The sequence below is a fragment of the Arvicola amphibius genome, chromosome 5 (genome assembly GCF_903992535.2).
Source record: "Arvicola amphibius chromosome 5, mArvAmp1.2, whole genome shotgun sequence".
Taxonomy (NCBI): Eukaryota; Metazoa; Chordata; class Mammalia; order Rodentia; family Cricetidae; genus Arvicola; species Arvicola amphibius.
In genome coordinates, this window is record NC_052051.1 from 154007810 (window position 1) to 154079898 (window position 72089).

The following is a 72089-nucleotide window of genomic DNA, read 5'->3' on the forward strand; positions in this document are numbered from 1 at the left end:
CCTTGAGAATCCATCCATAGATTTAGCCACTTATTTAAAAGGAACCTAAAAACGGGGCGAAGAAACACCCTGTGCTTTGCTTGCAGTGGTTTCTTTCTGCAAGCACCATCTTCCCTTGGCAGAGATGAACATAAAAGCACAGCAGACTGCAGCTGGAGAGATGACTCAGCGGTGGAGAGCACTGGGGACCCAGGTTCAATTCCCAGCACCCACAGGGCAGCTCATACCTGTGTGTAACTCCACTTCCAGGGCTTCTGACACCCCCACACAGAAAGACCTACATGCAGGCAAACACCAGTGAACATAAAATAAAAAAAATAAATCTATAAAACTACACCAGGCACAAACCTCTTATCAAGAACCCTGCCTAAGTAAATATTGGAAAGCCATGTGATGCTGAGAGATTATATTTGTCATGTGCTACAAGCCTAAATTCCATTCCTATGAGCCACAAAGGCCTGCAAGGCAGGTTTGCAAGCAAGGGGTGATACCAAACAGTGCAGTCGACACCCTAAGAAGTGGGGGGGCACCCACAGGAAGAAGGATACTTCTCTTATGAAACATACAGCAGCTTGCTACGTCACGAGTGTGGTCAGTCCTTGAGACTAGAGCTCTCCACACCCTAACTGGTCAACAGGCATTATGTGTGTGTGTGTGTGGGGGGGGGATAAAGGTGCACAAACACAAGACCTCAATTTTTAAAAAGGAAAAAGAAGCATAAAGACTGGGAAGGAAGCAAAAATCAGTAACGGTGGCACGAATATTCCAACAAATTGGGGGCGAGTGCCAAGACAACCCTGAAGGCTCCTGGGTAAAGCCATAGTGGGATAGGTCAAGCAGTGGAGCCGCAATGGAACCCACAGAAAATGAGGCTTGAGGACTAATTGGGGCGATGGCAGTTTGTTACTAGGTCAATGGTGAAATGAGCATGGGCTGTTCCCTTAAAACAGAGACTAAGGATTCTCATTAGCTATAGAGAACATGTTTTAGTATACTTATGTCATGTACACACACAAACAAAAGCAAACCAAACAAAACAAAACCTAAAACATGTCTAACTTTAGGATTAGGATTTAGGGTCTAAAAACTTGCTTGGAATGATACTTGGTGGTAGAGTGTTTATCTAGTATGTATGAGGTCCCACCATTTAACTAACTCCCAGTGCTAGAAAATAAGATAAAATAAAATAAGATCTAAAAGCACCTAAGTACCCAATGACAGCTCTGTGTAGTCAGGCAGAATACGGATTTACAAAATGCCAGTGAATAGAGTCTAAAGCATTTGGGAGAGTCAGATAATTGAGCAAGTTCATCCTTTGCTCGTTGTGGGCATTGACACACGTTTACAGGGTGGTTCCGGATCCCTGTTAGTAGGTAAAAGTGCAAGTGACTGCCCAGATGTGACCACAGGTCAGACAGTAATTGCACAAAGGAATTGCAATTTAAACCCACCTAGACCCCAAATCAAAATACTTGTTCGCTGACTTGCAAACCAGATGTAAGCGTACATGGTCACTGGGACTAATATTCCTAATAAAGCATCCTTTTTAAACAAAACTGAAAATCGATGACAGGAGAAGTTTCAAAATTGACGCCAGCCTTTTGAGAAACTGGAAATAGATCTTCCTGTCAAAGATGAGCACGCTCGGCGCTGTCTAGACTGCACCGGGAGCAAAATTATCCGATTTTCATTTCCTCAATTTCACTTCACAGCAGCGGGACGTGAGAGTATTGATTCATCCGCTGAGACAAAAAGCAGAAGGGCTCTCCACCACAGCAGGGTCAGGCGGGTTTGTGGGTGTCTAATTATATCCAGAGAGTGTGTATAAATCTTCCCTGGTCGTTACGGGAGCCACGAGTAGAGTCTGAAGGCATCATTAGAACCCGTCAGCCTCCCGTTCATCCCCCTTTGTTTTATGGGAGGTCATAGATGCTAGAGTTAATATTATCATGCTTCACAGATTTTCAAATTTGTATCGGAAATAAGATTTGCTGCATGAGGAGACTGGCGTGCTTCTGTGTTTGCACAAGCAACCCGCTAAATATGCATCCCAGCTGTTTCTGCACACGTGTACCGCTGACCAGAGGAACTTTTTGAAGATACAGAGCAAAACTGCACACACAAGTGTCGACTAGAGGAACTGCATTCATGCTGTAGATCAGAGGACCCTGATGTGCTGTAGGGACTCAAGGAAACATGCCATCAGTGTAGACCAGAGGAACCGCCCACAGTGTAGATGAGAAGAACCATGTTCCTGCTGGAGACCAGAGGAGCCATAAACATGGTATAGATCAGAGGAACCTCACACAGGTAGACAGAACCATGTGTAGGCCTGCACCTACCTGGGGCCCATAAAAAGGCCACTGCTTTTGTTAGCACTTTGGCACATAAACTACTTACATCAGCAAATGTACCCACTTTTCTGACTATATCATTTGGTCTAATATTCCACTAGAAAGAAAGGTTTTCTGCAAAATAATACCTAGTAGTCATAAAGAATAATCAAATAATCAGGGTAAGTAGCACTGCAATAAACATGTCAGCATGGTGCTTGTTTAATGTTGGAATCTATTTTTCAATTGCTGTTCTAACTTCTGATAAAGTATAATAATATTATATTGCATTTGTATTACAAAATAAGTGTGTGTGTGTGTGTGTGTGTGTGTGTATGTTACATTTGCTCCTGTGTGTATTTGTGCATGTATACGTGTGCACGTGGAGGCCAAAGGTCAGGTGTTCTCCTCAATCTTCACCTCGTCTTTTTGAGACAGGGTCTCTCTTTGATCGTAGAATTCACCGATTCTGCTAGACTGGCTGGCCAATGAGTTCTAGGGATCCTCCTGTCTCTGCCTTTTCCATATAGCACTGGGGCTACAGACACAGTGCTATGTCTTGCTTTTTATACGTGCACTAGAGGTCTGAGCTTACATCCACAGGCTTTCCTGGCAAGCACTTTACCTACAAAACCATCTCCACGGCCCCCACAGGATTGTCATTTTAAGAGAGAAGACCAGACACGAAGCATCATCACAACGAAGAAATACGACGAACTTCTCACCTCTAAACTGTCCAAGTCTGAGCATTAATGTGTGGAGTGTGAAAGAGCTGGTGACTGTCCCAGGAACCAATAGATAAACCTGGAATTTACATTTTTATTGCTCAAAAATAGTATAGTACATCGGGTTTTGCTGCCTCTGTTTCCCTCCAACACGCGTGCAAACACAGGACTGTGCTCTACTGACCGCTTGCACTCAGCTTTATTCACTCCTGGACATTTTTCCAAGTCAGCAATTGCAGATTGACATCACTCTTTTTAATAGCTGAATGGTATGGATGCTTTCTAATTTATTTAACAGATTTCCTTTGATGAACATTCGGGTCGATTCCAATTTCCTCTAATATAAATAATGTTGTAATGAACATCATTGTGCTTCTATCTTTTTTGACTTATCTAATTCTTCCCATTAAATACGGCTGAGCCACACTTGATGGCAGAATGCAAACTTGTTTACAGTTTTGATCATCTTGACGCTGGGCAAATCCTCCAGAAGCCCTGGTGTTTGCTTCCAACCTGACTGACAGGAAGGGCTTATTAGTTTCGTCTTTTCTTTCAGGTTAACAAGGGACAAACAATTTCCAAGTCAGTTTTATGTGTGGTTCTCTCATTGCTAGTCACGTTAAACACCTTTTCATAGTGTCCTATTCATAGGTGAATGGCCTGCCCCTTTGCTTTCTTTGTTCTTGGCAATAACAAAGTTAGCTGGTGTTTCTCACCACTGAGGCCTTTCTTGTTCAGTTCATATTTTGTCATTTTAACTAGTTTTTTCTGACGCCAGATTTATGATGGAATGGGTCACTTGGAGGTGCTGTGGGAATCTTAGCCCTCCCTTCCTCTTCTTTGCTCTCTGGCTCCTGGAGTCCATGTTTTGCGCTGTTCTTTGTTTTAGACATGACGGATGAGGAGTCTCACCACAAGACCGGGTCCTCGTATGTTCATCCTAAGGCCTCACTGCAGGTCCAAAGGCACACATTCCCACCATGTGCAGGTGCACCACTGGCCCCGAGTGGTGGGGCAATCAATCATGGACTCGGACTCCAAAACTATCCATCTCTTGTTAGCTACACCAACCATTTTGCCATAGTTACGGAGAGCTGACTGGGCACTCTTGGCTGTTCAGACTCAATGCTAGGAATGACATCTGCTCATGGGGCAATCATGTACAAGCTATTCCTCCTTAGAAATAAATGCTTCTCAGGATGGGTCCATTCAGTTGCTTTAGAATGGGTCATTAGCCGGGCGGTGGTGGCGCACGCCTTTAATCCCAGCACTCGGGAGGCAGAGGCAGGTGGATCTCTGTGAGTTCGAGGCCAGCCTGGTCTACAAGAGCTAGTTCCAGGACAGGCTCTAAAAAAAAAAAAAAAAAAAAAAAAAAAAAAAAAGAAAAAAAAAAAAAAAAAATAGAATGGGTCATTATTTTTAGATGCTGACATTTCAACTTTCTCTTTTCTTCATCTTGATCATTGTGGTTTAGTGTTTTATGTAAATAGGCATTGTATATTTTTGCCATTTAAAGCATATGCATTATGCTCTAAAATAAGGGGGAATATAAAAAATTCAAAAAAGAGTCTTGCATTTCTCCAGTGTGTCACTGTGGCTGAAGACACTGACCCAGGTCACAGCTGGTACCTGTTCACATTCCCTGTCTGCCTGTCAGATGAAAGCTTTTATCGCACGGGTTCCACTTTCTGTTTTGATGGAGTCTTCGTTATGATAATTCCCCTGTAAGTCTGTAGTGGGGTTTTAAGAGATAATGTGTCTACAGTGTGTGGTTAGATCAGGGAAGGTAAATGGAGCTCCATCAACACAGTAAAAGGTTGTTAAAAAAAAAAAAATAAAGGGTTGGTAGGCTGTGCTCTGTTGCCTCCTCGGTCCTTACCGGAATTTGTGCTTGTCAGCAAAGAGAAAAGTCGGGGTCCTTTTCTCAGGCCTCCGTCTGCCACTATTAAAGGAGGAGCCTTCTTTGTACCGAGAATGAGCTCTTCAGCAAGGCTGACCTCCTCCACGTGATGGTCCCTGTATTGAGAAGGAGCCCTGCGGCGGGGCTGACGTCCTCCGTGGGATGGTCCCGTTCTGAGGAGCCCTGCGGCGGGGCTGACGTCCTCCGTGGGATGGTCCCGTTCTGAGGAGCCCTGCGGCGGGGCTGACGTCCTCCGTGGGATGGTCCCGTTCTGAGGAGCCCTGCGGCGGGGCTGGTCATCTTCCTTTAAGTTGCGCTCTCAGTTCCAGGTTCTGAATAATCCCTGAAATTGTACTCTGTGAAAAACCCTCAGTGGAATCTTATAACAAACAAACACAACAGAGACATTAGTATGGGAAAAGGAAAACGTTCAAATACCTAAACGAAGGCAGAAGATGGGTTTAAAAAAAAAAAAAATAAGGAGGACAAAGATTCTTTGTAGAAAGTTAAGTCCAAACATGTAAGTGACGAGACCAAGGACAGGTCTCCTGACACCATTGTGGTTCGGGATCATGTCTGTGGGGTGGCTGCTTTAGCTTTGTGCAGCTAAACCTACTTAAAAATAGTAGCTACATTCAGTAATATAAACACAAGAGTGGAAAGATCCGATAATGTAAAAAAAAAAAAATAGACCGTAACAGTCACAGACAAAATTAAACACTAAACACTGATAATTTCATTAAGAAGATACATAGCTAGGCACAGCAGCACACACATTTGATCCCAGTCCCTGAGAGGCAGAAGCAGGTGAATCTCCCTAGGGTCAACCTGGTCTACTGAGCAAATTCCAGGCCAGTCAGGGCAAAAATCTAGAGACCTATCAATACCCCAAAACCAAGCAAATGAGCAGAAGGAGGCAGGTACATTGTGAAGACCCTACCCCATTTCCTAATCGTCAGCCCCTACCACTCCAGCAGGTCTATGTCTACCCTTCCTTTATAACTCCCCTAGCAGAAGTAAGTATTCACTTCCAATGTCACCGTCTCTCTTCAGTGATACTTCTTTCTTCTGCCTCTACTATGCAGCACTTGGCCCTCAAGGGACAGAGACGCTGCCCAACTGTACCCACTGCTGTCATTAACACTTCAGGGATATATATGCACGGTGTCTGCTCTTATTTACTGGTGCCCGAGGACAGAGGACCCGAAGAAGAAGCACAACCACACAGTTGGAGATGAGCTATTTGATACATGTAGAACAAGCAAAGCTAGAAACATGAGTGCCTGAGGCCTGTCATACCCAGAAGAATCTGCTCTACACACGATCTATGACTTTTACTTGTGGGGAAGGGGTATGATGTAGATGTCTCATGTGTGACTGAGTACTCCAAAGGGACTTATTCTCTGCGCCTTGACCAGCTGTCAACTTCTGCATTAACTGATGACTACAACACACGAGTTGCACTAATTTATGGGTGTGGAAAGAGGTCAGTTTTGCTAGCATATTAATTTAGCAAAATAATAGTATTAGACTAATCCCTGGAGCTTATGAACCCCTCAACCATGGGTTCTGGGACAGGCTTAGAATCAGGAATGTGTTTCTTCCTGTGTATTGGGTCTTAAATCCAACCAGAAAATAGTTGGTTACCCCCATATCATTTGTGCCATTATTATACCGATGGACACATCTTGCTTGTTGGTCAGTTAATGTTGCAGCTCACAGAACTGAAATCTAGATAAGACTGTTGATCCCCCTCACCAGCAGCCTGCATAACATCCTCTAATGCTGTGAAAGAGAGCCAGCATGGAGAAGCTTCCTGGTGGGTACCAACTTCATTTCTCCTCATCCTGTGACTAAAGGACATAATGTCTTCAGGTATAAGTTCTTATCATCATGTCCTGGGGGCAATAGCTCATATTATTATGTGGTTTCTAGGGTATCCCAGACCAACAATTTGAGTGTGGGGTATTTAGTACACAATCCTAGTATTTTTATTTAGGCTACGTATGGCTTCCACGAAGATTTGATAATCATCATTACACACACACACACACACACACACACACACACACACACACACACACTTTTTTAAAAAAAGAAATGAATTTGAAAATGAAGAGAAGAGCAGAAACTGTTAACAGAAGGAATGAAACCAGAGTTGCTATACTGCAAGAAAGCACATTTGTGACATTCCAGAAAAGGCCAAGTTCTGGGGACCAAGAACATGTCCAATATGAGCAGAGGGATAGAGAGAAGGGATTACTCTGGGATGGTAAGGTATACTGCATCCTGGTTACCTTAATTTATATAGTAGTAAAAACTCAGAACTATATGCTAAAGGAGCAAAGATTATGAATGTTAATTTGAAAGAAACACAGATATCTTCTTCCTGGTGTGTTCTTTTCCTTGTATGGAAATGATTTTTTTTTTTTTTGTAAAAATGGGAACTCTAATATTGCACGGCTCAAGGTTTTAACACAAGACTTTCTGACAGTAACCAATGCTACAATAACCTATGTAAGTAATACATACCCTGGAAATACAGTCATTTCAAATGCAACCACAGCTCTCCTTAGAAGAGAGAAAGGGGGGCTCCTTTGTAGCTGGAGATCTGAAGGAACAAAGGATGTGAGATGTTTGTGGGGGGGGGGGAGGCTGGCAATGCCTATACATGAGAGTTAGGATGGACAGCCCCACAGTGCGCACGGAGGCACAGGCACAGATAATAAAGTAACTGTGGCAAAGGCTGGGAGGATCACCCCTGTGGGGAGAAATCACAGTGGGAACAGGGTCAGGCTCTGTGGGTTTCTTAATAATCCTTGCAGAACTGTTTTCTAAATTTGTGCATCTTAATGAGTAAATAGAAAATCACTTCTAATAATTAAAAGAATAGCATGTGGCATAGGATACAAACACCAAATTTATTTAATAAACCAAATTAGCAACAGTAGTTAGGGGGAGTGAGGCCTGAAATACCACTCATTTTCTTTCCTTTGCTGTTTTATAGCATTTGATTTTAAAACAGCTTGTATGGTACACTTTAGTTATTATTAGTACATGTCTTTTCTCCTCATAACAAAAATTAGCATCTCTTGATGCTTATAGGACAGGAGAGGAATGTCACACTTAGACCCAACCCTTGCCATCCTCTTAAAGGTCAGAAATAGCAATGGGAGAATCCCTCATGCCTCTATTCCAAAGAGGTTTCCAGTAATTTGGAGGATCTTTCCAAATGGGGCAAAGTCCAGCGTTATTTGCATATAGATAAGCTGATTCTGGGCATAATCAGTGAGTCTATTTGTATTTTAGTTTATAATTAAAACGTCTTTCAAGTGATTTAGCCAGACCCATTTTAGTGGGTAGATGTAAATCATGGTACTGAATGATAAACCGACAAGCGAAAGAATCTATGGAGTGGGGTTCCTGGGTGTGACTCTGTGTGTCCAGGGATACATGGGGAGGCCAGAGTAAGTTCTACATGCTTCTTCTTACCTACTGACTTTACTTATTTATCTATTTATTTTGAGACAGTGTCGTTCACTGAGTCTGGAACTCACCGATTCAGCTAGGCTATCTTTGCAACAAGCACCAGCAACCCCCCTGTCTCTGGCCCCGCCCCCCTGTGCAGGTATTGGGGGCAGATACCACCATGTTCTGTTATTTATGTGGGTGTTAGGAATCCAAGCTTAGGCCCTCAGGTTTGCGTTGCATGTGCTTTACTCACCGAGTCAAATCTATGGCCCCAGGAATAAGTCCTTAATAAAATTACACTTCTGTAAAGATTAATTCATCTAATTTAAAGAATGTATTTTTTTCACAAGTATTTTATTTTTGATATCAAATTTTTACCATTGACTCTAGTGTTTGTAATTTCATACTCTGGAGAATGATACTGTATAGCTTTAAAAATACTTAATGGTTAGCCTTTTGTTTACATTATATAGACTGAGCATGTTTTCTTTAGGAATATATATATATACATATACATATACATATATGCATGTAACAACATTTCATGAAAGGAAAGGCCATGAATTTGAAAGAAAACAAGAAGGAGTATATGGGAGGGTTTATATGGATAAAGAGGAGGAAAATGATATGATTATATTATAATCTAAAAAAATAATATTAACAAAAATCCTTTGTCTCATATATTAAATGAGACTAAAATACTAAATGGGAGAGATGGTTCAGCAGTTAAGAGCATTCACCCCTCTTCTAAAGGACCTGAGTTCAATTCTCAGCACCCACATAAGGGCTCAAAACTGTCTCCAACTCTATTCCTAGGGCTCTGACACCCTCTTCTTGCCTCCTCAAGCACCAGGCAGGCACTGATACACATGAAGTAAAAACACACATCCACATAAAATAGAAAACAAATCCTCAAAGACATAGACCGTAGATTAGGTAATTTCTAGTTGGAAAGCAGCTTGTTGGTCTCCAATCTTTTTTAATCACATGCTCTGGGGCGACTTTATGAGTAAGCAGGCTCCTGTCACCTGATCTGACCACAGTCAGAACAACTGTCACCTGCATAGCTACTGCGTGACCACAGTCAGAACAGAGAGCATGCATGCTGTGTCTCCAGCTCTGACGTTAAGTGTTTGGAGGTCCCTCACGTTTGTTTTAATTTTAAAGGTGGCTGGAAAACTCACAAAAGACATGGTGACACAGACCTCTAATCTTGGTGTAAGGGAGGCTGAGGCAGGAGGTTTTAGAATACAAAGAAACCTTGAGCTACGTATCAAGACTTTATCTCAAAACATATATGAACAGAGAGACTTGAACACAGGTTTAGAGAAAATACATTTTCCACAACAAAAGGTATCAGAATCTCTGGGTGATCCCAGAACTTGGAACCACTGCACTGCAGAGCCAACCATGACTCAGACTAGAGCCAGGAGCATGCGCTGAGATGAAGCAGTTTCCCCAGGACTATGGTGGCCTGGGCATCAGATAGCTGGATATATGTGAGAAAGAGAAGACCATGAAGGAAGATGAAGAAGGATGCCCAGTAACTTAGAATCCTGCTGAGTACGGAGAACAGAAATCCTGGTCTGAACCAAAGAGCCCTGCCTCAGACAAACGAGCCAAAAACAGGGATGGGTGAAGTTTTGGAAAATAAGTCTTTGCTTATTTTTATAAAACATTAGGGATTAAAACTAGAGCTTTGTATATACTAGATAATCATTCTACTACTAAACCATATCCCAACCCTTTCCTTTCCTTTTCCTTTCTCTTTTTGAAAGGACGATCTTCCTACATTGCCCAGGCTAGCCATAAACCCTCTGTATCCCAGGCAGGGCTTGAGTTTGAGAGGCTCCTACCTCAGCACCCTAAGTAACTGGGCTTATAGGTCTGCGATCTTGGGCCCTGCTTGGGTATTTCAGGTTGTTTTTTAATTGTTTATGAAAAGAACACCTAACTGTGCATAAAGAAAGCGCAGGGTGCAGGGAAGATGGGCACAAGTTTTAGAGTTTCCTACAGTTCCCTCACTTCCGGGATCCCACAGTCACATGCTCTCATAGCAGCAGTCCGTAGACTTAGGTATGTCAGCGGGAGATTCAGGCGCAGAGACACAGGGTGGAAAGGTGGGTCCGTGACCTCCATCCTTCAGTGTAAAGCTGGAATCCACGCCTGTGTGGAGGGGGCATGCCTGTAGCTGTTTCCAGCTGTGGGAAGTCATTCTTCAGGTCCCCGAGGATGCCCCCAGCACCTGGAACAGACCACGATCCTACTAATCAAGCTAATCACCAGCAGCCATCAGAGAAAAGGAAGAAAACACGCTGATCCAGATGACAACGTCTTTAAAAGGGGGGTGGGGGTCATGAAGACTGTTGTACATGGACACAAGGCTCGTTTATGTCTGCTAATGAAACAAGGATTCAGAAACCGTCTTCTGGCTGCACAGCTATAACTCAAGGCCCTTAGCTTGCATCTGCATCCACGGCCTCTGAGGGTCTGCTAAGCCCACGGCACAGTGGGGAGAGGGGCAGGGGTTCATTCCATCTGGACCTGGGAGTGCATTAGCAGGCCACAGAAGAGCTGATTCATCCATCCCTATCCAGAGAAGAAGGACAGGCTTCCTGTCACTTGCTGTTCGGCCCCGACTATAGGCAGCCTCTCCTTGGAAGTGGGAGTTGAGACCTGCAGAGGTGATAGAAGCCCCTCCCCTTCTAGGTTGTGAAGGCCACCCTCCAGGATCTTAGGGACCCACACAGATAGTCAGCACGCCTGTGCCAGGGCACAGCTCGGATCTGGAGTCTTCCACCAGACAGGGGCTCGCATGCTATCTAGCCAGTTCACAGGTAGCTAGAACCTTTCCTACTGTGATTCAGGACTTTGCTATTGGGTTCACAGTTCTTTAACACTGTGGATCTGGACAAAGCACTGTGCTCCAGAGGGGCAAGTTCCTTGAGTGGGAAGGTCAGGGCCTGGATCCAGCTGGTCTGCCTGTCTCCTGCGGCTGTAGTGTCTCTTTACACCCCTGGAACCATCGGAGGGTAGGGCAGGACTGGTGTTGCTCAGTGGGACAGAAGCTGTCTAGACTCTTCCCTATTCCACAAGGTGCTTCAGCTGGTGTCTTCAGATGCACCCAGGCTCTCTGCGGTATTTTCTTTAAAGAAAGTCTTGGGAGCTGCTGTGGTCTGAAGACATCCCTCCAAAACTCACCTGTTAAAATGTAATCCCAACGTCATGATAGTAAGAGGGCTTTAGAATGTGAAGTCGTGAAGGCCTTAATTCGAGAATCGTAACCAATGTATCCCCTTATCACCATGTGAGGGTCAGGAAGAAGCGCCATCTACACTGCAGGGAATCTGGGGCTCCTACCTTGAACTTCATCCTCAGAATCCAAGTAAAAAGCCAGGCAATATAGCAGGATGTGCCTGAAATTTCAACACTGGGGAAGCAAAGACAGGAAGCTCCCAGGGTCATGCCATTCAGCCAGTCTAGCCCAATCAGTAAGTTCTGGGTTCAGCAAGAGACTCTGTCTCAAATTTTTATTTTTAGATTTTTTTTTCAATTTTTAAAAATTTTTTTATTGATTTTTTATTTAGCTCTACATTTTCCTCTGCTCCTCTCCCTGCCTCTCCCCTTCCCTTCAACCCTCTCCCAAGGTCCCCATGTTACCAATTTACTCAGGAGATTTTGTCTTTTTCTACTTCACATGAAGATTAGATCCATGTATGTCTCTCTTAGAGTCCTCATTGTTGTCTAGGTTCTCTGGGTTTGTGATTTATGGTTTTCTAGGTTTTCTTTGCTTTATGTTTCAAAACCACTTATGAGTGAGTACATGTGATAATTGTCTTTCTGTGTCTGAGTTACCTCACTCAAAATGATGTTTTATAGCTCCATCCATCTGCCTGCAAATTTCATAATGTCATTAGTTTTTTCTGTTGTGTAGTACTCCATTGAGCAAATATTGAACAATATTATTGGGCAAATAAATCAAGACACAGAATGCAGTCATATAAAAGGCCTAAAACTGCCATCTTTCCCATGAGAACTGGCAAATCCAATGGCAGTTGGTAAAGTACAATAGACACAGCACTGGGTGGGTGGAGCCTGTGACAGTGTAGACCCTAAGGTCGCTCTGCAGTGAGAGCATTCCCTCTCCCTCCCTCCCTTCCTTCCTTCCTTCCTTCCTTCCTTCCTTCCTTCCTTCCTTCCTTCCTTCCTTTTCTTCCTTTCTTCCTTCCTTCCTCCTTCTTTTCTTCATGCTGTGCACACACACACACAGAGGGGGGCAGGGGTTAACTCTGAGTCACTTCCCCCATCACTCTCTGCCTTATTTCGAAGAGACAGGTTGTCTTGCTGAGCTATTAACTCACCAATTGACTGGGCCAGCAGTTCTCAATCTGTGGGTAGCAACCCCATTTGGGGAGCAGTTGGGTCTAATGATCCTTTTTCAGGGGTCTCCTAAGACCATTGTAAAGCACAGATATTTACATTATGATTCATAACAGTAGCAAAATTACAGTTATGAATTACCAATGAAATAATTTATGGTTTGGGTTCACTGCAACATGAGGAACTGTATTAAAGGGTCACAGTACTAGGAAGGCTGAGAACCACTGGGCTATCCATCCAGTAAGACCCTGGGATCCTTCTGTGCTTTCCTGGGATTATAGAGAAGGCATGAGGCCAGCTTTTTGCACAGGTGCTATAGATCTCTGCTCTGGTCCTCTGAGTTAGGAAAAAAGGGCTTTACTCACTGAGCCACCTCCCCATCCCCAACTGTCTCTTTTCAATGACCCACTTATAAACACAGTGAGCCTACAGCTTGGGCTGAGCTGTCCACACTCACCAGGCAGCGTTAGACTCTATAGTCTGAATTCCAAAGCTATAGAAATCACACAGTGGGCTAGGAAGGGCTTAAGAGCACAGACACTCATATTCCAAGTAGACAGTGACCAGCCTAACTCACTAACTCACAGCACAGCACTCTGACGTAAAGTCCAGGTTTTCTCTTCTCAGCGTTCCTTATCTGGCAGGTGGCCAGTTTGGCAATGGCCATCAGGTGGAAAGGCCAGCTGTAGATTGCCCTCATCCACATCGTGGGCTGCTCTTACACAACTGCTGTCTCTTATACTGAGATTGTCTACTGGGGGAAGAAGATCCTGAAGAGATTCTCATTGTGTCCCAGTAGTACAGAAGATAAATAACATCTTCAGGCAAGGTAAACACATAGAGCCCTTCTACTATGGGATGGAACTGACTCACACTTAGGGGACATTTGTCTAGAGTCCTATCTTAAATTGCTCATATCTACACACCTTCTTTCCAATTGGGTCACATTGACCTCATAGGGCAACATCCAACTGAAAACAAACATTAGTACCCAAAAAGTGTTTTCTGTCCCCAAATGATGGCCATCAGTTCATTTCTGGAGCAAAATGGCTAGCACAATCTGTCAAATATCATGGAAAGACCTCTCTTTATTGTGGCTCCATTTTTGGTTATCCTCAGTGCTCCAAACAGTTGTCCAAAATGACTAGGTTAGCTAAGACCTGGGCAGCAGCCTTCAGCACCTAGGATCCCTTCAAGATGGCTGGCAACCCCTGGGTTCTAAACGCTGCCTCCTCTTGCCATTGTCCTTGGGATATGGCCACCCCTTCCCTGTCTCTGCTAAGCTCTAGCCTGAATCATCTTACCCACATTTGTGCACACTCCATGTTTAGTTTGGGCAGTGGATAACATTCTGAATGATCATAAAGAGCCATCACTCTCTTCAGAGACATCAGCTACTTCTCTAAGTGTCATCTTTTCTGGCTTTTTCCTGCTCTACAACCATTTCAGAATAACGGGGCAATGTGGCTATTTACAATGGAGAAAATAACTCTCGGTATTTAACACTCCTTACGATGCTTATAATTACTTTAGGTGCAAACCTGGAAAGCCAGGCGGAGCCCAAAACACCCCCCGGACACAGGAGAGTGTTCAAACAGGGGCCATAACCAACTTACAGGTTTTCAAAAGCTGAGGTTTGTCTAATAAGCAGATGCGGCGCACACAAATGTTTTGAAGCGTAATTACTATATGCAGAATGAAAAGGCTTAACACTTCTAACTAGCACATAATGAGCACGGCCATCAATAGCCCTCCTTATAAGGTTCTCTGTGCAGCCGAGCAGGACTGACTGCTGGGTTTGGTGTTTTGTGTCTGGGCTTTTCAGTCTATCGCAAATGAAAATATATAATTCCGGGCCGCTATTCCAATACATCACAGTCATTTTCGGCACTTTAGCTGTTTGTCTTTCTATTTCTTCTTACAAAATAAAAGTCATTTCCAGCAGGTTTTCAAGTATGTGTGAGGGCCTGCAATCTACCCATGCTTTTCTTTAATATTTCATCATTAAATAGCAAAATAACCTGATATGATCCTAATTTAGTGCCAATTACACTGCATTGATCAAAGTGACCTTTTCATACTAGAGCACGAAAATCAATCCTGCTGTACAGCAAATGTCAGGGGAGGGGAGCAACGTATAATCTGTGACAATCAAAACATTACTTACAAATGAAATCACCAGTGACCCGCGCGCCAAGGCAATTTCTGCATGATGGGAGCTGTTTGTGTTTGTGGCTCTGGTGGGGGATTTTTTTTGTTGTTGTTGCTGTTTCCCACCATCCGCCCTTAGACTTTAGTGATATTTCTCGGTTCCATTGGCCTTGGTGTATTCCTAGCAGGTGGGTGAGTGGGAGCCACAGAAAGCCCTCTAGTTCCCTGACTTGGTGTCAAACAAAGGAAGCCATCGTTTCCCTCATGGCTGGTTGATCAGTTGTCACTGCTACCCATAGGCTTGTCTTCCAGGTTAAGCATCTTCAGAGAATGGGTGTTGGGTAGAAGGAGAAGCATTTGGTAGACTCTGTGTGGGTCCCACTGAGGTCCAGATGAAAGGCCTGAGGATGGTATGACAGTCACACAAGACATCAGTGAGCATGTCCGTATGATCTGGTCACCCAGGCTCTGGGTGGTAGAGATTTTCAGAAGGTACACACAGCCCCTCTGTGTACTTGCCTGGTGGTGGTATGCAGGTGTGTATGATGTATATAGGAATGGTTTTCCCAAGCAGCCTCAGGAATACTCACTGTCTAGACCCCTGAAATAGCCTCTCTGCCTCTCTGGGTTTTATTCCCTCAGTAGTTAAGTGGAGCAAGAAAGTGGAGAAAGAGCTTTCACCCCACTGGTCCTGTCCTCAGATCCAAAGAACATAAGCCCCTGAAAACAGGAAAGACAGCACACGGCATTTTCACAATCCCAAGGAGGCAGGTGGGGGTTTTCACACCAGCCGTGCATTGGGAACCAGGTAACTTTGAAATGATTTAGATACAGTTAGGTCATCATGGACCTAACATGCTGGGCTGTTTGCTGTGCAAACCTAAGTGAATGCGGAGCTGCTGGCGTCAGTCCGCGTTCATTGGTCAGAGAAAGCAAACCCTCCGATCCGCAGCAAACATGGCCGCCATGCGCTGCCCCTGCTCAGAGGTGTGTTTTCAGGGTCCGAGTGTCCCTAAAAACAGCTTTTGCTCAAGATGAGGAGCAGCATTCCCAGCTCTTGTCTTCTACTTACCGATTTGTCAACCGTGAGAAGCTGAGGATGGATATTACTTGACCTTCAGAGACTCAGATCACAATCAATTCACAGCTGCCCGTGACCTCACTCTGGGGGATCACCCCTGGCTTCAGGGGACCCAACACTTTATGAGGGTACCAGGGTGGGCCTAGGAGTTCTGGCAAGAGGATCATGTGACTCGAGGATTGTGTGTTCTGTGCTAGAGAAGGCATCAGTGTGACATTGTCCGTGCCTGCTAAAATAAGAACCAACATCTAGTGGTACCTAGCTTCCTGACCATGCGACCCCTGCCTACAAGATCTTAATCCCCTCCCTCCACCAAACCCCTGCAAAGCCAGCTGTGATGTTTCCCTGGTGCTATGTGAACCACGGTAAGAATTAAGCAATATTCCAGTGCTGGGTAGGAACCGGATCCAATCCATTTCACAGTTATGCAGAATTCATTTCCAGTTTAATGTAAAAGAGCTGTGTGGGCAGATTGCTTAGGTGACTTCCTTTTCTATTTTTTTCCCTAACATTTTCCAATGCAATTTGCAGCTTAACAGCCACACTATAAATGACATGATTAAGTTTTATATATTTCTGTATATTTGATGTATTTACCCAAATGCAGCTGTCATTGCTTATACTGTTTCAGATGTTTAGAACACAATCAATTCTTTGGAGCGATCACCCTCTCCAAGGCAAGCTTTCTTTTTCCGTCTTCCTTTAAAATAGAATGCTTCGATACAAGCATGAAACAGCACCTCAAAACACAAAGGATGAGTCTGTGACCTTCAAGAGAAACAGTTTTTGCCTTCACAGGAATATGTGTGGCAACACAGAGCCACAGTGCAGACAAACCGTGAGAGCCTGAGCTTTCTCAGACTGCTGGTAGTGAAGTTGGTCTTAGGGTTCGGGACCACAGTCCATACTAGGAATGTCTGAATTTCCTGTTTTAAGCAGAGGTTTTAAGCCTGTATGACTTGATCACTAATCCTTAGGAGACAGGTTTGATGCAGTCTGGCCAATCTTAAATGTTGTGTTACAGATATTCAGTTGGAATGGCCACACTTCCATTTGAGTTGTTTGAAAGTAGAAACAATGAATTATTTGAGCAAAAGAAGCCTCATGCTAAAAATTCTGAACATATACAAAGATAATTCTTATACTTTTTTAAAAAAAGCAATAGCATAGAGGTAATTTTAGAAGAAATGAGACAGGATTGAGGGGGAGAGAGAGTAATTGGGGAAAAACAATAAATGACATTAAAAGTAGATTGAAATCTTTGTAGACTTCAGAGACTTCGTTATCGTTCCTATTTTTGAAATTCCAAATTTCTCTGCCCATGATTAAAATACACATTCTCAATTTATATCCCTGCAAGGCAAATTTCTACCTGGCTTGGTTTTCGTTTGCTTTATTTTTCCTTAGTGGGACATGAAATTTTCTTTTTATTTCACTTAATGTATCAGGTAGGTCATTTCTGGAAGGGAGAGATCCGGGTCATTTTGATACTTTTTATTATTGTACTATATAATCTTGGTAAGTGGTTTTGATTCTTGGTCTTTCTTATATGTAGATATTACCTGTAAAGTCAGCTGACCACTGTCTTGCTTTGAGTGCAAACACTGTATATCAGCAATACTGACAGGGATTTACTTTTCTGGGATCATCTTCCTTCTCGTGCGCTTGTTCTCTTAGGTGACCAAGCAACCTTCCTAAATTTAATTACCATTCATTGTGTCCCGCTAATCATTGTAGGAGCAATAAATCATACCCTAGTAAAGAAACCAAATTTTCTGGACCTGAAGATTGGAAAATTATTAACTTAATTTTTTTACAAATTGCACAGAAGATAATATCCGATAATCCATTAAGCACAACTTAATCAATGTCCTCCATCATAATGCTAAATGTGCTGATAAGGATGCGGGAGGAAGTAAGGCAGCCCCGTGAAGCTCACATTACTTAAAATGAATATCATGCTGATGGAACAAGCCAGGACATCATGTTATCTGCACTCACTGTAATTACACTATGATAGAGCAAAATCCATGGGAAAGCCGAAGCTCAGAGGGCCTAATGACTAGGTCAGAGGAGAGGTTTGCCAGAGAGAGTGGTTTCCTGGTTCTATAAGGGGTTCAGATCAAAATCGTAGCCACCATGGGAAAGTGTTGGTATTCCCTTTGCATTGTCTTTGATAGAAGCTGACCATAGGAACAGATGTATTTAAACAACCCAAGAACCCCATCTGATCATACGTTGGATAAATAATTGGTGTGAGATCCAATGTTTTTAGCAATTTGTCCCATGATCCTGATTCTGTTAGCCCAGTTAAATCTCTTATGCCAGCTACAATATTTTATTACATTGAAAATTAAGAGTTTTTTTTCTGTCATTTAGCTTTGTTTTCAGTGCTGGGGATTGAACCCAAAATCTTGTACACACTAGGCAGTTCTTGGACCACGGAGCTCTATCTCCAGGTTTCATTTTATTGTTTATTTTATCTTGGTCTTCCTCAGCTGCTATGACCAGCTGTAAACTCACTGTGTACCCTCCAGGTCTTGTATCTCTGACCCTCCAAACCCGGTCTCCCTCTAGCTTGGTTGGAATCTCCGGACTGTGCTGTCAGGCCTGGCTTCTGTATTGTTTGACTTCAAAGTGTGCAATATTTTCTCTTTGTATTTGCAGCATGTGGTTTTTCTAATATTATCCAGACACATTTATCCTGCTCCCCCTTGGTAGCTTTTGTTCTCACTGTAGAACACCAAGAACAACAGCTTACACACATGTGTGATTTGATAAAGCATTCCTCTCCACAAACTCACCCTGCTATACGATAACGTGGCGATTCTGAAACGTATTGACTCTGAACTTTTGTGGTTAAGTGATTTTAAACCTCATTTATGTGTGTCCACATATTCAAAATAAATGTATGTGGGAAGGTGTGTTTATGTGATTGTGTATACGTGTGTGTCAGATTACCATGTATAGATGAGATTAACTTACCTCCTTCCCGCCATTATACATTTAATTTTGTTTACTCATAAGATACATTTATTTAATTCCTGTAATTTCCTGATCAGGCGTTTTGGAAATGTAACTATCTTTTGAGTACAAACTACCACTGTATTAAAAACAATATTCTCATTAAATCACATGACATTGAAGGTTTTTATGTAGTAGAACATGAATATAAGGCAAATTAGTACCTATTGAAACTCCCAGGTTTTATGGCAAATATGAACCATGTTGATAACATGAAATGAACCCATTTGCCCCATCAGGACACAGCACACTGAAACAGTCTGCCTTTTCGTTAGAAAAAGGTCTTCCAGTTTGAACAGTGGACACTATATTGGAGTTCTATTCACTTAAGAAAATGGATCTAAATTGATGAACTAGCCATTTTACACTGACGGCTCCTTTTAAAGATGACTGCTGATCACTTGCCCCTCTGTAGCTGTAGCTGAGCCTGGGATGGCACACACACACACACACACACACACACACACACACAAAAACCCTCTTGCTGGTTGTCAGGTTGTCACAGCTATCCACTCATTCTTTAATTAACCATAATATAAAAAACAGTATCATTCACATCTAATTAGAAATAAACTTCCTAGAATGTGCACTCCATCCAAAGATGATGTCAGGGATCATTGTTTAACGGCCGCAATGACTAGCAAGGTTGATCTCTCTGCACACCTTGATCTCAAATCTAAAATTAGAGCACCCTTTTCTTGATTTATTTTTAAAAGAGAAATTATTCTGAGCTGCAAAGTATTCCTTTATGAGAGGTAATGGTGATGACGATCATCATGGAAACTGTTAGATCCTGGCTGATTTCATTAGAATTGGTGGGGGTTGGAGCATGCCTCCATTCTACAGAATTAAAACACGGTTTTCCACTCAGTGGAACAGATAATGAATACACAAACGCCCAGGAATCACGACGGTGTACACCTCCCAGCTCCATCAAATCATCGAGGAGCCTTTTAAATAATTTGCAAGCACATTTATCAAATATTTATTTCTCAAGTCATTTTCTGTAGCAAATCTTTTACAACCTAAAATGTTTTGGAGAGAAGTATCGCTTGTTTCTTTCCGTCTCAGGAAGAGGGCGGTTGCCATGTTATCATGAAACAGAAAATGAAAACAGAAATAAATAATATAGACCATCTCAGTCCAACAGGAAGCAGAAGCGTGGCAAGGATGCGTTTAACTCGCAGCATTCATTGGACGCCTAATAAATATAGGTTCTCAGGCAAATAGGTGGTCCTCTCACTGGGAGCTTCGGGTCAAGCAGGAAAAAGCTGGTATGTTCATGGGCACCCCGTGGTCCAGTGCGGCAGCCCCAGGCGCCAGGGGGCATACAGAGAATTATCAACCTACTGTGGATCTGATCTGGGCTGCAGCCAAGCTCTGGGGGATGTGGAGTGTAATGGAGGTTGTGGGGTAGGGGATGTGAAACAGTTGAAGGGCAGTAGATGGGCAAGGGGAAGCCCTTTGGGGAGGGAGAGCGAGGCGAACAGGGTCTCTCCAGCCTTGCTTGGAAAGTGTGCTCTGTTGGTAATTGCCATCTAATGCTGGGTTTTGTCCCAGCGTCCTGTTATTCACTGTGTCGCTACTGGATATCTGGCAACTGTGGGGAAGAATGCATTAAGCAGAAGTGAAAATACAGATTAGAAAACAGGCCCAGAGAACAAACGGAGTCAGGGTTGGCTCATACGACCAACGGCAGTTTGGTTTATGCAGTAGTGTGGCTTCTTACCCAGCCCCATCCGAGGAGCAGCAAGACTAATCATGTCTCAGGGGTGCAGAAATGCTAGGCACCCAAGACTGGGGTGCTTTCCAGCTGCAAGCAGGGAGAAGGGAGCCCTTACCCTGCAAGTGTTCTGCTTCACACCGATCCCACACACCTGGGTCTCACATGTCCAAACACGAGGTGCTAAATGCTCACCATCGAAACTCCCCGCTGAGCCTTGAATGCTGGGAGAAGGAGCTGCATAAATCCAAATCTTTAATTACTGTGCTGCACCTCACACAGGCCAACCCCATCTGAGTTCACAGAGCATGCAGACCCGAGGCTTGTAGGCAGAAGTAGACTTGTAGAGCAAAGCAGACTGCCCCTAGGGCCTGGCAGCTCACCAACAAGGCGGATTCAGAGAGTAAGGGCTACAAGCTCCCACCCTGCTACATCTGAGGAGTGGGGAAGGGCAAAGGTTGTCTCTGGGCTGAGGGTTCCAAGGCAAGGCTCCTCAGGACCATGCTTCTACAGCTCAGGGAAGAGAGAAACAGGGGCAGTGGGTATTGTTCAGGGCAGAGCCGTTATCCCCCAAGCACTCTCTGGGATGATATGTTGTTTGAGCCTAGAGAAGCATAGTCACAGTGATAATGAGTGTACTTACTTAAGCTGGATCCTTTGAGATGGAAAGCCCTTTGGAGGTCCATTTAAAACCAACTGGAGTGTCAACACACCTTGGAAGAGGTCAGTTCATCAGGCATATGCTGAACTCTGTTGCTTGGGTTACAGAAACAGGACACCACTCTGCAGCTCATTCTGCTCAATGCCCCCAAGGAGTCCCCAGGATGCATTCTAGCTCACAGAATCCTGTTTATTTGTTAAGTGGGATAAAAAGCATTGGAACTAATTTCCACTCAAAGGGACAATAGTTTATTTCTACTTTGCATGGGTCAACATTAATTGTTCTGAATATGGCGGCTCTGAGGGCTTGGGGCGTCTCCTGGGATATCTCCAGTTTGTACCTGAAGCTTACCTAGAAACTCAACTCGCTCAGGCCTCTCACTAGACCACTGAGAAAGAAAAGGCTCCTGTCTAAAGCCTCATTCAGAGACGGCTGGAATGACGGTTTTCATTTTCATGTGAGGAAACGTCAGAGCCCCTCCATCCACCACATGCTTCCATGTGGCAGTAACAGAGTGCTTCTCCCAAGAAAAGTGAGAGTAATTATGAGCCAGGAACTGCAGAGGCTCACATAGGGAGCCCCGGGGGCAGAGGAGGGGGATGGGATTTATAGCACGAATTGCAGGGGAGGAGTTGCAGGCCATGGCTAAGTTAGTAAAGTATTTTTGTAGGTTATTTTCTAAGAAAAAAATAATTTCACTGTAGCAGCTTTTTCTGCTGAGGGGAATGCGTGTATATAATTTTAAGACGGCAATGTGCATGTGTGCAATGGGCATCCTGCAGAGTTTTGTCCTGGCAACAGTGATCTTGTTTTCGCCCTCGGGTTTGTGCTTTTGCAAGGGGAGAGCTTGGGTGGAAAGCTGAGGTCTCCGGGCTCTGAGAGAGTGGGAGGGCGTTAGGAAACGTGGCTCGGCATGTCATGGCAGCAACTGTGCTGGAACAGGCAAGAACTAGACAGAGTACGAAAGCCTTGCAAAGACCCCATAAAGAGGATTGTAGTTCCTATTCTACACGACAGCCAGAAGCAACAACCCGTGCTGGTGTTCTAAGGACCCCTGAGATCCAGCGGATAGATGATCAGGTAGAAACTGAGCAATCTGCTGCCTGGGGGTGAATCAGCACAGGCTGTAGGTATAGGCTCCACAGAGAATGTGTGTTTGGAGAGCGCTGTAGACTAATACTTCCAGGGATCTTGGGTCGGTGATGTGGCCCAAGGTAGAAGAAGGTGTGTGTGTGTTGCAGGGGAGCTGAGAGGAACATGGGCTCATCTTGGGCACTTCCTGCTAGGGTGTGTCTATTTCCACACTGATCTAATTTAACCTTCACTCTCAAAGTGGAACAGGGAGGTACAGTTGGCCATTCCCCTTTACAGAGAGATCCATGAGTACAGGGTACTCATAGGTTCCCTGGGCAGGGACCCTTTGCAGCTTTGAACATATGGTCCACATGTGTGTACATGCCTTCCTCAATGGTGTTTTCATTGATGCTTACTCAGGGATAGCCGTAGGATGCTCTGTCTCTTTAACCTGCACCCCAATCTGTAATCTTCTGAAACCCCTCGCAGTCTCTCATCAGCCTCAGGCAGCCCACTAAGATCCTCCCTGAGTTCCTTCAGGCTCCAGCTTTATGGCAATCATGCTTGACCCATTATCCTCAAAACTCTAGTGAGGGTTTCCAGCCAACTCCCTGGCACCAAAGGACTATCCCAATGCCTTCTATCCTTTTCTTTGGAAGACTCCCTTGGAGGACAAGGTTTCTTGGTCTGTGCTCTAGTCAGTGCAGGCTGTGTAACAAAACACCCCAGTACGTACACTCAGATATTAATTTCTCACAGTTCACGTCAAAGTCAAGGCTCCAGGAAGCTGGTGGCATAACTCCTGGGCCACGTTCTAGGTTCTGAGTACAAAGAGCTATGATATCCAAGAAGTGGACAAGGTGGATGTCCAGCTCAGACCAAGGGTACACATGACATCCTGGTTCCTGTGGTTCCAGTTGTCCTAGGGAAGGGGCTATGGCCCCCACAATGCAGGGCAGATTGCTCTGCTCTTCTTGATCTACTCAAGTAAGGGCTATTTCTGGACCATTCTTTCAGACACACCCACACCATGTTTACCAAGTGCCTGCACAGTCCCCTTGCCTGAGAAGCAGACAGATAAGATTAATCACCTGCTGAATGTTCTCCCCTCCAGGCAAATTGGCTTTTCTTCTGTCTAATTCAAGACCTTCTTGCCCTTTGAAACTTTTCAGGCCTTTCCTGAGATGTTCCTGACCCTGTATAAATATCTTGCTATGTTGATGACGAGGCATCCGTGTCTCTTAACAGACTCCCCCAAACTGCAAGCACTTTGCATGTAGAAAGTCTGCATTCACAGAGCAGTTAGGACCGGAGCCCGCTCATAACACAGAGTGCATTTGGAAAATAGAAAGCAGCAAAGCACACTGTCTAGGCTGCTACAGATAACGGCCAGTGCAGTATCAAGGAAATGCTGTTCTTCAGTAAGAATGGCAATGGAGATAACAGAAGGATTGAGGGGACTTGTTGGGCCCCTATGGAGACCAGGGCTTGGACCTTAGCACCCACCTAACAAGCTGGGCATTCTGCACACCTGGAACCCGAACTCTTAGTCGGGGAAGAAACAGGAGGGTCCCTGGAGCTTGCTGATTCTTCAGCCTAGATGAAAAAGTGTGGGAAGAGACTTCCTCAAAGGACTAACTAATCAGAGGGGAGGAGAAAGGACAGCAGGTTCCCTCTTCTGCCTCTGAACAAGTGCACAGACATTCACATACATGCTTGCTTATACTCACAGATATAAATAAACAGGCGAATAAGTAAATAAATCAATCTCACAATGCCTTCATTTTGTGTGTGTGAATGTTTTGCCTGCATGTAAGGATTGCAGCTCATGTGTGCCCAGTGTTCAAGGATGTTGGAGAAGGCATCAGATCTCCTGGAACTGGAGTTAAGGACAGTTGTAAAACACCATGTGGGTGCTGGGAGCAGAACTCGGGTCCTCTGCTGTGGCATCAAGTGTTAGTAAGAGCTGAGACATTTCTCTAACCCCTTAAAGATGCTGTTATTAATTCTTAGAAAATTTTGTACAATGTATCTTGATCATGTTCACCTCAACTTCTCCCCTCAACTCTTACATAATTGTCCCCCTGCTCTCAAATTCATGCTTTCTTTTTCTTAATTTAATAACTCGATTTTGTGCTGTCCATATAATTCTGGGAGTGAGGCCATTCACTGGATTGTGGCCAACCTACCATGGGCCACATCCTTAAAAAAAACTGACTGTCCCTCCCCTAGAAACCACCAATCATCCATAGTTCCTCAGCTAAAAGGGTAGGGCTCACGAAGTCCTTTACACTCCATGCAAGCACACTGATTGACCTGCTTGTGTTAAGACAACCACAACTCCTGTGAACCTTAACAGAAAAATTTGAGAAGGATTGGCAGTAGATTGTAACCATTTCAGCATCCTGGGTTTCAGACGCCAACCAGTGGGAAAGCAAGGCTCGAGGACGTGAAGTCTCCACCCCATCTCCACTACCAGTGGCAGTGCAGGGCAAGCTCATGGGTGATTGTTTTCACGTGATGTGGTTACTGAATCCTAGGATATCAATGACAGGTGGCTTCTTAGCAGCTCAGGGATAGTGCGTGCTATAAACAAATGATTTCCCCTGTGTGTGGTGCGATAGCTTTCAGATCATCCCCTGGGAGATGATTTTTGCTGCCTGGGTACCCCAGGCTAGCCCAATGGTAACCCATACCTTGGGAAAATACCTGAGGCCTGAGCTAAATCACATATGCAGACAATGCAAAGGCCAGAGGCAAAGTCATGGTTTCTTATTGAGATATCTCTGTCTATACTACTTCTTATATCCATGGCAACAGAATGGCATGTCCTGACTTCTTGGTAAGTCTATGAATACTTCGGCAGATTTCACCCAATGCTCTTCTCTTGATTGATAATGGTCTGTAGTCTTCTCTGGTGGTATAGGAAGTCCTGGACCTATAATTAGTGTAAGGAAGGAAAGTCTTTGGCACTGTGTCCCAAAACTGTAGAGACATCTCTGGACCCCTCCCACATGGGAAAGTAAAGAGTCAAGAAGAGAGATGTGCTAGTGAATAGAACCATTGAGGAGGATCTGAACACAAACTTCTGGGGACCAGTAAGCTTGAACATGGTGTTAAAGGCTTCTTTGACAGCTGATAGTCTTTGGAGCAATTGATTGGACCATGAGTTGCTAGCCTGGACCATGACTGAAACCATGGTGGATTCCTACTCTGGCAGCATTATGGAGGGATCGGGGTAGGGGACTTATTTGTAAGGGGGACTCCCTGGTTTTGGCAGTAACCTTGGTGTTCTGTGTCATGTCTCAGACAGCTCTGTGTTTCTCTCTGGTTCCTGGTAGCTCCAGAGTGAGCAGCTCTGCTCCAGTATTGGGTCTGCCTTTGCAAACCCAGAAACAATGAGGCCACGGCCATTAGCTGAAACCTCTGATGACAAGAGCTTAAACTTTCATTCCTCAAATGTTTATCTCAAGTATTTTGCCATAGCAATAAAAAACTGACACATAGACACCAAGCCCGCAATCTCAGAGAACACTGAAAACATCCTAAATTGTTCCAGATAAAATAAACACAAACCATAAGAAAAGCCATGGTCACACATACCTTCTCATTAAAATCCAAAATGAAAATCAGAGATAAAGAACAGCAAAGATCCACTAGGATGCAGTTCCTTGCCTCCACTCACCTCACTCCCAAGCTATAGCCAGAAGGGTGTGTGCAATTAAAACTTGAGGGTGGGCTTGCCTTAAAATATATTCTATTTTTAAGGAATGATCCATTCAGATACAATTAGAACCGTAGACTGGAAAGCATGTGTGTGCATGCATGTAAATGTGTGTGTGTGTGTTCCTGTAATCTCAGTGCTGGGGAGGCAGGCCAGGCACAGCCCTGGTGTTCACTGGACAGCTAGTCTAGCCCATTGGGTGAGCTTCAGGCCATCGAGAGACCCTATCTCAGAAAACAAAGGGGATGGATAGTTTCTAAAGAGTGACACTTGAGGTTCTTCTCTGGCTTCTGCACATACCTGCACACATTCATACCCACGTCCGGAAACACACATGCACAAACACTAAAACAAAAAAAAAGGATTCTATAAGGCCAGTTAGATTATTCTCATTTCTATTATCACACACACACACACACACACACACACACACACACACTTCAGTGCAAATAAATAGATTTTCAGGCATTTGATTCTGTACTTTGAGAATCTAAACTGTAATTCAAAGATCCATGAGGATATTTTCCTCCGTAGAGCTCAATATTAAAACCAAAACAAAGGAAATGATCAACATGTGTTAACTTTCAAGCTTTACTGTGGGGCAAACCGACTCTTATATAAAACACTTTCCGGCAACACTCGGAAGCTCACGTGGTAGCACAGGACAGACACATGCTCAGTCTTTATCTTGCTAGAATGCCAGAAGTTGCGTGGGTAACTTCCTCACTGTGGAAATTGGAGCTTAGACAAGTTTAGAAGTTCTCTGGCATTAAAGTCAACTTCAGCCATGTTTTGCTGTTATTGTTATTCTGAAATCTTTCTTTTTCTCTTCTTTCAAGCTACCCATTGTATGTGCACCCCAGCCATTGAATGTATGACAGCGAACCTTCTCTCTGCCTAGCTTGGTGCGGGGCCTCAGAGTTGACTATACATGTCTTTCTACCATTACAGAAACCTTTAGATGTAGGTATCTGGCCTCCCCTACTTTGTTTCGTACATTGTTGTGCATTTGTGTATTTATTTTTATCCATTCAGTGTGGGTACGTGTTGCATATGTGTGTATGAGTACAGATGTCATGTTCCACAACGTGCATGTGGAGCTCAGAGGACAATATTCAGGAGCCAGCTCCCACCTTCCCCCTCATCAAGGCAGGGTCTCTCTTGTTTCTGCTGCTGTGCTGTGGTGTGCTCCAGGCTAGCTGGGCCTTGGGCTTCCGTGCCATTCTCCTATCTACGCCTCCCATCTCACTGTAGAGTGTTGATAATCCAGATGCACATGATATCTGCCTTTTGACTTGAGTTCTGCGGGTCCAACCATGGCCCTTCTGTTTGTGACCAGCCCCTTCACTCACTGAGCCATCTCCCTACTTTAGAAGGTAGAGACATTGACTCTAAGAAGAGCCTGCTGGAGTTGAGAGAAGTCAATCAGTCGGAGGCAGAAGAGGAAGCAGACAGTTAGGCAGTGCACCGGGGTTGCACATCTGCAGAGTCCCGGCATGCTAGAATCCACCAGGAGACATTTGGTGTTGCTCCAAGCGAAAAAGCAGAACTAAGCACACATGCCCTTGTTTCTGGAGGGTACAAGGTCCATGAGTGCAGAGAGTCTGCTTGCTGCTGCTGGCGAGACCTCACACCCTTTGGTCATTAACCAGCAGTCAGGGGCAAACTGGCCACTGTGAGTGGAAGAGAAGGCCCCTTCAGAGATATCTGCCTCCCAAGATCTTCACCTGTAACCTGGCCTTCAGCCCTGTTCCAGGGCAGAACCTCAGCATATGGACAGCCGGGACATGCTTTATTGCCTTATTTGTTTCTAATTGAGACCCAAGACCCTGCCTGGCCTTTCTGGGTGGTGCTGTTTGGTTTGATTTTCTTGTTTTCATGGCAGGTGTCTCACTTTGCTGTTTTATCTTTGCTGTTTTTATTGAGTACTTTTAAAAAATCTTATTTTACCTTACTTTTTTGTTTCCTTTTTTTTTTTTTACTTTTTTGTTTTTTTTTGTTTACTTTTTTTTTGTTTACTTTTTTGTTTATTTTACCTTACTTTTTTTATCTGTAACCTTTTCACTGGGAACAAGAAGTGTCTGAAGGCAGATTCTAGACATCCAAGGGAGGCCGGACATCTTCTCTCCCTTCAGATCCCAGGCACCCAAGGAAGGCTGGATGTCTTCTCCCCCTTGTTCAGCAGGAGCCTCTGTTTACAGGAGAGTAGGACTGCTGAGAAGACTGCCCACCTATGGGAGTCCAGAAACGTAGAGTAATATGTGCTCTGCCATCTTTCTTCTGTGCTCTGGAAATAGCCTGGACAGTGAATGTCTTGACCTGCTGTGGAAACTCCGTCCGGCAGGTTCTACTTACCCTTGATGTTACCAGTCATGCCCCTCCAGGCCCAGGTGCAGTCAGGCCAGCCCCTCCCACAGAGCATGCAGTGCTGTTTCTGTTCTCTGGGAACTCATGACTCACTAGACATCATGGGGGCCCACTCCAGAAGGCAAGTCTGACCTTCTTCTGCGGGTCGCTTGTGAGCCCTTGCTTGCTGTTCTCATACACAGGCTCTTGCCACCTCCACAGACCATGTTCTGAGCCACTTTCTTCCTGCAAAGACTTCTTTTATTTCATTGAAAAACACAGGTTCAAGAGGTGACCAGCAGAACTGATTAGAGTCATAAAAATGGGGCAGCGCAGCAAACACGTAGTAATTGTAGTGAAGGGACAGCCTTGTGCAGAGCTTCCTGGGATACAAGGTAGAGGGCAAAACATGAGTGTCCCTAAACAAGTCAATAGAAAGACGGAATCATGATTTAATTTAGGTTTCCCGCCTCTGCCCCGACTGAACAGAGCTGTCCCGGCTCATCTGCAAACCTGGAGACTCCATTTCCTTCTTTATTGATCTCAGCCACTGGCTAAATATAAGTGTTTGCTAGTGTGGTGTGTACATGTGTGTATATGCTTATGGATGTGTGCATATATGCACGTGAGTGAGGATGCACTGTGTCATCTGTGACGAGGCTGGAGGTCAATGCTGAAGGCTTTGCTCAGTCTTACTCACTTTAATTTCCAAGACAAGGTCTTTCACTGAGCCTGAAGCCCACCGATTTGCAGAGATTCACCCATGGCCACCTCTCCAGTGTTGGGGTTACAGGCACATGCAACCACACCTAGCTTTTTATGGGAGTGCTGGGGATCTAAATTCAGGTCCTTATGATTTTGTGGGAAGCTTTGGGCCAACTGAGCTGATTCTCCAGCCCCAGATAAATTATTTTATTTTTCTACCCCAACAGTGCAGGTTTCAAGAATTCTTGGTAACATCTGGGACATTGCCCTAAGAGATTCAATTTATAGGTGAGGAGACACAGCTTGGTGGTAGAAAAAGCCATGGAAGTGGGTATTTTTATTTGAAATAATTTAATTGGTAAATTAGATTCTATAGTTGTATGGCTTAGTATTGCAGAAATGTGTGCTTTCTTAGGCTGGAATTTGTAAAAATCAAGGTGCCACAGGCCCTGCTCCATCTGAGGCTCCAGGGGGCAGTGTGCTAGGATCAAGGGGCTTCTATGACCCTTGACTTATCATAAAAGGCTGCTTACCTTCACCTGTGTACAGCTTCTCCAGTGTGTGTTTGCACGCCCTTCACAGTTGGTATTGTGTCCAAATCTTTGTCATTTAGTAAGGAAACTAATCACCATGTCTTTGCCCAACCTGATCAACTGTGACCTCCCATTATGTAGCAACCTTTGTAAAAAACTGTTTCCAAAAGTAGCTGCCCACCAAGGTTCTGAGTTTAAATCTGGGTCCATTTTAAATAGCTAGAACATGCAGATAGCAGGGATCCATCCCCATGAAGGCGCACCTGGCAAAGCTCTGCTGAGAAAGACAAAGAACCTTCCATAATGCAGGCAGTGTTCACTGCTCCCTAATAGGGAGGATGCCAGGCCTGGGGCGTGGAGCCTGAAACACAGAATACAGCTGAGGCTTTTTCTTTGAAAGTCTGTGTGCTTCTTGGCTTTGCTTGTCCTGGTTATGTGTCTTAGGACAGTCAGCTAACCTCTGTAGGGCAAATTTTGTCAAGTGAATCATGGATGTTGCAAGGAGGGCTACTTGTTGGTTCCCAGCCGCCTGGCTAGCTTAGACATAAAATAATCACATAGAAAGTGCATTAATTAAATCACTGCTTGGTCCATTAGCTCTAGATTCTTATTGGCTAACTTTTAAATATTAATTTAACCCATTTTTTATTAATCTGTGGCTGTGGCTTACTGGCTAAAGTTCACAGCATCTATCTCTGGCAGCTCCATCATGTCTCTCTGATTCCACCTCCTTTCTCCCAGCATTCAGTTTAGTTTTCTTTGCCTAGTTCTATTCTTCCCTGCCATAGGCTCAAAGCAGCTCTTTATTCATTAACCAATAAAAGCAGCACATAGACAGAAGGACCTCCCACACCACCTGAACTTACTTAAAAGTTACTGAGCTCTGAATGCAGCTGCTATAAACAGACACACACTAGATGTATCGATGAGCGAGCATGGTGATGGACAGGGAGACAGTGTGAGAGAAGACGGGACATGGATACACCTTCCCCTCTACCTCCTGGGGCCTCCAGTGGCCAGATGGGCATATATGGTAAGGTTCTCCTGGAACTGTGGGTTTTACCTGGGGGTAGACAGGTAACAGGCACTCTGCTGGGGATGAGCAAGACTGAATACAGAGGTGAGTTGACGAGAGTTGCAGCATGGCAAAGGGGTGTGTGAGAGAGTCAGACCCAGTCAGCTGTAGGTCACCATTGCTGGCTGTTAGGGCACGATTGGCCACAGAGGTGCCTCCTCTGGCACGGAGAGAGTCCTGAGCGATCACAGGAAGAGGAGGCCTGAATTCAGCCTCTGTTTGAGCTATCTTCTTTGGAATGAAGAGATGCGTGAGTGAGGAATCACAGGTGCTCGCTGTTGAGAGAATGAGGTGGGGAGGTGGGGAGTCTCCTAGAGGTGCGGAAAGAGGTTCAGAAGGGAGTTGGGTCCCATGAGGAGAGGGAGAAGCCTGGAAGGGAGAGAACAGGGGAAGAACAGGGCTCATAGGCCTCTTCAGGATTGAATAAAAATTGTTGGGAGAGAGCTTTGCTTCCCAAGCGCAAGGGGACAACATAAAGAGCTTGCATTGAATTGTGGAATTAGGAAGCTGTGTCAATCACTGGAAGTTTGTGGGAGATGTTTGTGTTGGCACTAGAGGAGAGAGGGAAAATCATGTTTAAGGAAAAGTGGGGTTACTCTGGGAGGACAGTGGGGAATCTCACAGGTTTGCAGTGGGCTGCTTCTACACCACCTCTTCCTGTCTCTCCTCCAGTTTTACCAGCTGCCATCTGGCGTGTGCAAATGACAAGACTGACCATTATGAACTAGAGAGAAAGAGGACTATGAAGGTCGAGGAGGAAAGTGCCTAATCCCTCCCTTCCTGAGCAACAGTAGGATTGCTCCCTGGTGTGTGTTGGAATGGACACCTAGGACACAAAGTGGCAGATGCCTCTCTGCATCCCAATGATCCACAAATGTGTACCCCTGTGGGCTCCCACACCCCAACCTGCAAGCTCAGACTATCTGATCTCCAAGCCCCCAGGACCAGGCAGTGCATGCAGAGTGCCTTTGCTCTGGGCGGCTCTCGCAGCTCTTGTACTGCCCATCTTCAACTGCAATTATTTACAGCATTTCCCTCCACTACAGCATGTCAACAAAGAGTGCGTGCACCACACACACACACACACACACACACACACACACACACACAGCACCCTGTACCCCAGCCAGGCCCTGCTCTCTGCTCCTTCGCATGATTAAGTGATTAAACCCTTCCTAATCAAAGAGACAGATGAAACGAGTTTATTAATAAAAGTCCCCGTCAGGAAGATTGGAAATGAATGATTAGTAAAATCCACCCCGTTTTACTTATAGACAGACCCCCTCATGGAGAGGCATCTGTGAAGGGCAGGAATTCCCGAGTAGGTTGGGGCTGGAAGCATCTGGAAGCTGTTTGTGAAATGGATTAGGAGTCAGGCTGCACACAGACACCGCCTCCAGCCACAGAGCTCGCTCTGCAGAGGGGAAAATATGCTGCCTGTTTACAGTGCTACTTTCCTTCCTTGCTTGTTATCTATTTTATTTCTTCCTTGGTTCCCCAGCTCCCCCGCCATCCAGCGCAATTATGTCTGCACAGATCCGCCAGCTGTGGGGCTTGTTAACCATGCCCACCCTACAAGCTGTCAGAAAACTGAGAGGAAGGAGCATGGCCAGGCACACCCTACGGTGTCCCCTACAGGGGAAGTGTTGTATGTTGTATGTCTATCAGCGTTGTGGAGGACTTTTACTATAGGCTAGTCAGAGGCAGACCAAGAGAACTTGGGTATAGACATTCCTGTGTGAACCCATAACAGCAGATTGATGTGTGTGGATATATATACCCTCTCTCATACTTACCCACCATCCAGTCATGATGCCTAGAATTAAGTGATCGTATGCCTCATTCATCTCCTTGTCAATCAAAGACAAGTGCATAATGTCTGGTCTCTCTATCTGGAAAAGACTTTGTTGTTATGAATATTGCTATCCCCTCCCTACGGTCTCATTCCCAGACAGTGCTTTTCTTTTTGGTAGCTATGTCACAGGGCCTTTGACTCCCATAAGTTCTGGATCTGTTTGGTATGTTCATGTGTTAGTCCAAGTTAGTGTATGGAAAGGGGCTCCATAAGAAAAGAATAACCAGAGCTGGGCTTTATTTTTAAATCAGATTAACAGCATGAAGCCAATCTGAGCAGAGGTCACTGGCAAGACATAGATGTAAAGATCTTGTTTGGATGAGCTGCCACCAGCATCCTAGACAGAACTGACATGCAGTGTGGCCCTGCTTCAGGACTTTGCCAAAATGCAACCAAGATCTGGGTTTGAGGATTTCAGGACAACTTGAATACTCAGAAGGAACCTATCTCCTCCTTTCTCCAAGGCTGCAGGTCTGTTGGGCTTCAACCTTGCACTTATGGATGGAAACCTCTTGCAGAGCAAAAGACCCTGGCATTTCAAATACTTTGGAAATATTTGAAAATATTTTGGAACCAATACTCACCTGCAGAGCCTGCTTGAGAACCCACTCATCTCAGCTGTGCTGTGGGGATGCATTTTACCGTCGTTACCTAACACTGTCTTTTCTCTGACTGATGGAGTTGGTAGGAAAAATAGACACAAAGAAAACAAAGCAAATGAGAAGGGAGAAGAAAGAGAGAGGGGGGAGAACTAGGAGGAGAGAGAGAGGAAGAGAGAGAGTAGAGAATTAGGAGGAGAGAGAGATAGGGAGAGGAAGAGAGGGGGGAGAATGAATCATGGAAGGGAAGCTAGTTCAGTGGCACTGCCTTTTATGTTGAAGTCACATAGTTTCCTCAGGGTGGTCCCCCACACCCTGTGGAAAATCCACTTCAGATATTCTCAGGCCAGCTAGGCAGGATGAAGGAGAGGAGGAGTGGGTGAGGGGATGCCTCCAAAATATTTCACCTGAATTCTCAGGTGTGATGGTGTGCCCAAGAGATGCAATGGATTTAGCTTCTTTATCTAAGACCTCACCACCCAGACAAAAGACTGAGTTTCCCCTGGATCCACAGGCTCTGCCCCTAACACTTCAAGACCAGGTTTGTGGTATATGCTTTTAGTTTTCCATTGAAAACATGTGCCTGGGGCACATGTGGGACTATGAAGGTGAGTGATGCCCACCACCCGGCAGATGACCTAAGTCTTCCATGCCCAAAGTCTCCTACAAGGAATGGATGGTGGCCCTTTTGCTTGGGTTTCTCTTGTGGCCAGTGGAAGGGCAGTGTTGCTTGTCTTTTGTCTGCCCTGTCCCATTGCAGAAGAACAGTCCTGTCCCTGCTCATGAACAGTGCTGCCTGACACTGGAGTCCACACCGGCTTTCAGGGAAGCACAGGTCAGACAGACTCAACTGCCCCTGTCTAGTCTCTGAGCTGCAGAAGCATCCACAAACTGCCGTGAGGCCATGAGCAAGGCCATACTCCTCTAAAGTTCAATTTGCGGATCAGGGATGGGCCTGAGGAGGATGTTCTCCAACCCCAACAGCCTGTACTGAGCTCATCTTGGAAAAAATATCTGAGACTTCAAAGTCGTGCTCCCTGTGTACCAGAGGAGTTGGTTGTCTTGTAGTCAATACCCCTTGTCACAGCCCACGGATGATCTGCAATGATGTCATCATGGTGAGGCTGTCTCGAGCTGTTCTCACTGTGACCAAGTGTTTGCTCCTGACAGTCCACATAGATCCATTTGTTTGCTGTCTGCTTGACTGCTCACATTCTAGGATTAGGATACTCCCTCCACTCGTCTGAGTGTAAAGAAGTAGTGTGGTATAGTCGATGGCCTCTGTAATTGCACGTGCATGCATAATCATGTACAATTGCATCAAAGGGAGGAATAGCGATGCAGCTAAAACTGCATTAGGGTTAGGTGGTGTTATTTCTGCTTTCTTCCTAAGTGAGTTATGAATGGCAGGCACAAAGAGAGTGATCATCAAGCAGATAACTGCACATGATATCCAGACATCCCACGACAAGCATTTTGAGATGCTCATTTGAGCAAATGGGCTTCTATAAGAGGGACAGATGATTTCTTCTTCTCTACATCATAGATTTTGGTTTTATGATCATTGAAAAAGTGGGTCCTTAGAGGCCCTTGTGCTTTGCAGACATATTTACAGGCAAAATCTTTGGCTCTGGGTCACACGGTTTGCCTTAGTGTGTAGGAAGAACTCTGTCTGACAGAGTCTCAAGACTCTGTTTTTCTTCAAATATTGATTGATAGGTTCCTAAGTGTTCCCACTATCTGTTTTCTTCACCGGAAGACAGCCAGGCAGCCTCACCTGTGACAGCTCAAGTGTTCTTTTATCTGTGTTTTGTTGATCCAGATTGTTCTCAAGCTCTTTGTAGCTAAAGATGATCTAGCACTTCAGGTCCTCTTACATCTATCACCCAAGTGTTGGGGTTACAAAAATGAGCCACCATGCCTGAGATATGCAGTGGGGAGGATGGAGGCTTTGTGCATTATGGACAAATGCTACCAACTGAGCTCCAGCTTCAGCTTCAGTCATGGTATAACTGTGAAGAAATTACTTATTCTTTTGGTCATCTTCCCATATTCATCATTCAGTGGTCATTTATTGAGTACTTTTGCTTGTTTGTTTTCAGTTTTGTATGTTTTGTTTTGTTTTGAGACAGGGTTTCTCTGTGTAACCCTGGATGTCCTGGAGTTCACTCTGTAGACCAGGGTGGCCTAGAACTCAGAGATCCACCTTCCTCTTTCTTCTGAGTGCTGGGATTAGGGATTAAGTGTGCACCACCACTTCCTGGTTTTATTGAGTACTATTTGATGTCAAACTTCGCCCAAGATGAGGAAGACACAGGATAATCAAGAGCTTAAGCATCAGTGAGTTTTTTAAAAAAAGCCAACATAATGTCACCTTCTGTGTTGGCCCCAGTATTTCCCTAGAGAAGAATGCAGAGTTGCAGACCCCTGTGTCTACAACAGCTGCTACAGAAGACACACCAACACAAGGGACCTGATGCCAAAGAAGAGATTCGTAGTAAATACATCTGGGTGGTGCTTCTGCTGGTCCATGCTTATCTGTAACATGAGGTCCTGCTTGTTGGGGTTTCTGTCCTGCCTGGATAAGAGGTTTTGCTTCTCTTTACACAGGAAGTGAGAAGCTATGGATTCACTTTTGGTTAAGAAAAATAAGGTTTGATCAAGGAAGATCCCCTGAAAAAATCTCCAATGGGAACAGATGACCCAGATGATCCAACATTTCAGAGTACATTTGTAGCAGTTTCCTCTGAGTTCTACATCCAGAACAGCTTTAAGAGTTCTGGATGAAATGATCCAGCCACACAGAATGCTTCAGTAAGGACTTAATCCCAGTGGTGCACACTTTTAATTCCAGCCCTAGAGAATATTATAAGAGGAGAGGTAGCAGCTCACAGACACAGTCTCATTCTGAGATTCCTGGAGTTATGATCACCACTTCAGACTGAGGTCAAGGTAAGGGCAGTGGCTGGCTGCTTTGCTGATCTTCAGCTTGAACCCCAGTTTCTGTCTCTTGAGTTTTTATTAGTCATGATTCACATCTGTTACCCATGGAGGAGAAGGACCTGACATCAGGATCTGACATTGCCAGAAGTGGAACCAGCTCTGCATAAGGAGTGGGGAAGCATGGGCGGTGAATGCAAGGTCTAGAGGGAAGCTACCCCAGAGGTAAAATCCTCAGCTTGCCAAGCAAAGCTGATGCCTGCCATGGGAGGACCAGATGTACAGGCACCTATGACTGGTAAGATATTTGGCAGCTTACATTTGATGCACATATAAACTAAATCTACTTCGGGACTATTAGGATTTACCATCATCACCTTTAAAGAAGGCAGTTCAAAGTTGCAGGCTGAAAGCTGTATCTGAAACAGCTAATGACATGCAAAAAGGCCTCTGGAAATTGATGGGCAGATACATCCATACACAAAGAAGTCAGGTCCTGGACCCTGCGTTGGACGAGATTTGAGTGGCTTTATACTGGATGGGATTGATCGTGCTGTTACTTGGAATTTATGTGGCACTCTGCATCTTCTAGAGAGTTTACTACGCTGAGTGGTTCATTACGGGGCCCCTGTGTAAAAGGTTAATGTGAGAAACTGAGATTCCAAATATTGGAGGGAGCCACGGCCATCCATAGTCGCCAGCTAAAAAGTCACACGAGCCCATTGTGTTCAAGGCTCTGCCTTCCATGCTTTAAAATCTTCCGATCTTAAGGTCAGCTGACTGGCAGTTTTAATTCCAGCTGCAACCCTGTTTATGTGCTTGCTTCTGCTCTGGTATTGGGTGTTAGACCCAGGTCCTCATGCATGTTCAAGAAGTACCTACCTTGGGATTCATCCCTAGCCTGTCTTAAGATGTCATTCCTTTTACTTATTAATGTACTATACCCTCAGCCTCCAGGTCAATCACAGGCATATTCTGCCTACCACATACATATATAGTAGAATGTAAAGTGGCTCTTGCAGTAGCTGAGCAGATTATCACTAGAAAGTCAAATGTATTAAGTCATAAAGATGCTTACGGAATATAAGAATTCATAAAAATAGGCAAAGCATGAGCAAAGACAAGTGAATCACATGAAACAAGCAGCCGCATGAGAGGCCATCCATCAGCATCAGTAATCACACGGAAAGACAGACTGACTGCTAGAATGGATGAGAAAGGCAGAATTGATAGGCTGCTCTTGCCACAAGCAGACATATGCACTGTACATTAAATATAAAGACACAAATAGATGGCAGTAAAATAAAAGATTAAAAATGACACAACACCCTAATGTTTATCAGAAGGACTGATACGGTGCAGAACACAGAAAAAAGTCCCAGAGAAAAGCAGCAAGAGTCACTTTGCAATGAAAACAGCACGGCCAAATGGGAGACACAAGAGTTCTAAACACTGCACACCTGGTAACATAGTTTCAGAATGCAAGATAGGAAAACGGATAGCACAGAAGTAACTTGGTGCTGCTATGAAGTACCTAGAAAACTTAGTCAAAATCATACTGGATGGTCACCAATGTGTACTGGCCACACCAGAGCAATAGGAGTTTGTACCATTAATGCACTGCACAATGCATCTTCTTTTCTCTAAATATTTATTTTTATTTCTTTCTCTCATGCGTATGCTCACAAAAGTATATATGTAAGTGGGGGTATGTGCATGTGTGGTTTGCTCACATGTGCGTGTATGTGTGCTCACATGTATATATGTGCATGTGTGTGCATGTAAGCATGTGTATACACATGTGTGTGCTCACATGTTTGTGGTTCTCAAAGATCAGAAGAAGGCAAGAAAGCCCCTGAAGCTGCAGTTGTGAGTTGCCCAGTGTGGGATCTGGGAACTTAAGTCTAGTCCTTTGAAAGAGCAGCAAATGTTCCTAATCATGAGACCTCTTTCCAGCCATCAGAACACACATTGTTCTCAAATCCATACAGAGTATTTATAAAGACACAGGCTATCACAAAGGATGAAACAACTTAAGTGCATGTTAGGAGATGCAGATCACACAGATCACCCCCTTTGGGTAATGGACTGAAATTAAAGACCACTAAGGAGAGAAAGGAGCCTGAAGAAACTTGGAGAATTTGGAAGCTAGGCACTACACTTCTAAAATAAAATAAACTGGAATGGAAGAATAAGGGCAAACACAAAACCAGAAAACATTAGATATTAGAATTTACCGGGTCCTGCTGAAATTATGCTCAGGCTAGAGCAGCAGAACTAAATAGAGAGACTCAAAAGAAAGAATGGCTGCAAGTCATTGACCTCTACCTCTACCTGAATAACAGAGGAAGAAGAGGAGAAAGTTAAATTCAAATAAACAGAAGACATGAAATAATAAAGATTAGAGAAAACATCAATGGAACAGAAAACAGAAATACAATAGGAAAAAAAATCAGTGAAATCCAAAACAGGTTTTTGAGAAGATCAATAAAATTGATAAATCTCTAGACAGAATAATCAATAAAAAGAGAAGACAATTTATCAATATCAGCAATGAGAGAGATGACATCACTAATGATTTTACAGATATCGAAGAAAGGAAATATTGTGAACTTTGTGCCAATAAATTTGACACCCTCTGCAATCACCTGATAGACAGGTCCATGAAAGGCATCCATGCCTAAGCTCAGGCCGGAAAAACTGAATAGTGTGGATGCTTTTCAAAGCAAGTGGATTTATTGTTTAATTTTCCAATAGGAACCCCAGTGCTAGGTAGCTTCACTGGTGACTTCTGAATAAAAATTAAAGAAAAAATCAATTGCTTCTATGTATGCAGTTCCAACAAAAAGAAGATGATGTACCCCCAATTATTTCTTTGGAGCAGGTTGGACTGTGGTTTCCAAGTTAGAGACAGACATTACATGAGTCTGTGAGCCCAACCCCCACCCCCACAGTCTAGGGACAGCCAACCCGGCAACATGAAGGAGCATGATGATCACCAGGGGTTTATTCTGGAAAGTGAGGTTGAGCATTTAAAAGTTCAATCAATTCAGAAACCTAAAAATGAGAAAAGGACATTATGATCTCAACAGATTCAGAGAGTTGACACACGACCTCTACTCTTGCACCCCCAGTTAGTGTGGAGGACACTTGATGAGAGTGGGCGGATACTTCCCTCCGAGACCAGATCAAGACAGGAATGAACTCGCTCATCTTGTGTTCAGTGTTGTACTGAGGGGCTAGCCAGTGTGAACATGAAAGAGAAACTACTGGAGCCAGACCTGCTATTGCTGTCGACATCATCCGCGTGGAGACCCCAAAGAAGTCTATAATAAACAAACAAATGAAGCAAAGTTCCAAGATCCAAAGCATAAACATAATTATTTCTTCATACAGTGTTCCTTACGTGAGGTTGTGCTTTTATGTAAATAGGTGTTTTCCTGTGTACAGATGGTTGCCCACATCCAGCGCTGCTTCTGCATACTGCTGTTCCCCACATCCAGGGGTTTTGCTGATGTTCTAGTTAGCCTCCGCTGTGAGTTTGACACAGTCTAGAGTCCCTTGGGATGAGAGTCTTGCCTGAGGAACTACTCAGAAGAGATTTCCCTGTGGGGGACTGTCTTCACTTTGATGTAGCAAAGTCCAGTCCACCTCAGACTTGTTCTAGGTTATATACAAAAGTCAGCTAAGACCAAACCTGTGAGAAAGTCATCAAGCATCTCCCTCCATGATTCCTGCTCTACATCCTTGCTGTGACGGGGGTAATATGTGTAACGCTACATGCAATAGCAAGCAGGCCTACCTTGGAGTTTCTTGCCCCTACCTTCCCTCAATGACAGACTATGACCTGGAAGTATAACACCAAGTAAAACCTTTCTATCTTAAGTTGCCATTGGTCAATGTTTTATCACACAGCTAACAGGACACCTAAACACAGTTCTCTCTCTACATACACGTGTGTCCTATATAGAGAACTCTTTCTGTGTGCAAGTGTTTGCTAATATAGGGATGTCTCTGGGTACAATTATTTCCTCCTGTGCTGGCTAGTTTTCTGTCAATTTGACATGTTAGAGTTATTTGGGAAAAAGGAACCTCAACTGAGAAAATACCCTACCAGATTGGCTTGTGAACTACCGTGTGGTGCATTGTTTTAGTGGTTGATGTGAGAAGGTCGAGCCTAATTTTATGTGGTATCTCTCCCTGGATTGGTGTCCTGGGTGCTGTAAGAAATAATTCTGAGAAGTCATGAGAGTAAGCCAGTAATCAGCATTCCTCTGTGGCCTCTGCATTGGTTTCTGCCTCCAGGTTCCTGCCCTAACTCCCCTTAGCAGTGGACTTGAAAGTTGTAAGCCAAATGAACTCTTTCCTCCCAAAGTTGTAATAGTCGTGGTGTTTCATGGAAGCCCTAACTCGGACGCCCACACCTACAGCGTGTCCTCCATATGGATATTGTTTCCATGCGGTGTTTTGTAGTCGTCTGTCAAGTCTGAGCACATCAGGCTTAAGAGACGATCATGAGTTGACAACAGTGGTACAAGATGATATAGCCAATTTAGAATACAGGGTGGTGTTTATTTAAATTTAAATTGAGGGGAGCCATGGGTTGCTGTGCAGACCTGGCCAAACGTAGGAACCACACCTGAAAGTGACAGGAAATGGCTATATGGGTCTCTAAAGAGGCTAAACTCCAAATTCCCAAGAAGCATGCCTTTTGCCAAGAAGTACAATAGGAATGGCCTGAAAAAGGTACGGCCATAAGTGCCAAGGATGTGGATGACTGTATGTGTTCCTATGCATGATACTTATATAAGACCCAAGGAGGTCCAGGATCTCAAAGTGCATCACATGTAAGCGTTATGGACTTTCTCTCCTTGTGTGTCCCAGCCTTGGCAAGCACAATTGTGGCCATATTGCCAAGGGTTGAGGTTCAAACCTGATGTGGAATTCCCCTCTGTATGCTGCGAATACCATTGGTTAATAAAGAAGCTGCTTTGGGCCTGTTAATAGGACAGAACTTAGGTAGGCGCTGAAAACTAAACTGAATTATGGGACAAAGGAGGCTGGGTCAAAGAGAAGCCATGTAGGCCTGCTGGCTATGGATACTGGTTGGAATCTTGCTGGTAAACCACAGCCATGTGGCAATTCACAGATTACTAGAAATGGGTTAAATTAAGATGTAAGAGTTAGCCAATAAGAAGTTAGAGCTAATTGGTCAAGCAGTGATTTAATTAATATAGTTTTGTGTGATTATTTTGAGGCTGAGCAGCCAGGAACAACCAAGCGGCCCCCTTGCAACACAAACCAAGGTCCTGGCTGTAGCTCTGGCTCTAGGTATAACTCCCAGAGGTGCCCAAGTCCCCATGAAGGCCCCATCATAAAGGTATCTGCCAAGTAACAACAGATGGACCAGCAAGGCAGCTGTTCCCTGCAATTCAGTGAATGTCTTCCACATTGTTTTAGCAAATAAATCTGAAGCAGGAAAAAAAATACAACTTAAATACATACCTAGCCTGTAATCCAACATTTCTAGATCCAGAAATTTGACTGAGATGAAAAAAATGTCCCTGTGAATTTTGAGCGTGATTACTCATGGAATCTTTGTCTGAAATAACTAAACAAGTGGGGAAAGAAAAAATGGAAGCCATTAGACATCTGACAAAATAAGGGCAGATATATAGTCACACAGTTCAAGTGCCATTTGGCAAAAAGATGGAGTGGACATACAACAACATGGATAGAACTCAGAACAGCAACACTTGAAGTGTGGAACAAATGACTGTGGACTGCATGCTCCCCATCAGGTAAACTGAAACATGAGACACATGTAGACAGATGAAGAGGACTTAAGTCCTGACGGAGAGACAGGGCAGCGTGATGGAGGGGTAAGTGAACATGGCAGCCGGAGCTCACCATCCTGCCTGGGGCAAGGATTCCCACGGTGCAAACCAATACCCACCACACCCTCTAAATTCATGTGTGTCATCAAGTGTTGGGGACAAAGCAAAATAGATATCTGAGAAATAAAAGGAGAGGCAGCTTTGCAAGATCTTACAAATGGCCATTTCCTGATTATTATTTGATGTCATTTCTTAATAGTTAGATAATTGTAGGGTGTAACATTTCAGCCCTTGGCTGGAACAATTTCTACAGCACAGTATGTGGCCCCCAAAGAAATCCAGGCGTCATGTGGATTAGAAGGTCTAAACTCACTGCTTCACATCTGAGTGCCTTATGGACCTGAACATCATAGGTGATAGTCAACATTCATAGGTTTTCAGACCTATAAAAATGATCCTCATGATGAAATTGCAGATCTCACCTCATTACACCCAGTACATCCTCTAAAGTCCACAAGACATAAGGAACCAAAGCCCGGCTTGAGAAGCTGCCTGCATCGACTGGTGTGCCACAGCTGGGGAGTCCACTGCCGTGGAGTGGGGTGGTAAGGCCATCTGGCTAATTACAGCCTTGTGAGAAGAAAGTCAAGCCCGACTATAATGGTCAAGATCCTCATATACAATAAATAAATAAATAAATAAATAAATAAATAAATAAATAAATAAGAGCTCATTTTTTTTTTCCTGTTTTCACACAGTCAAACAACCAAGAGCAGTGGTGGGAACTGTGGTTTCTGAGTTCCAGGATTATCACAGCTTAACCTACCAAGCCCAGTGACCGAGAGCAAGTTCACATCTTTATTTCTGGGGCTACTTAACAGAAAACCGGTGAACAAAACCAAACTCCTGGGATTGCTTTATTGCAAACGTGAGGAGTCCCTCCATCAATTGTTGGACAACTTTCATATATTCTGGGTTCGATTTTGAAACCAAGCCTGAGAAGGGCGGTGTCATGGCCGTCTTGGTTACTTTCCTGTTGCTATGGTAAAGTCATCCTCCACTTTATCACCCACTCATGTGAGCAAACACAACTAAACTCTGGGGGTCAGAGGGTACACAGATATCAAAGGATAAGAGGGATTTCTTGGGAAGGAGGTTGTTGGAGTGTGAGGGAAGAGGGTAAAGAGAGGGCAAAGGGAAGAGATAATCAAAACCCATTATACAAATATATGTAAATGTCAAATAATGAGTGACAATAACATATAAAGTTGATGGTTTCTGAGGAATGACACCCAGAGTGGGCCTCTGGCCTCCATATAAACATACATAAAACCCCTGCCCTGACACACGCGTGCGCACATACACACACACACATATGAACTTACATATGAACATACATATAACCCCTCCCCCAACACACACACACACACACACGAACATACATAGAACCCCTCCCCAAACATACACACACACACTTACAAGCTATTGACTAAAAAGTCATGGTGAAGTTAGGCTGTTCTTAGTCACACCATCACTTTGACACAACCCATTATCCTGTTAGGTACACTTACGCCACTTATGCACACTTCCTCTCTGCCAGCTTTGGATTATTCAGTGCTTGTTGTATAAAACCACAGAGGACTGGGCCTTTAGCTTGGAGTTTAAGCGCTTGTTTGACACGCGTGCCGCCCTAAGATTTTCCCCCAGCATCACAGAAGAAAAGGAGGAAAGAAAACCATTGACTTGAAGCTGTGCTCACAATGTGCTTATTAGGATGAGATGGTTTTGTGGGTGAATTGCCTGCAGGGCAAGCATTAGGACCTGAGTTCAGATCTGCAGCACTCAGGTAAAACTCAGGCTCTACAGCGCATGCGTTCAACTTCAGTGCTGGGGAGCAGAGACAGGGAGTAGGTTTCCAATGCTCAACATCCATTCAGTCTAGCCAAAATGGTGAGCTCTGGATTCATGGAGAGACCTTTTCTCACAAACTAAGGTGAAGAGGGATAGATGAATGTACCTAAAGCCAACCTCTGACCCCCACACTCACATATATTCCCTGGTGAGCACATATGAAAACACCATACAAAAAGGCATTGCCATTTGCACCAACATCTCTATGCTAATGTAGTGGCAGAATGTGATGCTATGACCCCAGGACACTGTTGCCTTAAGCCCCTTGTTTCCAGTTGTGTGACCTGCCAGATGGGCCTGTGCACAAACCACATTAGTGTATTACTGCATAAGCGATGACTCCCAGGCTGCCACATAAAAAATTATAATTTGCAAAGAAAGCCAATAAATAAATCAACTGTCCCTAAGTAGCCCATGAACTGGCAGGATGATAACCCATTTCCTTGTCAGGTATACCACTGTCCAAAGAGAGAGGTATCAAACAGCAGGACCCTGTCCTTGTGGCCGGTTCCCATGACCCTGCCCTGGCTAACATATCTCACCTCCCTATCTTCCCCAAACCCACGCCTCATCACATGTTCGTGTCTGGATACATATTTTCTGTCACATCCATCTGTAGTGTGGTAGGGCTCGGGTCTGCCAGTGGGAAAACTGCCCCTGGGACGGCTTCCGGTGGTGACAGCACCATGTCAGCTGGCTCCTGGCAGCTGATCGTCAGCAGACAGCGCTGTCAGGGAAACAGGGACTTCCACATGCACGAACGAAATTAACTTCTGTGAGTCTGACATTTCCCACAATCAATACTCACAGGGTCCTTGTCTCCAGGATCAAAATTCATAAATCAAAAGCAGAAAGCATGAAATAAGGTATTTGATAAATCCATTAGCTGAAGTGGCGTTGTACTTCTGTCACGCTGTCCAAAGTCTACGGAGTGAGGAAAGCCCCTTTGGGCCTGTTCCATGGAGGTGTGGGAGGTCTCACCATGGCTGCCTACTATCCAGAGAATGCTCTGTGTACCAACATGCATCTTCATTTCAAAATAGCAGTTTGACCTCTATTCTTGCCCTGGGGTCCTGGCTGGGTGGGAAACAGAAGCAGAATTTATTCAGTATATGGAAATTCGCTTCATGGTTTTACTAAATACAAAGTGCCAACTGCCATTTCATAGACAGGAATAGTGGATGGCACACATGTGTTTGCACGTGTGCATGTGTCTATAGACTACAGTTTGCCCATCCCAGGACAGTAAGATCATAAGCGATATAGAGATGGCTCTGTGTGCATGCATCCCAGCTAGTTAGAGAGCGTGCCTCGGCAGGTAGGAGCTGTGCACTCAAGGCTCTGCCTCTTTCTCATCCTTCAGTAGGAAAATAGGGAGGCACTAAGCAATTAAACATCTAAAGCACACAATGCCCTCTCCTTGACCATGAGTCATGTCCCCCGTGACTGCCACACATGCTTTATGGCTTATGCAGCACATTTTATGACAGTATTGCATCTACGTAGGCCTTCTGTGCACAAACCTATCAATCAAACCCTGAAGAGTTAAGGTGCAAGCCATTCACTCTCCTCTTTCTGAGCTAGGGGCACCAAGAAAAAAGTTTCAAATTTCAAGCCCGATCTAAGAATAATTGGGGATGTTACTTTCATTTAAAAGTTAATAAACCTGAATGATTGTGGCTCACAGGAGTGGGCAGCACACCAAGGCAAAAGCAGGGGATTCTGTTCTGATAGGATGCTGCAACTCAACTGGCCAATGGCAGCCGGCTTTGTGAAGGCAGAAAGAAGCAAGTGTTCCCTGCCTTTCACTCTTAACACAAAACACAGAAAGGGTTCCAGAGAGGTTTCTCAACACGCGAAGGCCTTGCTGCCAAGTACCGTGATCTGAATTCTACCCCCATCCTGTGCCCAGAACACACATGGTGGAAAGAGAGAACCAACTATCACAGGTCGTTCTCTGACCTCCATATATTTGTGCATGAGGACACAGGCACATGCACATGTGTGTGCACACACACCTACACACGCACCAGAGGCACTCAGACACCCAGGCACAGGGCACTCAGGCACAAGCACACACGCAAAATAAGTAAACGAAATGTAATACAAATTTTCTTTTCTGCAGGTAGAGGGTTTTTTCTCTGTTTCAGAAGAATATTCATAGCAGCCATGGATTTGGGCATGTTGTAGGCTCTCTAGAATTCCTAGTTCCTAGTCCCTAGTGTTTCTAAACCTGCCTGTGATGCTGGCTCCAAAACCTGGCTGTTATGGAAAGCAGGTTTGGGAGGAAGTCTCTCTTTTTCTAGATTCTTGCTGAGAAGAACATACAGTGTTGGAAAGTCTTCTTCCTGGTCTTGTACTGTAGAAATGTCTATGACTTTGTGCTCCCCAACTCACACTGCTCCCCAAAAGAAAACTTCCTTGCAAACTGTTGTGTCACCCATGGGAAATCTGATTGATACTCGAGGAGGAGATAGTTTTCTTTCAAGACTGATGATGCAGCTTCCTTGAATTCCCGGAAATCTCTAGCATTTTCCTTTGACCTCTCAGAATCCAGGCGAACATCTTTCTTATCTCTCAGAAAAGACTGAATGGAACAGCAATGCCAAAGGCTGAAGAGGAACACAGAAGGAAGGCAGAAGCATGGCCAAGACACATGGAACACCACAGATAGAGCAGAGGAAGTGACAGGGAGGAAGAATGATCAGAAATAGGCTTAGGGAGTAAGGGATTAGGAAACTTCCCTATGGAGGAAGTTCAGCCTCCTAGTGGGTCAGGGCACAGGAGACTGCAGTTGGTGCTCCCCTCTTTTTGAAGGAGATAGCTAACTAGATGTGGCTAGAATTCCAGGGCACTCGAAGAAAAGGAGCTTGGAGAGAAAGATGTCTCAGGGCTGAGGGGGTAGCAGCAGGACTGAGTAGATAAGGAAGGACTGAGTAGGCAAGGGAGTCAGGACTGGTCAGGTGAAGGGGACAGAGTTGGGCAAGTATCAAAGGTACAGCTGGTGACAGAGGCAGTTCTGAAGGCAGGGATGGACAGATGAGGGAGGGAGAGCCAGGCAAGTGATGTGGACAAGACTGTGATGATGATGGAGGCTTGGCTGGCTAGATGAGGAGGGCAAAATTGGGTAGGTGAGGAAGGCAGGGCTGTGTAGATGATGGGGACAGGGATGTGTAGGTGATGGAGACAGGGATGTGTAGGTGATGGAGACAGGGGTGTGTAGGAGATGGAGACAGGGATGTATAGGAGATGGAGACAGGGATGTGTAGGTGATGGAGACAGGGATGTGTAGGTGATGGAGGCAGGGATGTGTAGGTGATGGAGACAGGGATGTGTATGTGATGGAGGCAGGGATGTGTAGGTGATAGAGATAGGGATGTGTATGGGATGGAGACAGGAATGTGTAGGTGATGGAGACAGGGATGTGTAGGTGATGGAGACAGGGATGTGTAGAAGATGGAGACAGGGATGTGTAGGAGATGGAGACAGGGATGTGTAGGTGATGGAGACAGGGATGTGTAGGTGATGGAGACAGGGATGTGTAGGAGATGGAGACAGGGCTGGGTAGGTGATGGAGGTAGGGCTGTGTGGGTGGTGGAGGTAGGGATGGGTAGGTGAATGAGGCAAGGCTTTCCCAATGCTCCATGCTTTTTTTTCAATATGTTGTGTCCTTTTTCTCTTTACTTCTATCTGACTAGGTTTAATTTTTCTCTGAATATGACCTTCATTATCCAAACCTTTACAACATCTTTCTTCCCAGCTAAACGGCAAGCCTTATGAGTGGGCCCAGGACAGTGTTTTATATTTCACTATGTGTTTGCTGCTCACTGCGCTCCTTCAAATGTCTTTTGAAGGAAGAAGCAGAGAACAGAGTAACCATAGAAAGAATTTCCAAGATGAAGCTCCAGGCTGGGTCTAGGTGCAGCAGTGCTGAGTGATGTCTGGCTTTATTGGACATCTATGTATGAAATGGAGCAAATTTAACCTTTCACACATTTAAGAATTTGTTTTCTTTAATTATTCAGTCTTGGCAAAGTTTTTATATACATATAAAATAAAATTCTGGTTATTCAACTGTGTCAAAAAACAAAGGTAAGGAGAAAGCTTTTGCTTTTTGTATTACATAAAGACAATTGCCAGTTCCTAAGGTCTCCATGCTCTGCAGCAAGGTTTCAACTGACTGAGCCATCTCCCTGTCCTCTGGAATTGCTTTTTAAAGTAAAATAGGTAGAAGCCCTTGGTCTTGCCTTATTGCCTAAACCAACAAAGCTCAGCTGTTACCCAAGATGTATTGTATTGTTAAGAACCATGTCCTTCAATTCAGCATGGGCATGATGTGGTTACCCTGTCCCATGGAAAGGATGTCACCAGAGATGTCTTAAACCGATATTTGTTTCCATTTGCATAAATGGAACCTCTCATGGAAGAAATCGGCAGTAGCACTCTTGTGGCATTCCCTTTCTCAAGGTCAAAACTGAAATAACTTTGAGTGTGCTCATATAATGCCGACATAGTCTTGGTGCATTACAGGCAGCCATCAGTTGAATATGTAAGTGTTGCACAGCAGAGGTCTGAGCAGTGAGCCAGGCTGCTCTCACAGAACCAAGGGCAGAGCCTATCATTTTTCACGAATCCACACAGCGCCGGTAACTGCATTTCTCTGAAACAGTTAGCTGCTTCTTTGACACATTCAGAGAATATGACAATAACCTTTCCACGTCTGCATTATACATTCCCTGTCCATCAAGAGGAGCCCGTGGTTTGATACTTTCAGTGTCTAATTACAAAGCCAGCCAATAATTGGAGGCTCTCCCCGCCATATAGATCCTCTGTCGTCTCAGGTGTCGATAGTTGTGGCTTTCCCGGGGGGACCAATGGAGGATGCTAGGTGCCCTTGAGAAAGATTTTGTTGTTATTTAAGCTCAATAAAGTTTTCTTGCACTCTGCTTTTATTCTGTCTGCTTGGTTGCATCTCCATCTAGCATGTCTGTTACCTTCTGAAAACACCATTGTGTGAGAAGATGCACCAAAGAAAAGAGTTTGCTGGTTGACTATCAGGCATTTTTTTCCCCAAAACTTGAGAAATTACACTATGATAGCACATTTAAACTGTATTTTGCTGGCATTACAGTGAGGTGCAAGACTGAAAACATTCCATGAGAATTATCTTCAGAGTACAGGGAAGTCTTCAGTCAGGAACAGAACAAGGAGAAGCAGCTTGGATGTGGGAGACTGTAAGCTAGCCCTGCTTGGGTTCCTGAGCTAACCCATCTCTAGGTGACTCACCATCAAAGCCTGAGTATCTTATGCAAAGGAAATTCTTGACAGTCACACCAGCTGTAGCGAGACTGGGTTGAATTTAAGCATATTTTGTGATTGCAAGATGATTCAGGGTCTGTGGCACCTAAGGAAAAAGCCCGACTCTAACGGAAAGTCTGGTATTTAGTATTTTGTGAGCATTCTTGATTTTGGAGCCACATTTTTCAAGTGTCTTCATACACGCAGCTCTACAGATTGGCTCTGCATCTGCTGGACCAAGCTTCTGTGTTGTCATTCAGAGCCATGCTCTCCCCAGTGATCTGGTCAGTCTCACCCCAGGGCCCTAGGGGATTGAGTTAGGCTTCAGCTTTTCTCACAGTCATTTTTGGTCCTCTCGGTTAGAGCATCAGATGCCGTGCATACACAGCTGTTCCACCTGCAGCCCCTGACTTGGGGAGGGTTCCCTTCTCCAGTGGTGGGTTTGGCTCTTTATATTTTCATGGAGAATGTATGTTTACATGTGTGAGTATAAAATGCAATGTATGCATGTGTATGTGAAACATGTTAAGTGCACCCATGTGAGTTTGTGTGTGAAAAGCAATATATATCCATAAAGGGGTCCATGGATAAGCACACATAATGAACTCACACAATAGAACATTATTTGGCAACAGGAACTTCTGACACATAATAACAAATAAAAACATCAGAAATATTATTCCATGCGAAAGGAACCAGATGCAAAGCAGCACATATTAGAAGATCTCATTTATAGAAAACTGCACACTTCGGAAGACAGGACAGTGATGTGTGGCTCTCCAGTGCTAGCTCTAAGATCAGAAATGACAAACTCAGCCAATTGTCACATGGGTGGCAAAAATGTGAAGAACAGTTCGGTACAAGCCCACGTTGCCAAGGGTATGCTCTGAAACAGGAAAAAGAAGATGACTTGAAACGCTTAGGAAGTTTATATAATGATAATAAGGACACTTGGCAAAGCAAAGAAAGGTCTCTTTCTCTCACATTGAGCCTGGAGTGAAGAGGTGCATAAGGAAAACCACAGGATGTGGACCATGCAGAAAAGACATAGAGACTGACTAGAAACTGAATTCATGTCACTACAGTCCACTGAAATTGGAGCCTTGTTCACCTGGCCACCCTTGTCTAGCCAGGGCACCCAGTACAGAAACATAGCTCCCAGGACCCGTCTCCCGGGATATGCTCCAGCCTCACTCTCTATGGCCTCGATGTGTTTAGAAGTGCAACTTACTATTGAACTGGTGGCCTGATGTGGCCCAGAGGTACAAGCTAGGCTCTGGGTGCGTGCGTGCTGGCAAGTGGCCCCTAAGGTTCAGAATTGCTGTCCAAGGTACTGGCCGGCCGCACAGGCCCAGGACTGAAGGAGTGCACCAGTTCTGTGCAAGCTCTGGGTTCTGGATGATCAATTTTGCCAGGTGAGAAATAGCAAAAGCATCTTGGGTGGAGCTTCGTGCTCTCGGGTCACATTTGGCAAGTAAAGGAGAGCAGACTCTTAGGGAAGCATTAGGGAATCCAAAGCTGCTTTGCCTGGGATCTAGCTCCTGCCACGCAAGACAGTGTCATTGTAAATACCATGTAACAGAAGAAAAATGAGGCAGAAAAAAATTGAGGCAGGGGGCTCTTTGTGAACACCCTCAGCACAAGTCAGAGGTCACTTGTAAACAAGCTTCTACTGCCTGCTACCCCAGACTGGTGTGGGAAGTTAGTAAAAATTGGCTCTTTGCTCATTAAGTGGGCTGTAGCAATACCTGTATGGGTCAAGAGGGAAACAAATGTCCTGTCAGGAGGTCCATTGTGAATTTTCCCAGGAAGGAACAAAGATGAATAACTTTCTACCATGGGCATCCTTGGCACTGGCTGAGCACAGGCTAGCCCAATACTTTCAGCAGTGGCCCTGTGCCTGCCCTGACTTCTTTGGAACTCAAGCCTCAATAAGTCTGTGCACAGTATAGATTTGCTTGGTGGCTGAGCAGCCTTGACTTTGGTTTGTCAATGGAGAATGGGTATCTCCTATTGAGCAGCCCTGAGGGTCACAGAAGTTGGTTCTCTGGGGGAGCATGTCTCCCACACCAGAAGTCACCACAACTAATTTTTTAAAAATTTTTCCCCAGGGTCTTGTTGTTTTTACAAATACTTAACATAACACTTCAAAAATAGAATACATTGCATGAATAAAAAAATTAAGGAAGCTAGAATGTTCTAGAATGTTCTAACCTTAAGACTGCGTATATCCCAGTATCATGACTTGAGCTACGAAAGAAACTAAGGATCCATCACCTGCCATGAGGACAAGCAGACAGGGGAATGGGGTTCCCACAAGTGCTAGTGAAGACTACAAGGAAATCCAAAGCTATATAGGAAAACATCGTGGAAACTGCTGAGCAGAGATGGTGTTAATTGTAAGAACTGTGTTGTGAAGGTGCGTGAGTGTTATAAAGAGGTTTTGTGTTTCTGGGCATCTAGGGTTATCTTAGGAATAAACCAAAGGCTGAGGTGATGGCTTGGTTACTGAGGCGTTTGCACAGTAAGCATATAGACCCATGCTGGGGTCCCCAGTACTCTCATAGAGTGCTGAGCACAGTAGTGTGTGCCTGTAATCGTAGCACCAAAGAGGTGGACATAATCAGGTCCCTGGAGCTCTCTGGTCAACCAATCCGGCTGAATGGGTGAGCTGCTGGTTCACACACACACACACACACACACACACACACACAAGCTATACAAGAAAAATTGTGGGGAGAGGAGTAAGTTCTGAATGAGCGAAGCCCTAAGTGAATGTATGCTGCTGACATGAACAGGTCAGGGCAAGAACCCTAGCTTCAGATCCATGGGAAAATGGCGAAGCCTTTCCCTATGGGTAAGGCTCAAGAGGGATGGTAAAGTCTTCCTCTGTTGACAGTGTGCAGAAAATGTCCACCCTAACTTTGTCCCTGGTACATCACAGCCATAAATTGCTCCCCTGCAGAGACTGTTCCCACTGAGAATCGAAACCCACTTCCTCATTCAGCTGAACAGAATAACCCGGATGCACTGTTCAACTCTATACAATAAATACCAAGAGCTTCTCAGGTGCTGAGGCTTCTCCATCAGAGAGCATAGTCTACCTAATCCCAGCTTTTCTGTGTCTGTGTGTTCATGTGTTTTTATTTTCTTCACCCCCCCAGCTGCTCCAGTCAGGTCCCTGGAGCCTGAAAGAATAAATGAAGCAATGGCAATGCAGGAATTATATTAGAGAATAATGTCTTACAACTCAGCTTTCAAATTCTCATAATTAGGACTTACTTGGGAAGGACTTGTTTTTCTGTTTGTGTTCTTTCCTAACTGCCTCCGTTAGGAAGTCTTTCCTTTAACACTATGTATGTTGATGGAACCCATTTCTAATTTAGCACTATTTATTTTATTCCTTAAAAAGTAAACAAAAGCTTTTTAGGGTGTAGAATACAATGTTTTCATTTTTAGCAAACTTTTTCTTTGAACTATAAGAGCAGGTGACTCCAATGTGATGTCATTCATGTCCACGTGACATGTTGGTTTTCAAGTAGGAGTGTTTCTTTTTCTCGCATGAAACATGAGGGGAGAGATTCTCAGAGGTGTTTTCTGGAGACAGGGAATCTTGTGGAATCAACATCCTTAATCTGAGGGGAAGCCCAGCCCAGGCTCTTTCCGCACAGAGTCCGAGCTTTCTCTAGATGGCAGCTGCCTCCTGCACGGTCAACACCAGACAAAGGCTCCTTGCCCTTATCTACATCAGTCTGTTCCATGAGCTATTCCATGCTGCCTTGGAAATAGCACTGAGAGAAGGAGTTAAGAACCTCTGCTTTGTGATTGGAGTCCGCAGGGTGTGGAGAGAGCCCTCATCCACATGACTTCACATCTGAGGTCAGTCGGATGTGGTGGGTAAGTTCCTGGTCCCTTGGCCAAAGCCTGAGGTCCATGTCAAGGATCTAATGCTGGTGACACCTGCACTGGTTTTATAGGGGGTACTTTAATGTGTTTCAGGGTGATTTTATTCCTTTTCTTTTTGTGAATATGCTCTTGATCCCCACGTCTTTTGGGAATTTAACAGCTATTGCTCATTTCTTATTCTTTGAAATTGGTCTTGGAGAAAATTAAAAGATGCATTATCCTCATTTAATAGCTGTGGAGACTGAGTCACTGTGGGATCTAGGGATGGTGTGCCCTGCTAAACACAAGCACATGACTGCTACAAGTATCTGGGAGCAGTAGGAACTAGAGCGCCCACCCCATTGCAGCCTGCTACATGAGCAGCTGACCCAACAGCTGAAGCTCCAGCCTTTTCCCCAGCTGAACTAAACTCCAGTCTTGAACCTTCCAGGGGTGGGTGGTGAAAGTTCCCTCTTCTTTCCAAGTAGCCTTAGGTATGCGGGACTGAGCTAATCAGACCAGAGAGGAACATTTATTTCTGATACAATCAAGATGCATGCTATAAACATCTTTTGTGAGCGAGTGGAGTTCAAATTTTGTTTGAAAATGTTAAAGTTTATTTTTCTTCTTTTTGAAAGAGTAAATACATTGTACTAACCCCTTTTTGCCCAGTAATTTCTAACACAGGAAGGGAATTGCCCTTGGATTGGAGATGAGTAATTAAAACCTCAACATTTTTGCAGATACAAATCTCATCAGGCCAAGATTCTCAACCACCAGTCTGTCTATCAAATCTCCTCATTTATCGAGACTTAATAAGAATTACACTCACACATACCATATATCAACTTACAAAAGCCAAATGATGATAGTGTTTGTTGTTGGGAGAAATTAAAGGGGCTCAGATAACCTTGACTCCTGACCCGGTGACTGGCTGCTGCCCTCCTGATTCACACTGGAAGTTTCTGAACACGCCAGGCTCTTGGTCCACGTAGTTCAAATGTAAGCAGAGCACAGAGTTCTCCCCCCCCCCCACAGGATGGTCACATCACATGTGACCACCCATGTGTGTGCACACATCACCGTGTGAGGAAGGACAATGGAAAGAACAGTTGGTGGTGTGAGCTCACAAACTGCTATTTCCAAATTCTCACGTAAACATTCTTTTTGTTTCTTGGGAATTTCCTATATAATCCAGGTTGACTTCAGACTTTTGATAATTCTCCTGTCTCATTCTCCCAAGTACTGCTGTCCTCGGTGGACTGGTTAGCTTTTGTTCACTTGACACAAACTTGAGCCACCAGGAAAGATGGAAACTTGCGTGAGGAATCACCTTTACCAGACTGGCCTGTGGGTGTGTCTGTGGGGCACTGTTGTGACTGATGGTTGGTGTGGGAGGGGCTAACCCACTGAGGGTGCTGCCGCTCCAGGGCTGGTGGTCTTGGGTTAGATAACAAAGCATGTTGGGCAAGCCATGGGAAGCAAGCTGGTAGGCAGCACCCTTCTATGGCACACCTCTTCTAAGGCCCCATTTGAAGGATGAGCACTGATTGTGGCAAACCGCTTGCAGACGTGACCTGTTTTCTGGCGCTTGAAGCAGGTACGTACCTTCTTCCTTCCCAGATATGGAGGGAAAGTCTCTGCTCCTTTAAGTTTATACAACACGCATCCAGTAAGGTGCCTCCTGCCTCGGCGTGTGCAGTTTACGTTTTTGCTCTCATTTCCCCGGCGTAGTTTAGACAATCGCATCTTTTGGGCCTGAGGTGAGCTCTGCTGACACACAGAGCTGTCCCTCAGAGGAATGGGGAGGGGATTGCTTCTCAATCTTGGCATGTAAATTAATTGCTAAATCACAATGCAATTTCTATGAAATTGCATTTGAATGCAAGATTAATAATGAATGAATTAATCAAGATTAATTTTATTATAATGAATACCAAAGGATCTAATGTTGATTGGCTAAGCTGCCCTCCTTGAGCACGTCCTTATGAATATTCACGTTTTGCTGGTGAACTCCTTGTTGGGAATCAGACATTTGAGGGAGCCTTTCCCAGATAACTCTGTGAGCCATGTGAGGGGAATTTCTTCAGGAACTTCTCATTTAGGAATTAATTTCCTTGCTACACTTGCCATCCCTAGAGGGGGTCTCCAGCTAATGAATTGTTGAGAAAATATATGAATTTTATATTTGGAAAATAAAGATTCAGTGTGTGGAAGGGGCTCTTTCCAGTGATATTTCTCTTATCCAATTAGCGCTACATATTTAAGAAAATTAATTCAAAATGAAATCAGGTGATGCTTTGGAATGCAATAAGGCAGTATCTGCTTGAGTTAGTGAGACCAGGGTTTGGTTGCATTTTCAATATTTGTTCAGATTTCATTTATTCATATATGAAAACGCTATATAACACTCAAATAAAAATGTAAAGATACACTGACCTTGGTTTCCTGGGCTAAATGTGACTCTTGGGAAAGGGAGCTATTTGGGAGATGTTCTAATGATTTGGTGGGAGGATGGACGAAGAATGTCAGCTTTACGATGTGCCTCAGGCTTGGGCCTTCTCTCACCTGAGACCAGCCCAGGCTGCTTCCTCTCCCACACCCTTCCATGCTAGCTTGTTCCTATGGTTACAGGACTTCCTGGAAGAAAGTTTCCCATAGTAACAGGGACCAAAGGGACCTCTACTATTCTACTGTCATTTAGTCTTGATGCCTCTTTCTTGTGGGAAGCTCCTAATGCTGGCACTGCTTGCTCTTAGTTTCCTTTATTCTTTTTCTCATTTCCTGCTGCCCTTCTGCTCCATTCATGGACTCAGAATGGCCACCCTGTCCTTTCCACAGTCTTCTAAGTTGTGTCCTCATTTTCCCCTCTTAGTTATTTTAACTTCCCCAGGACCATCTCACCGAGCAGCATGGATTTAATTACATCAACTTGCAAGCAACTTCCAGCGTCTTTCCATATTACACCAAAACAGACAGACACACAGATAAACAGAGACAGATGGACACACAGATAGCTAAATAGATACATAGACACACCGACACATGCACACTACTAGACAGAGAGACAAGCACACACACAAACACTGATGGATACACCAATGGATCACCATTATCTCTAACTCACACCATCTCATACGGTACCAGCTGTTCCATTGGTCTCCCAAGGGGCTCCATGATTGTGAAGGCATTGAGGGTGGCCAGGGGAAGAGTTGGGAACCCTGGGGAGGTCATAGAGCATCAGTTCTGAGTAGTTCTATTTAGACTACATCTCCAGTTCTTATTCCTGGTTTCAATCTGTCATCAGTAACTCCGAGTCTTAGCAACTCAGTCCCAATGAGCAGCCATCCAGTACCCATCTCCTCTCCTTTTTATATTTTGGTTTTGCCAATTTTAACTTTATATATTCTTACATATGAAATTTGAAATATTTTAGAATTAATAAACATTCAATCTCATCTTTATAATAATGCTGTCATCTAACTTTTAAAATCATAGCAATGCTTTGAAATATGCCGGCCCCTGGCATATGTTAATATATTGCTTGTAAAATCCACAGTCTTTGATTTTCCTAGGCAAGTCATATAATTATCTCTAATAATTACTAACGTCTGCATTTTAATCCTGGGTGGACAATGGGCACACTGGGGTGAAGCAAAGCTGCCTGACTTGCCTGAAGTTGCTGCTTCTCTCCCACATTCCTGATGTGTTCATAGTGTTAAAATCCTCTTCTTCCCCCTTGTAGCTGCATCTCGTGCAGGCCAATAGACAGACAGACACATACAGATAGACAAGCAGGAAGACAGATAGACATGGACACAGACAAATAAATAGATTCACCGACATGTACACACTAATAGAGATGCAAACATACACACACAACACACCAAAATATAGAGACAGACAGACAAATGCACACACACACACACACACACACACAGACACACACACACGCACGCACGCACACACACCACTCTCCCATCGTTAATGTCTTTCCTGACTGTGTTGTCTACAGTCATAGGGTTAGCTGGCGTCTCCAAATGGTCCTAAGATGCAGGAATCAAAGCATTGGTGACCTAGCTCAGGAGTTATATTATGTTAATATATAACACTACTGTTCTATTCAAGCTGTAGACTCAAGAATTCCTTGCTCTCTTTCCACACTTCTGTGGCATATATTAGTCAGTTTCATTGGCTATTCTATGATATATCATCAGCCCTTGGTCAGAAGGGAACAATAGCTACCCATAATGGAACATTCCTGGAGGAAAGATTCCCTACTCTGCCTCTGTATTTCTGAAGATATGAGCACTGGCTAGTTTTCATGTCGACTTGACATAGCTAGCTAGATTCATTTAGAAGAGGGATCTTCAGTTAAGAAGACACCTTACCAGATTGGCCTGTGGGGGACTTTCTTGATTAATTACTGATGTGGGTGGGCCCATCCCACAGTGGTGGTGGCACCCGAGGTAGGTAGTCCCAGATGGTAGAGAAAGGCAGCTGAGCACATTACGAGGAGCAAGTCCATAAGCAGCACCCTTTACGGCCTCTGAATCAGCTCTGGCCTCCAGGTTCCTGCCCCGTTTGAGTTCCTGTCCTTACTGCTTTTTATGATGAAATGTGACACTGTAGCATGAAATAGAGCCTCTCCTCCACAAATTTCTTTTGTCATGGTGTTTTATCACAGCAATAGAAACTCTAAGACATTGCTTATATGACCAGGGCTGTGAAAGAGATTCTTGAATGAAATCGTCTTTCAACCCTCTTCTCACTCTCCCCTTTTGCGTGTGCACACGAGCCTCCTCTCTCCCACTTCTCTGTTTCTCTCTGTTTCTCTCTCTCTCTCTCTCTCTCTCTCTCTCTCTCTCTCTCTCTCTCTCTCTCTCTCTCTCTCTCTCTCCCTCTCCCTCTCCCTCTCTCCTTTAATAAAGCTTTATGCCTAAAAAAAAAGAAATTGTCTTTCAATAAGCAAGGGACTCTTTCACCAAATGAGGGAAGAAGGAGAGGTGGGAGGTTGCTGTTGGTGTGCAGAGCAACAGAGGACAGACAGCACAGGTTGGGAGAATGGACAAGCCTGGTACACACAAAGAAGTGCATTATATGTTCCTATGAGGATATGGGTTAGTGTGTGTGTTTGTGTGTGTTTGTGCGCGTGTGTGTGTGTGTGTGCGCGCAGGCCAGGAGGTCACAGAAGTTTGTTGGGTTCTCTATCACTCTCTTCCTTATTCCCTTAATAAAGAGTCACTCACTACTGACTCTAGATCTAGTTGGCTTGCTAGCTTGGTTGTCTGCAAGCACCCTGACCCTCTTACCTGCCCTGATCCTCCAGCATTACAGCATTAGCATAGCAAGTGACCACGGCCATGCCTAGATTTCTGGATGGCGATTGAGGATCCAAAAGAAGTCCCCAAGTTTGGGCAACAAGAGCTTAGTCATTGAATAACCTCCTCAGCCTGGTTAAGTTGATTCTTGTCCAGGATATTAACTCTTAGTAAGTGACCTAACCCATAACTGCCACGCATGCCACCCACATGTCTGCATCTTCTGGAAATCAGAAGCTCCACATTTTGAGGCTCAGGGTGTCCAGGCATGTACCTTGCATTCACTTCTGCAAGTAGTGATTCTCCACCACAGGCTCTTTAGGACTGACATTAAAAGCAACTTCAGTTCTAATTAGAAACAGTCTAAGTACCTGATGAGGCCACTTTTGCAGAATTCTACTTCCTCATTAAAATGAGATCAAGAGCTCAGTAATAGGAGCTGTCTCCCTCTTAACACAGCATGCTTTGAACATTCCTCATTGCGGTCTGAAAACAGTTCTCTGACAGCATGAGGAGTGCAGAGTCAACGGATCTCCACAGAGTTCCTACTTTCAGAGACAAGGCCTGATTTAGAATCCTCAAGAATCCAGGAAACCTAAGTCACAATGATCCTGACAAACAGGGATCTGATGAGGTATGTGTCGGTATGCTCAGCATGCTTCACAGGACAAGAGCTGAGCCCTCATGTGCCTTCCAAGTGCATCTTCTCAACAGGATACTATTTCCTGAAGACTGGAAGAAGGGGAGGAGGAAGCATAAACAGCTATAAAAGGAGCAGACTGCCCAGGGGAAAGCCAGGTCCAGGAGGAAAGTCCCTTCCAGGAGATAGCCATGTCCAGGAGGATAGTCCCACCCAAGAGGATAGTTCCGCCCAGGAAGATAACCCCACCCAGGAGGATAGTCCCACCTAGGAGGATAGCCCCACCCAGGAGAACAATCCTCTCTATAATACAGCATGTGTTTCAGACTCAAGGAGACAGGTATTCCACAACAAGAGCTAAGTCACATATTTCTGATCATCAATATTTTAAGAGCCATAGAGCAAGTAACACTGCTGTTGGTTCTTGGAACTACCAAGAACCCCCAAACATGCCTTGGACTATGAATGTAGGCCTGGAGAACAGCTATCTGGTTTTCAGGGTTGTGCTGGGTCCCAGGAAGAATTTAGAGTCAAGCCAAGGATGTCAAACATGAGCATCTCCTAACGTTTTTAGAAGGGGGCAGGGTAAACAAGAAATAGAGGCCTCTTTAAAGAAATTTAAAATTTTAAGGCAAGAAAAGTGGTGGTGGTGGGAGGGGGATAGAGAGATGGCTCAACAGTTAAGAGTATGTGCTGGTAGATTTATTCAATCAATTTGACACAAGCTAGACTTCTATGGGGCATTTGCTTAATTAGTGATTGATGTGGGAAGGTCCAACTAATTGTGGGTGGTGCCAACCCTGGGCAGCGGTGGTTCTGAGTAGTAAAGAAAGCAGGATGAGAAGCCCAGGGGGAACAAGTGGTAAGCACCATTCTTCCATGGCCCCCACCTAAAGTTCCTGCCCTGGCTTCATTCAACCATGGGCTGTGATGGGGAGGAATAAAGACAAGCAGACCCTTTGCTCCCAAGCTGCTTTTGGTCATGGCATTATCCCCGCACCAGAAGCAAATGAGTACACTTATTCTCCCAGCATCCCTCACAATCACCGGAAACTCCAGCTCCAGGAGGACGTGACTTCCTTTTCCAGCTTCTATAGGTACATGCAGTCACATGCAATACTTACACAGTGATACACACGTGCACATGCAATGAGAAATGAATCCGTTCTTGACAGAGATGGGGGCAGGATGCACGTACCATCCCACTTGCAGTTACACATTGACCATGCCTGATCCTCTCCAGGGTTAATCGAAAGGCAAAATGAGTGCTGTTCAATGTTCCTCTTGCCTGCGAGTCACAATAAGACATAATGCTGGATGTAATGTTCCCTAGGCTGGAGGAAAGTTCTGAACTTGAATCAAGGTGAATCAAGGTCTGAGTGATCCTGGAAAGTGTGCAAATACACAGACATATACCTCTCCAGGTAATCAAAACCCGTTTTCTCTGTTCCTTCACAAGGAACATGTAGTGTTCCATGTGTTGTGACCATGATACCGAGTCCCAGCTTTGCTCTTTGCGTCTCCACCAGGCGCAACAATGGCGCTGGTTTCAGTTTTGCCAGGGCCATTCCATCAAGGCACACACCGGAGGCTGCGCACAGCAGGAATCCTTCTCTGTGTTCATCTATGCCAGTGAACGAGGCTGAGGGACGTCTCTTGTCCTTATTACCTGCCCATGGCCTGCTAGCCCACAAATTGAAGACGGGAAGCATTAGCAGTATCAGCGCCACAGGAGTGTGGTTATCAACCTGCTTCTTCCTTCCTCACACCCTGGCAACCTCCTTTGGCACAAGGGAAAGTTTATGCTTTGCAAAAGAACTGACAGAAAATCCTCCGAAGACCTTTAGGGAGCACAAAGAAAAAAAACATTTAATTTCATCACCCTCTTTAGCTAAACTAGGCAAAATTTTCACTGTATTAAATGTATGTGTTCTGAGAAGCTGTTTTAAGATAGCATTTTATCCTTCAAACTGGGAATCAAATTAAGTCTTTAATGAAATAGAGTTAGTATTTGAGAAAGAAAAACTCATAAATACCTTTATATTAAATGTTGGAAAGCAAATAAAAGTATTTGTGTTTATGTCTCTGTATTCGTGATCTGAAGCATGATTAATAAAAATACTCAGAGACAGAAATTGTGGTTCAAACCTGAAGGTCAGAAAAGTAGAACAGTCAACCACACTGGCTATTACCTCTACCTCAGTCGGAAATGGCGATCCTGCCTCCAGGAATCTCAGAATGAGACTGAGACTGAGAGCTGTCTCCTCCCATCTTATATTCCTCTCTAGGGATGGGATTAAAGGCGTGCACTGCCTGGTTTCTATGGCGACAAGTGTGGCTACCGGGATTAAAGGTGTGTGTTACCACTGCCTGGTCTGTAAGGCTGACCGGTGAGACTGTTTTACTCTCTGATCTCCAGGCAAGCTTTATTTACTAAAATACAAACAAAATGTCACTACAGCAGACACTTCTAGCTGAGTTGTGCGCCTTCCTTGTTCATGCCCAACTTTCTCTCCGTGTGCTGGGTTTTGTCTGCTGTGGGTAATGCAAGAGTTGATATCGCCCATGTGAAGTACATATCAACACCGCCCATCTAATGCACCAACACAGTCCACCAAGTGTTGTGGGACTCCGTTCTCTGGGCACAACATGGCCAGACATCACCATCTGGAAATCAGAGCAGCTGTGATTACCCCCAGGAGACCCTCAAGTTTGATCCCATTAACGATCTGTCATGAGGAGAATAAGGGAATAACAAAGCGGCAAGGCCCCCTCTTCCTCGGGGTACATAAACAGCTAGGAGGGGTTGAGGGGGGACCTGTGTCATCCAGCGGTGTGTTCACCTGTACGTCGTTGCTGCTCCTAAAGGTTCGCCCACGCCCTCTAAGTAACTCCATACACATGCTCCCATAACTCTGTGAAACTCTCTGGACCATGAACCTAGACTCAGGTGGAATCCTTCTCCTGTTCCACCATCGCTGCACTAGCTGGTGTGAACAGACCAGGAGAAGTCAACAGAACACCAAGGAAATAAGAAAGCCAGTGGCTCACACTGGGGACACAAGCCAGAGAGGGAAGGATCACTCAGGTTCTTCACATAGGGCCGGAATGTTAGGTCACCTGGGCACTCCACATCTCTGTCTCAGGCACTGTCTCAGGCCTTTGTGACAAGTGGCCTGGATTCCAGAACGCAGTAAGACAGTAAGACCCGGAGCTCAGCGAGGCCTCGCAATTCATTCAACATGCCTCAGCCCCACATAATCCATTTATGCTAGATTGCAGAGCAAAAAGGTAAAATGGAAAAGAATGAGATAAAGCCAGACAGATGTGATAGATACATGAGCAATGAGAAACACTTTGTCCTAGTGGCCGGGCTTTGCTGTCCCCTTAATCTCTGATTATCATAACTTTGGGGGTTATGAATCATTATGTATTGATCGGCTTAAGTGCACTTCTGGTGAGTGACAGCCATGCTTGATCCTATCTGCTCCCCGGACCTCACTCACTGAGTGTACAAAAGTGGTCTTGCTGCTGTCTGGTGACGGTAACCCCACACAAAGCTCTGTGTACATGAGCAGAAATACTATCCCACTGACGGGGGCTAGCTGGCTGTGTAAAAGGAGGCCGTATCAAGTTTACGCAGGTTCCAAAACCATTAGCAGATAGCTCTCGGGCAGAACCATTTGCAGTGACTCGTGCTTGCTTCATTTTCGCCGTCTGGCAATTAAACCTTTCTAATTGGAGTAATGGGCTAGGCATTCTGATGGTTTTCAGTAGAGCAGACACACAGCTCACTGTAATTTGAGTATGATATTCTGATAGATGAATTGGAAGCTTTTGTGAAGTTGGGAAGCAGTCTCTACATGGACTGGTTACAGGCCTCAGAATGAAGAACAAAATCGCTTGACATTCGCCATGAATTAATGATGCCGCCTTTGAGAGATAAGGAATGAAGTGAGCATTCTACTCAAAACACACAGATTCTATTTCAGGGACGTTTATCAGCAAATGGAAAACAAAGCAGTAATAGAAATGGTCCAGCCCCAGAGCAGCACACCCTGGACCTTCAGAACTTGCTAAGGAGATCATGGCATAAACATGCCAATGTTGGGTGACCCTGTCTGTGGAAAAGTCTCTCAGAGTTCTAGCAATGGATTGAGGGTTGTTGTTCTTTTTTTAATAATTTTTATCTCAGGAACATGCTTTTTGATTCAAGTGACAGATTACTAATCATTGGTGCATCAGGAAGACTCTGTCCCCAGTATCTCCTTTGTGGCCCAAGAAGATAGCTTTAAGATGTTTTGTCAGAAAGAAGGGACACTGACATTTCAGAAACTAGCAGAAACATTCTAGTGAGCCAGGGATCCCGGCTTCACTAACACAAGGCAGCAGGTAACAGGTCCAGAACAAAGTAGAGCAGCAGGAAGAGCCTGCAATGAGAGATTCTGGAAGCATGGCAGGCTCATCCCTTGGGAGGCTGAGGCAGGAGGATCATCATGAACACAAACCCAGCATGGGCTATAGGATGAGACTCTCCCTACCACACACACAATCAAAATGACGGTTCTTATTGCTTTAAATCTAAGAGGTTGGGCTGGGAGAGAGTTCAGTAAAGTGCTTGCCATGAAGAAGTAAGGACCTGAGTGTGAACCACAGCACCCATGTTAAATTCTGTGTATTTGGGAGAGCATCTCCCTGGGAAGAGGAAATGGAAGAGAGCTCTTGGGTGGACTTGGGGTGGTGGAGATGTGAACTTGAGGGATTGGGTTCAGGGGTAAATGGAGGGTGAGAGTAACAAAAGAGAGGACTCGGGGTAGATATTTCAGGGTCTGGCAGAGACCTGATGCTAGGGAAAATCCCATGACTCCACAAGGATGACACCAGCTAAGACTCCTATGCAGCCTGAATTGGTCATTTCCTATGATCAGATTGGTGACTACCCCATTTGTCACCACAGAGCCTTCACTCAGTAATTGTTGGAAATAGATACAGAGACCCACAGTCAAACATTAGGCCCAGCTGGGAGAAACCTGCTGAAGAGTGGGAGGAAGGACTGTAGGAGCCAGAGAGGTCAAGACATCACACATACACCACAAACCCACATAAACAACTAACCTAGCTCATAGGAACACACAGAGTCTGGGGTAACAATGATGGAACCTGCATGGGACTGAACAAGGATCTCTACATACATATGTGTGTGTGTGTGTGTGTGTGAGAGAGAGAGAGAGAGAGAGAGAGAGAGAGAGAGAGAGAGAGAGAGAGAGAGACAGAGAGAGACAGAGAGAGAGAGACAGAGAGAGACAGAGACAGAGACAGAGAGACAGAGACAGAGAGAGTTATGTAGCTTGGTCTCCTTGTGGGACTCTTAACAATGGGATCAGGGGCTGTCCCGAATGCTTTGGCTGACTCTTGAGGAGATAGTCCTCATACTGGGTTGCCTTGCCAAGCCTTAAGTCAAAGGCAGGTGCTTAGTGTTACCGCAGCTTGATATGTCGTGCATTGTTGATAGCCATGGGAAGCCTGCCATTTTCTGAATAGAAAGAGAGGAAGAGTGGATTGGGGCAGAGTAGGGGGAGGGAATAGGAGGAGAGGAGGGAGGGGAAAATGCAGTCAGAGTGTAAAATAAAATAAATTAATTAATTGAATTAAAGAAAAGCTGTGTGTTTGAGCAAAGTAGCAACTTACAAAAGAGAAAAAATCTTTACCCATTATATATGTAATAGAGGCTTAGTATACAGAGTATATAAAGAACTGAAAGAGCTGAGCCTCAAGAAAGGAAATGATGCAGTTAAAAAATGGGTACAAATCTAAACAGAATTCGCTAAAGGAGAAACACGAATGACTGACAAACATTGTGGAAAATGTCGAACATCCTTAGCCACAAGGAAAATGCAAATTAAAACTATTTTGAGACTTCATCTCGTCCCAGTCAGAATGGCCAAGATCAATGAAGCCAATGACAGTGCCTGCTGCTGGGGGTGCAGGGGAAGGGAAACACACATCCATTGCGGGTGGGAGTGCAAACTGATACAGTCACAATGAAAATCAGCGTGGAAGCTTCCAAAAAACTGAAAATAGGTTTATCACATGATCCAGCTATACTACTCTTGGGCGTATACCCAAAGGACTTTCCACACTACTGCAGAGGTCCTTGCTCCTCCATCTTCATTGCTGCTCTCTTCAGAACAGAAGAAATTAGAAAAGCCTGCAGGTCCAGCAGCTGATGACAGATAATGAAAATGCGGTGCATACACACAATGAACTCTTATTCAGATGCAAAGACAAATGAAATTGTGAAATTTGCAGGCTAATATGGAGTGAGGTCATCCTGACCCAAAGGACAAACACTGCATATTTTCTCTTGTATATGGGTTTTGACTTTAGGCTTTAGAAATGTATGTTTCAAGTATGTTTCAATCAGAATAACCACAGAGATTAGGTAACTAGTCGGAGACCAGGAGGGAAGTGGACATCTTCCAGGAAAGGGTAAACAGAGTATAGTTTAAAGAGAAATAAAGAGGAAAATAGGATAGAAGGATTGCATGGCAAGGGAATGGAAAGGCATGGTGAAGCAGGGAATATGGGGCCGGGACAATCAACACTAAAAAACTAGAGGCCTTTGTTTGTCTCTATGTAGCTCTGGATGTCCCAGAACTTACTGTGCAGTCTGGGGCAGCCTACACAGGATCACAGAGATCCTCCTACTTCTCCCTTCTTATTGCTGGGATTAAGGGTAAGCATTACCCCATCCAGCTCAAAAGACCTTTTGGAAAACCATGGAAGAGGAGAAAAGGGAAGAAGGAAATGGTACAATTATAATCTCAAAAAATTAAATAAATTGTTTAGAAATTATATGGAAGCCTACTACTGTAGAAGAGTCCTGAAATTTATATATGGAAGTGGTACAGACTCATGATCTTAAATCAGGGGAAGAGGAGACTGGGGGATTACTTGACTTTTCTAGCTAGCCAGACAGGCCTATTTTGTGAGTTCCAGGTCAATGAGAGCTCCTGGGTTTTTTGTTTGTTGTTTGTTTCATTTGTTTTTTAAATGTAGACAATGCCTGAGGAATGATACCTGAAGTTGACCTCTGGTATCCCACATATATGCAATATAGCTACATATACATAGCACATACATGACAGCACATATATGCACATACACACAAAAATAAGTAAGTAAGCAAATAAATAAATAATAAAACCAAACTCAACACGTAAACCAGGATACATCTCAAGGGCAAAGGCGAAGGAAGAGCTGCAACCTGGTAGTAAGTCTCACCCAGACCTGATCTGAAGGCCATTAGGGACCAATCTTCACAGCATGACCCCTTGTACTCAGGTTCTGCGGTGTCAAGTAAGCTTAAACATCAAAATATTTCCTCAGAGCCACCCTTCATTTGTATGTCTTTAATTCAAGTTCTGGAGACACGACAACAACCAATAGGAAAAGTCACCCCAAGTGTGTCCTTTTCATCAGGTAGTAACATGAGATCTGCCTGGGTCAGGAAGCAGACCAAGTACTTCCCATCACCAGGTCGAACATCAAAACCATGATGCTCGATGTTTTAAGGACCTATGATCTTTAAGACTGTTTTTGTTTTAAAACAAGAACATTTGTTAAACAGTAAGCTGAGTCCTGGTTTATTCTGGGAAGAGAAGGTAGAGAGTAGCTGGATCTGATTAGGAAGTGCTTTGTAAATAGGAATCTGGGCAAGTCAGCAGCCAAGGAAAACATGGAAAGGAAGGGAGCCTGGGTGGCAGGGGCCTGGGATCTGGAACTGCAAAGAGCTTGAGGAGTCGGAATAAACAGAATGTCACCTGGTGCCTCTGGAATCCTGCGACTCAGAACTGCTCCTCCCGGCTTCTTCTTAATGATAGTGACTGGACTGACTGGTCAGTTCTCAATAGTTAGGGCTCCTTACAGTCATTTTTGAGATGGGGAAACTGACTGGGGTAAACTAGTCAAATGACTTCCTTACTAGGTCTGAACTTGTGCCAACTGGGCCCAACCCACATGGTGTTTTGCTCAGAACTCTTGGATGAAGGGGGACTCTAACACCAGGCTCAGCACCTCCAGACATCTTCCAGAAGACGTGCATCTTTAACTGCATGGACCCAAAGCAAGGGCAATGAGGCCCAGAAAACCTAGCGTATGATGTCTCATGTTAATACCAATTTCTTGGGAGTTCTGCTTGAAATCTCAATCCTAAGGCCTACACCGAGCATCGGTGTCTCAGGGAGACAATGACCATGATTCTATAGTTGCAAAGGTTGAGCAGGGAGTAGGCAGAAAGCTACTCACACAAGGAGAGAAAGAAACAGAGTTTGTCTGAGTCTAGCCAGCCTCTCTTTGGGAGGATCAACTCAACAACATCTACAACAGGCCTAACCCAACCATGCTGAAAGGCAGCCGGGAAAACTAACACTGCTAAAGCTCAACACTTAATGCTGTGGGCCTCATTATGTTAGAATGGGATGCTCACCCCTCACTTGGAATCCACTGTATAGTTAACATTCCTCAGAAGAAAAAGTTCAGTCCAGAGAGTCCAGAATTTTTATTAATTTCACTACGTATAAAGAAGTACAGGCAGTTATGGGCCTCCTACTCAGGCATACACTTCACAGGTGTGTAATTAGTATAAAGGAATTTGAGGAGGCACAAGTTCAATTGGGTAGCTACCCCTATTACTGAAGGCATTTCCTTTCTCATTATAAGGTAAGTGGGGCTAGCTGACCTAAATTAAAACAAAAATCAACAGTGAATACGCTGAATTGGGAGAGAAAAAGTGACTTGTGGAGCCACACTCTATGGGGACTATGAATTCTGTGTTTGGGTCACTGGTGGACTGGCCTGGTAGTCTGTACCAGTGGTCAGTGTCTCTAGAGCACAGACAAGTGGCTCTTTCTACTTCTGATTTTGTCCCCCAAGGAGAGGTTCTGCCCTGGATTTTTATTTTTTTTTTTGTCTTAAACAAGTCATCCCCATGACTGCGACCTGCCATTCTGGTGGTTTTACTCAACTTCTATCTATTTTGCATTTTGACAATAGAGAGATTTCAAAGAACAGTTCTTAAAAAAATCAAGATGCCCATTTTAAAAAAAAATGTATCTTTGGGTCTTCTATAATTTAGGGTTGCTTCAAACTTGCAGCCCTCCTGTGTCCACCTCACAAGTGTCTGGGCTGCTCGTGTGTACTGCTATACCTAGCTTCTTCATCCATTTTTAAGAAAACAAAGCAGCCAAGCTTGCCAAAGAACTAGCATCCTTGAGCTGTTTGTTTTATTGCTTTAATGGTCATTTATGAGGCTATCCTTGGGAAGAAACGTAGGTAATTGATTTCTCTGTCTGAGAGCATTTCTGTACTGTGTGTGTGTGTGTGTGTGTGTGTGTGTGTGCATGCGCACATATGTGTAAGATTGTGTATCTGTCTTCCCAGGGAGTTGAAAGAGAAATAAATTGGTTCCTGTCACTTCAACTGGAGTGCACTCTAGCACACAGCATCTTAGGAGCCCCACACATGGCTGTGATCTCTGCTCTGAAGACAACCTCATGTTCACAGAATCCATCTACACCTTGGTTTGCACTTAGTAGCATGAAGAAATTGAGGGTATCAGTGGATGTTAAGGAGACTTACCTAGAGTCAAAGATAGGGAAGAATTTAGAAAACCAAGTAGACCAGCCTGGAGCAGCTGAGGCTGCAAGAGTAGCCCTGGGCCCTTGACTTCACTCCTTATCTTTGACTGGTATGTAGCCAATAGTACCTGGCTTGGTCTATCTGGAATGCCACTCTTACCAAAGATGACATTGAGCCCCACCCTTGTGCTGCCCTTTGGTTACTTTGTTACGTGTCCACCCAGGAGAGAACAGTGGCCTGACCTATCACATCACCTATCACTATGACCTATCACATGCTATCACTGAGCATCACAGTACCTTCCGTAGGGGTTTCCCTGAGAAACTAAAAGCAAGTTTATTTATAAAAGTTCTAAATTACTGCTGATAGTCAATTAACTTCTCAGAGACATATGCATAAGTAACAGGAGAGCCAGCAGCTGTCTAATGAATAGAGCCGAGAACCTCACGCCCGAAGGCTCTGTAGTCTATACTTGACTTTCTCACTCGCCCACCTGCTGTTGGCAGAGGTCACCTTAATTCTTGGTCTCGAAGCCTGCTAGCCTCTGGGCATTGATTACCTTGGATTTGACTTCCATGAGAACTTGATGCGCCAGTTATTGTAGCTCCGTTTAAGGTGCTCTTGTTCCAACCCAGGACAAACATATGCACAGGGGTGGGTGTGGTCATGATCCTTTCGCTTCCTTTCAAAGGGCAATGCCAAGACCCAAGCCTAAACCTAGTGCTGAAATGATACCAAGCTCAGGGAAGTGGTGTGGTGCCCTCTGTGAATATCCCTAGCTGACCTCAGCCCCATTCACTCTGAAGACTTCCTAGGCACTCTGGACTGGGGAAGTGTTAATGTTTCTCCTTTCCTCTTTAAGACTAAGGTTTCAGAGATGCATTGTCTAGCCATCACTGCCTTGTGCTCATATGTGTTTGTGTGTCTGCATGGGTATGTGCATGTGCGTTCACGTGTCTTTTGTATGTTCATAGATGCATGTGTGCATGTGTGAGCTGCCCTGTTTCCCGTCCTTCCCCTGCACCTTGTAGTTGTTGTGTCTACGTTCCTCCAGGAATGCAGCCACTTAGAGACAGACCCAACAGAGCACTGTCATGCTTGACTCATCCATCGGGTCTCACCGTACCTTAACTTCCCTGGGACCTGCTGGGGTCACCCAGTAGCCATTCACAGCCCTGCTAGTGACTCTCGTGAAGTCATATCCAAATGACCTGGGCCACATTCGTGGGGGCACAGACAGAGACACCAGTGACTTGCTCCATGAGTGGTTTAAGTTCTGCCGTGCACTCTTCAGCGCTCCAGCTGTCTGAACATAAAGGTTCTCCACCTGGGGACTCAGAAAGAGTTGTTATTGATTATTTGATGTCACCAACAGTATACTGCCAGTTTTTATAGTCATTTCATGGAGTATCTCTGTAGCTATTTATAATAATATAAATACATGACTTCACATGTCAGAGACAGAAAGTCAGACCTGGAGCAACAGGATCACCACATCATCTAGATATGAGAGAGGGTGTTTGTCATAAGTAAACAGGTGACAAGATGAAGGTATCATGAGAAAAACACAGAGTTTCCCTGTGTTAGACTCTGGCATTGTCTCCATGAAGCAGAGATGCCCTAACTCAGGGACTTTGAGGGAATGCTTGTTTAGGTGCTCAGAACAGAGTGAGGAGGAAGCCTATTCTCTGACTATTGAACAGGAGCACTGCATAGCACTCTTTCCACAGCAAAACTTGTCTATTTCTTCATATGCTACATAAATATACAATACTGTGTGCCCGTGCATGTGTGTTGGGGTGGCAGGGCAGAGGTCAGTGTCTGGAGCTTGCTCAGCTGCTCACCACCTTAGTTTTGAGATGCTCTGTCACGAACCTGGAGCTCACAGATTCATCCAGACTAGCTGACCAGAGAGCCCCAGCAATCCTCCTGTCTCAGCTCCTCAGTACACTGAATACAAGGAAGAGTTGCTGTTCTTGACTTCTATGTGTATGTGTATATATGTATATGTGTATGTGTGTATATGTGTGTATGTATGTGTATATATTTGTATGTGTGTGTATGTGCAAGTGTATGTATATATGTGTGTATGTGCAAGTATGTATGTGTATGTATATGTGTGTATGTGTGTGTGCACTTTACTGAGCCATCTCCCTGGCCCCTAAAATAACTTTTATTTGTATATTTTAAAATTTTTTTCAAAAGAATGGGTTATACTTTTTAATCATCAGGTTTTAAGAGGCGTGGTCTCTTTCCTAAGTGTGTGACCTGATGTCATGCAGGAGATGGTGACCTCGTGAGGGGCAGGCTGGAGAAGTGGCCCCCGTATACAGAGCACTCACTGTGGAAGTCTAGGGCGAAAATCCAAATCCCCAGCAACCCTGTAAATCCTGTGCAACCCCTAATCTGTGGAATTGAGACAGGGGGATCCTGGGAGCTCACAGCTGAGCCCATCAGTTAGAGATGCGGTCTCAAAAAATGAGATGTGAACAACAGAGGAAGAGAGCTGACATTGACCTCTGACCTCTACACATGCACTCATGTGCGTGCACATACACATGCCCTCCACACACAATTAGGACCGTCTTCTGGGCTATATACAAACTCCCCAGTCACACACAGAAACACACACACACACACACACACACACACACACACAAACCTTGCCTTTAATACCCCAGAGAGACCACAATTTGAAAATCTCCTTCTTTTGCGTTAAGGGATTCTTCCCACTAAAGTGCAGGAATCGAAGCAGGTAAGCAGGTGACACATTAAGTTCTTATCAGAAATCAACAGCTCACGGGAATTAGTTCGTCAGCCCCACTGGCCATACCTCCTCTTCAACCCAGGGAGCGCACAGACCTGTGAGAGGGGGGATGGACCAACCTCTTTCCATGTAGTGCTTTGCCCAAAGATATGTCATAAATATTTACTAGCGGCAACACAGAACAAGAGGCAGAGCAAATGAATGACCTAACACTGAATAATACGACAGAAAGATCTGGTCTGTGACTTGTCCTGCAGAGGAGGAGGAAGGATGAAGTGCAATTCTTTATGATTACCCATCATGAAAGTGGTCTTCAGTCCACAGGGCAGAAATGGAGGGCATAGTGGTCCCCCAGCCTTCTGCGCTGATCTGAAGGAGAGTAGCTGGAGGTGCTGGAGCCCTTCCAGGAAGATACTGTTCTGAGAGTGGAGGGCAGGATGCACTGGGTGCACAGCCCAGGAGGAGTGACTCTCTGAAGGAGCTGCTTTTCA